This window comes from Bos taurus, chromosome 1 (assembly GCF_002263795.3).
Source record: "Bos taurus isolate L1 Dominette 01449 registration number 42190680 breed Hereford chromosome 1, ARS-UCD2.0, whole genome shotgun sequence".
NCBI lineage: Eukaryota > Metazoa > Chordata > Mammalia > Artiodactyla > Bovidae > Bos > Bos taurus.
In genome coordinates, this window is record NC_037328.1 from 55,447,202 (window position 1) to 55,519,290 (window position 72,089).

Below are 72,089 nucleotides of genomic sequence, written 5' to 3' on the forward strand. Positions count from 1 at the left end.
GGGAGACATAAGAGATGTGGGTTCATCCCTGGGTTGGAAAAATCGCCTGGAGGAAGGCATGGTAACTCACTCCAGTATTTTTGCCTGGAGAATCCCATGCACAGAGGAGCCTGGCAGGGCTACAGTCCATGGGGTCACAGAGTTGGACATGACTGAGCAACTAAGCACACAGTTTATTTTCTAGATACCATACTGAGGTTTGGCCCCGCTGACACCCCTACTTGGTTCTAGCAATTTTTGTCACATTGCAACGCCTGATATCATCTTCACACAAAACTAAATGAATCACTTCATTCAGTTGTAAGTAAAATCAAACAAAAACAGTCTGATCACTTGCTTGTTTAAAAAATTAAATTATTTTATTTATTTATTTTTGGTTGTGCTGGGTCTTTGTTGCTGTGTGAGAGGTTTCTCTAGTTGCAGAGAGCAGGGGCTACTCTCTCGCTGTGTTGCACAAGCTTCTCATTTTGGTGGCTTCCCTTGCTGCCGAGCACAGGCTCTAGGGTGCGACGGCTTCAGTAGCTGCAGTTCCCTGGCTCTAGAACACAGGCTCAATATTTGTGGCACATGGGCTTAACTGCTCTGTGACATGTGAGATCTTCCTGAATCAGGAATCAAACCCATGTCTCCTGCATTGGCAGGTGGATCCTTTACCATAGAGCCACTAGGGTAGTCTTGATCACTTGCTTTTAAGATGATCATATTGATTGTTACTGAGTTAACAGCTTAGCTTACTCAAAATAATTGATTACACTATTGAAGCCTCAACATAAGTCTAATTACTCTAACACATATAATCCATTTAAATTGGGAAGTAATTGGTATAGGTTCATATTGCTGGAACTTTTTATATGCAAATGGGATTATGCTACAGGTAAAGAATAGGTTGATCAATCACTTTCTTAAGGACTCCTTTTATCAGAAGCAGTGGTAACTATTTCTGTACTTTGTTCCTCACATTTCTGAGCAATATTAAATTGGTTTAGGTGTTCCTCTCCCTCTCCCAGCACCTTCTAGGTAAATCTTTTTAAAATTATATTTAATATAAAGTATGTCCATCTTTGCATGAAATGTCGCCTTGGTATCTCTAATTTTCTTGAAGAGATCTCTAGACTTTCCCATTCTATTGTGTTGCTCTATTTCTTTGCACTGATCACTGAGGAAGGCTTTCTTATCACTCCTTGCTATTCTTTGGAACTCTACATTAAAATGGATATATCTTCCCTTTTCTCCTTTGCCTTTCACTTCTCTTCTATTCACAGCTATTTGTAAGGCCTCTTCAGACAACCATTTTCCTTTTTTGGATTTCTTTTCCTTGGGATTGTCTTGATCCCTGCCTCCTGTGCAATGTCCTGAACCTCCATCCATAGTTCTTCAGGCACTCTATCAGATGTAATGCCTTAAATCTATTTGTCACTTCCACTGTGTAATCGTAAGGGATTTGATTTAGGTCATACCTGAAAGGTCTAGTAGTTTTGCCTACTTTCTTCAGTTTGAGTCTGAATTTGGCAATAAGGAGTTCATGATCTGAGCCACAGTTAGCTCCCTTTCTTATTTTTTTCTGACTGTATAGAACTTTGCCATTGTAGGCTGCAGCAAATATAATCAATCTGATTTCAGTATTGACCATTTGGCAATGTTCATGTGTAGAGTCTTCTTTTGTGTTGTTGGAAGAGGGTGTTTGCTGTGACCAGTGCATTCTCTTGTAAAACTCTATTAGCCTTTGCCCTGCTTCATTCTGTACTCCAAGGCCAATTTTGCATGCTACTCCAAATATTTCTTGACTCTACACTTTTGCATTCCAGCCCCCTACAATGAAAAGGACATCTTTTTTGGGTGCTAGTTCTAGAAGGTCTTGTAGGTCTTCATAGAACCGTTCAACTTCAGCTTCTTCAGCATTACTGGTCTGGGAATAGACTTGGATTACTCTGAGATCACTTCAAGAAAATTAGAGATACAAAGGGAATATTTCATGCAAAGATGGGCACAATAAAGGACAGAAATGGTATGGACCTCACAGAAGCAGAAGATATTAAGAAGAGGTGGCAAGAATACACAGAAGAACTATACAGAAAAGATCTTCATGACTCAGATAATCACGATGGTGTGATCACTCACCTAGAGCCAGACATACTGGAATGTGAAGTCAAGTAAGCCTTAGGAAGCATCACTACAAACAAAGCTAGTGGAGGTGATGGAATTCCAGTTGAGCTGTCTCAAATCCTAAAAGATGATGCTGTGAAAGTGCTGCACTCAATATGCCAGCAAATTTGAAAAACTCAGCGGTGGCCACAGGACTGGAAAAGATCAGTTTTCATCCTGATCTCAGACAGGCAATTCCAAAGAATGCTCAAACTACTGCACAATTGCACTCATCACACATGCTAGTAAAGTAATGCTCAAAATTCTCCAAGCCAGGCTTCAACAATATGTGAACTGTGAACTTCCAGATGTTTAAGCTGTATTTTAAAGAGGCAGAGGAACCAGAGATCAAATTGCCAACACCCACTGGATCATCAAAAAAGCAAGAGAGTTCCAGAAAAATGTCTACTTCTGATTTATTGACTAAGCTAAAACCTTTGACTGAGTGGACCACAACAAACTGAGGAAAATTCTGAAAGAGATGGGAATACCAGACCACCTGTCCTGCCTCTTGAGAAATCTGTATGCAGGTCAGGAAGCAACAGTTAGAACTGGACATGGAACAACAGACTGGTTTCAAATAAGGAAACAAGTACATCAACATTGTATATTGTCACATATTTAACTTATATGCAGAGTAAATCATGAGGAATGCTGGGCTGGATAAAGGACAAGTTGAAATCAAGATTGCCAGGAGAAATATCTATAACTTTAGATATGCAGATGCCACCACCCTTAAAGCAGAAAGTGAAGAACTAAAGAGCCTCTTGATGAAAGTGAAAGAAGAGAGTGAAAAAGTTGGCTTAAAGCTCAACATACAGAAACAAAGATCATGGCATCTGGTTCCATCACTTCATGGTAAATAGATGGGGAAATAGTGGAAACAGTGTCAGACTTTATTTTGGGGGGCTCCAAAGTCACTGAAGATGGTGACTGCAGCCATGAAATTAAAATACGCTTGCTCCTTGGAAGAAAAGCTATGACCAAGCTAGATAGTATAATAAAAAGCAGAGACATTACTATGTCAACAAAGGTCCATCTAATGAAAGTTATCATTTTTCCAGTAGTCATGTATGGATGTTGGACTTTAAAGAAAGCTGAGTGCCGAAGAATAGATTCTTTTGACCTGTGGTGTTGGAGAAGACTCTTGAGAGTCCCTTGGACTGCAAGGAGATACAACCAGTCCATCCAAGAGGAAATCAGTCCTGAATGTTCTTTGGAAGGACTGACTTTGAAGCTGAAACTCCAGTACTTTAGCCACCTGAGGTGAAGAACTGACTCATTGGAAAAGACCCTAATGCTGGGAAATATTGAAGGCAGGAGTAGATGGATGACACAGGATAAGATGGTTGTAAGGCATCACCACCTCAATGGATTTGAGTTTGAGTAAACTCCAGAAGTTGGCAATGGACAGGGAGGCCTAGTGTGCTGCTCCATGTGCTTGCAAAGAGTCAGACATGACTGAGTGACTGAACTGAATATATAATGTAATCCATAGAGGAACCAGAGATCAAATTACCAACATCCACTGGATCATAGAAAAAGCAAGAGAGTTCCAGAAAAACATCTATTTCTGCTTTATTGACTATGCCAAAGCCTTTGACTGTGTGGATCACAAGAAAATGGAAAATTCTGAAAGAGATGGGAATACCAGACCACCTGACCTGCCTCTTGAGAAATCTGTATGCAGGTCAGGAAGCAACAGTTAGAACTGGACATGGAACAACAGACTGGTTCCAAATAGGAAAAGGAGTATGTCAAGGCTGTATATTGTCACCCTGTTTATTTAACTTATATGCAGAGTACATCATGAGAAATGCTGGACTGGAAGAAACACAAGCTGGAATCAAGATGGCTGGGAGAAATATCAATAACCTCAGATATGCAGATGACACCACCCTTATGGCAGAAAGTGAAGAGGAACTAAGAAGCCTCTTGATGAAAGTGAAAGTGGAGAGTGAAAAAGTTGGCTTAAAGCTCAACATTCAGAATACGAAGATCATGTCATCTGGTCCCATCACTTCATGGGAAATAGATGGGGAAACAGTGGAAACAGTGTCAGACTTTATTTTTCTGGGCTCCAAAATCACTACAGATGGTGACTACAGCCATGAAATTAAAAGACGCTTACTCCTTGGAAGGAAAGTTATGACCAACCTAGATAGCATATTCAAAAGCAGAGACATTACTTTGCCAACAAAGGTTCGTCTAGTCAAGGCTATGGTTTTCCCTGTGGTCATGTATGGATGTGAGAGTTGGACTGTGAAGAAGGCTGAGTGCCGAAGAATTGATGCTTTTGAAGTGTGGTGTTGGAGAAGACTCTTGAGAGTCCCTTGGACTGCAAGGAGATCCAACCAGTCCATTCTGAAGGAGATCAGCCCTGGGATTTCTTTGGAAGGAATGATGCTAAAGCTGAAACTCCAGTACTTTGGCCACCTCATGCGAAGAGCTGACTCATTGGGAAAGACTCTGATGCTGGGAGAGATTTGGGGCAAGAGGAGAAGGGGCTGACAGAGGATGAGATGGCTGGATGGCATCACTGACTCTATGGACGTGAGTCTGAGTGAACTCCGGGAGTTGGTGATGGACAGGGAGGCCTGGTGTGCTGCGATTCATGGGGTCGCAAAGAGTCGGACATGACTGAGTGACTGATCTGATCTGATTTGATTTGATAGGTATTAATGTGGAATTTCTTCAAAAAGCTTCAAGGCCATATTTAATAAGAAAATTATTTTATGGATCATCACTTCATTCCAAATTATGCTGTTCTGAAAATGCCATGCTGAAGAAAATATTCATTTCTTTGCTGAATAAAAGTTAATATTTCACTGCTTAAAAATGTTCAGTTCAGTTCAGTTCAGTCGCTCAGTCGTGTCTGACTCTTTGCGACTCCATGAATCACAGCACACCAGGTCTCCCTGTCCATCACCAACTCCTGGAGTTCACTCAAACTCACATCCATTGAGTCAGTGATGCCATCCAGCCATCCACAACTGCGTATTGTTTTTGCTTTGGCTCCATCCCTTCATTCTTTCTGGAGTTATTTCTCCACTGATCTCCAGTAGCATATTGGGCACCTACTGACCTGGGGAGTTCCTCTTTCAGTATCCTATCAGTTTGCCTTTTCATACTGTTCATGGGGTTCTCAAGGAAAGAATACTGAAATGGTTTGCCATTCTCTTCTCCAGTGGACCACATTCTGTCATACTCTCCACCATGACCCACCCGTCTTGGGTGGCCCCATGGGCAGGGCTTAGTTTCACTGAGTTAACTGACAAGGCTGTGGTCCTAGTATGATTAGATTGACTAGTTTTCTGTGATTATGGTTTCAGTGTGTCTGCCCTCTGATGCCCTCTTGCAACACCTACAGTCTTACTTGGGTTTCTCTTACCTTGGACGAGGGGTATCTCCTCACGGCTGCCCCTCCTGACCTTGAACAGCTCCTCTAGGCCCTCCTGCACCCACGCAGCCACCGCTTCTTGGAGGTGGGGTTGCTCCTCTGGGCCGCCACCGCTGGCCTCAGGCTGGGGGTAGCTCCTCCTGGCAGCCACCCCTGACTGTGGACATGGTTGTTTGTTAACAATTTTTAAATGCATTTCCTTTTATAAATTAATTTAAACTTTCCCAAAGTCCAAGAAAGTGTTTACCCTGAAAAGGAATTCTGTGCATAAACATCTTTAATAAATGCTGCATGCTACAAAATATCAACTTGACTGGATTCACAACACATATTTCTTCTTAAAACCTTTGAAAAGTCCTGCGGCAAGAAAACCTATTCAATGCAGCATTTTCTAAAACTATTTCACTACAGCCTTCCAAAACTTCCAGTTTTTGATGCCCAAAACTCTTGTATTCATTTATTCACTTTTAAAAATCTATCACTATTATCACTAATCTTCATTAATTTTTGTTAAATTTTATCATTGGCATACTCGACGCAGGGCACTGATCTAGGCATAAAAAATGTGGAGTGGGGTAAGACACAATTGCTGACTACAGGGTACAATAAACTCTAGATAAAAGAGATAATATTACTGCAAACTGTAAGCTCAAACAAACTTGACTTTAAATTCATCTCAGCTACATAAAAATTTGCAACCTTGGATGTAACATTTAAACTATTTTTATATCAATGCCTTCATTTGTAAAAATGAAGATAATAATAATATGTACTTTGAATCATTATTTTAGGAATTAAGGATTGTGTATAAAATCCTTAATACAGTATATAGATCACAGTAAATGCCCAATAAATGGCACTGATGCTTGTGTGCTAAGTCAATTCAGTCATGTCCGACTTTTTGTGACCCCATGGACTGTAGCCTGCCAGGTTCCTCTGTCCATGGGATTCTCCAGGCACAAACACTGGAGTGGGTTGCTATGGCCTCCTCAAGGGGTTCTTCCTGACCAAGCAGTCAAAACCAATTCTCTTATGTCTCCTGCATTGGCAGGCAGATTCTTTACCACTAATGCTACCTGGGAAGCCCAAATGGCTCTGATAATGATAGTAAGAAAATAAGGAGGACAAGAGGAGATGGAGGACAATTTGATGAAGGAAAAAAGATAACATAAGATATTTTGTTAAAGGTCAAATTGATTATGTGATTATTTCAATCAATTGTAGAAAAGATCAACTGAGGTGGAAGATATAAATCAAAAAGAACCAACTTAGAAGTTGCAGAGATTTTTGCTTTGTATTCATACTCTGCTGTAGATATCTTTTCTTATTTAAATACACTGTTAATGCAAACATAAAATCCAGATAAATATAATCTTCTAGTTCCTGACAAGGTATCACATGTTCAGTTCAGTTCAGTCGATCAGTAGTGTCCAACTATTTGTGACCCCATTAATCCCAACACGCCCGGCCTCCCTGTCCATCACCAACTCCTGGAGTTCACTCAAACTCATGTCCATCAAGTTGGTGATGCCATCCGGCCATCTCATCCTCTGTCGTCCCCTTCTCTTCCTGCCCCCAATCCCTCCCAGCATCAGGGTCTTTTCCAATGAGTCAGCTCTTCCCACCAGGTGGCCAAAGTATTGGAGTTTCAGCTTTAGCATCAGTCCTTCCAGTGAACACCCAGGACTGATCTCCTTCAGAATGGACTGGTTGGATCTCCTTGCAGTCCAAGGGACTCTCAAGAGTCTTCTCCAACACCACACTTCAAAAGCATCAATTCTTTGGCACTCAGCCTTCTTCACAGTCCAACTCTCACATCCATACATGACCACTGGAAAAACCATAGCCTTGACTAGATGGACCTTTGTTGGCAAAGTAATGTCTCTGCTTTTGAATATGCTATCTAGGTTGGTCCTAACTTTCCTTCCAAGGACTAAGCATATTTTAATTTCATGGCTGCAGTCACCATCTGCAGTGATTTTGGAGCCCAAAACAGTAAAGTCTGACACTGTTTCCACTGTTTCCCCATCTATTTCCTATGAAGTGATTGAAGCAGATGCCATGATCTTAGTTTTCTGAATGTTGAGCTTTAGGCCAACTTTTTCACTCTCCTCTTTCACTTTGATCAAGAGCCTTTTTGTTCCTCTTCACTTTCTGCCATAAGGGTGGTGTCATCTGCATATCTGAGGTTATTGATATTTCTCCTGGCAAACTTGATTCCAGCTTGTGCTTCATCCAGCCCAGTGTTTCTCATGATGTACTCTGCATAGATGATAAATAAGCAGGGTGATAATATGCAGTCTTGACATACTCCTTTTCCTATTTGGAACCAGTCTGTTGTTCCATGTTCAGTTCGAACTATTGCTTCCTGACCTGCATATAGGTTTCTCAAGAGGCAGATCAGGTGGCCTGGTATTCCCATTTCTAGAAGAATTTTCTACAGTTTATTGTGATCCACACAGTCAAAGACTTTAGCATAGTCAATAAAACAGAAATAGATGTTTTTTGGAACCCTCTTACTTTTTCCATGATCCAGCAGATGTTGGCAATTTGATCTCCAGTTCTTCTACCTTTTCTAAAACCAGCTTAAACATCTGGAAGTTCACAGTTCACGTATTGCTGAAGCCTGGCTTGGAGAATTTAGAGCATTACTTTACTAGTGTGTAAGATGAGTGCAATTGTGCAGTAGTTTGAGCATTCTTTGGCATTGCCTTTCTTTGGGAGTGGAATGAAAACTGACCTTTTCCAGTCCTGTGGCCACTGCTTAGTTTTCCAAATTTGCTGGCATATTGAGTGCAGCACTTTCACAGCATCATCTTTTAGGATTTAAAATAGCTCAACTGGAATTCCATCACCTCCATTAGCTTTGTTCATAGTGATGCTTTCTAAGGCCCACTTGACTTCACATTCCAGGATGTCTGGCTCTAGGTCAGTGATCACACCATCGTGATTATCTGGGTCGTGAAGATCTTTTTTGTACAGTTCTTCTGTGTATTCTTGCCAGCTCTTCTTAATATATTCTGTTTCTGTTAGGTCCATACCGTTTCTGTCCTTTATCAAGCCCATCTTTGCATGAAATGTTTCCTTGGCATCTCTAATTTTCTTGAAGAGATTTCTAGTCTTTCCCATTCTACTGTTTTCCTCTATTTCTTTGCATTGATCACTGAGGAAGGCTTTGTTATCTCTCCTTCCTCAGTGATCAAGCATTCAGATGCTTATATCTTTCCTTTTCTCCTTTGTGTTTTGCTTCTCTTCTTTTCACAGCTATTTGTAAGGCCTCCCCAGACAGTCATTTTGCTTGTTTGCATTTCTTTTTCTTGAGGATGGTCTTGATCCCTGTCTCCTGTACAATGTCACGAACCTCCGTCCATAGTTCATCAGGCACTCTCTATCAGATCTAGTCCCTTAAATCTATTTTCACTTCCACTGTATAATCATAAGGGATTTGATTTAGGCCATACCTGAATGGTCTAGTGGTTTTCCCTGCTTTCTTCAATTTAAGTCTGAATTTGGCAATAAGGGTTCATGATCTGAGCCACAGTCAGCTCCCGGTCTTGTTTTTGCTGCCTGTATAGAGCTTCTCCATCTTTGGCTGCAAAGAATATAATCAGTCTGATTTTGGTGTTGACCATCTGGTGATGTCCATGTGTAGAGTATTCTCTTGTGTTGTTGGAAGAGGGTGTTTGCTGTTACACGTTAGACTTCATTAATTTAAGAATCTAGTCTTAGATCCAGAAGACAAATATTTTACTTTACCTGATTCTGCTGTCTATGAACAGTATGGTATGGCTTTCAAACCACTAACTGAAGAAATTTACTTGAAAACATCACAAGTAATCAACTTTAAGTAGTAAGAAATATCAGAGAATAAAATCAGTTAAGTAGAAAGCAGAAAAAGAGTAAGGATACCAATAAAACTAAAAAAACTAATTATTTGAGAAGATCAATAAAATTGCTAAATCCCCAGTCAGACTAATAAAGAAAAAACAAAAATACTTATATAACCAATGACAGGAATGAGAGAAATGACATCCTGAGATTATATATATATTAAAAACAAAGTCAAAAAATAACATAAATAAGTTTATGCTCATAAATTTGGCAACTTATAAATAGAAAAGTTCTTAGAAGTACACAAATCCAAAAATAACCTAATAGCCTTCTATCTATTAATTAGATTTCTTTGACAGCAAAAAACAGTGTCCATAATGTAAATAAATAGGCTCCCATGACCTTATTGTTGAATGTTACGAAATACTTAAGAAGAAAATACCAGAAGTTCTACAATGAATCTAGCATTATCCTGAAACCAAAACCAGACAAAATTATGTAAGAAAGAAAACTACAGATCAATATACTTCATAAGTATAATATAGATACTTAAATTGTTTTTTTTTTTAATTTCATGGAGTCATAAAGAGTTGACCATGACTAATCACACATGTACAAATCCTATAAGATATAAATCACACTACTTGAGATTTATACTGAGAATGCAGAGTTGGTTTTATATATAAAAAGCAATTAATATAACTCACTGTATTATCAAACTAACAAAAAAAATTATATTCTCAATATATACCAAAAGAAGCATTTGACAAAATCCAACATCTATTCCTAACAAAAATTCTCAGCCCAAAGGGAATAGGAAGAAGACTCCTCAACTTAATACAGGGCATCTACAAAAATCATACAGCTAATAAATACAATTATCTGTGCTGGAAATCCCAAAGAAAGGCAATGCCAAAGAATGCTCAACTACCGCACAATTGCACTCATCTCACACACTAGTAAAGTAATGCTCAAAATTCTCCCAGCCAGGCTTCAGCAATACGTGAACCGTGAACTTCCAGATGCTCAAACTGCTTTTAGAAAAGGCAGAGGAACCAGAGATCAAATTGCCAGCATCTGCTGGATCATGGAAAAAGCAAGACAGTTACAGAAAAACGTCTATTTCTGCTTTATTGACTATGTCAAAGCTTTTGACTGTGTGGATCACATTAAACTGTGGAAAATTCTGAAAGAGATGGGAATACCAGACCACCTGACCTGCCTCTTGAGAAACCTCTATGCAGGTCAGGAAGCAACAGTTAGAACTGGACATGGGGTTGTGCAATAGCAACCCCGGCTGTCAGGGCGTGAGTCCTGCTCCGTGTCTACCACCCTCAGCGACGCCTGCATTATGGTCGCCCCACCGCAGCTGCGGGCTCTGCTCTTTGCGATCAACGCACTATTGCGCAAGCGCCGCTACCACGCAGCACTGGCCATGCTTAAGGGCTTCCGGAACGGGGCAGTCTATGGAGCCAAAATCCGGGCCCCTCACGCGCTGGTCATGACCTTTCTTTTCCGGAGTGGCAGCCTCCGGGAGAAGCTGCGTGCCATCCTGCAGGCCACGTACACCCACTCCTGGAACCTAGCCAGGTTTGTGTTCCTCTACAAGGGACTCTGTGCCCTGCAGTCCCACGTCCAGGGCAAGACCTACCAGGCACACTCATTCGTGTCTGCCTTCATCGGGGGCTTGCTGGTGTTTGGAAACAACAATAACATCAACAGCCAGATCAGCATGTACCTGCTATCCCGCGTCCTATTTGCCCTGTGCCGCCTGGGCGTGGAGAAGGGCTTCATCCCTGAACCCAGGTTGGACCCGTTTCCATGGTTCTCAGGGCTGGTGTGGGGGCTGGTGCTGTGGCTCTTCGAGTACCACCGGCCAACCCTGCAGCCCTCGCTGCAGTCGTCCATGACCTACCTGTACGAGGACAGCAACGTGTGGCACGACCTCTCGGACTTCTTTATCTACAACAAGAGCCAACCCTCCAAGTAACAGGGCCCCCAGGTGCTCAGGAAGGCTCCTGCACCCCAGTCGGGTGACGGAGGTATCCAGCCGCGGTTTGAGATTGGCTCCACCTGCTAACCATCCCAGAGGCTCCTACCTCTTCAAGATCTGGGGTCTCAGACTAACTTTTGTTAGCCCAGGGCTCCATTTGGCAAAATGGAAGCACTGATTATCAGTTCTCATTAGGTACTCTTGAATAGTGAAACGAGCCACCGAATCAGGCTGAGGAGCCTTGGGCACGGTGATGGCTGCTGACTCTTGAGAGACCAGGGAAGGCCACACCCCACCCTGGGCCTCAGGGATCATCGAGCCCAGACGAGGGCACTGAAGTCTCTTTCTGGTGGGTATGTTCTCTGACCATTCTTCTGTAAAAGAGGGCTTCTGGCTGATGGGCAGTGGGTTGCAAAAATGCATTTTTAGACAATACTCAGTTCCTTGCCTTGGGTGTTCTATTGTAGAAGCTCCAGTGTTTCCACTGTCCAACAGAAACACAGTGTGAGACATATGTGACTGAGCTTTTTTTTAGCAGCCACAGTTTTTAAAAAGTGGAGGGAATTCCTGGTGGTCCAGTGGTTAGGACTCCGCTGTCACTGCCAAGGGCATGGGTTCTATCCCTGGTTGGGAAGCTAAGATCCCACATGCCCCGAGGTATGGCCAAAAAAAAAAAAAATGTGGGGAGAGAAAGAAGCAGAGATTAACCTTAATTATATCTTTGAACCCAGTATTTCTCAAATGTTATCATTTTAATGTGTATTAAATATAAAAATTAATAAGATATTTTACATTCTATTTTTCTTATACTAAGTCATCAGAATCAGGTGTGTGTTTTACACTTTCAGCATTTTTCAATTTGGACCAGTCACATTTCAAGTGCTCAGCAGCCACATGTGGCTGCACAGATTAGAACGTTCTATCCTCGCAGAAAATTCTAGTGGACAGTGCAGATACAGAGCTTGAGGACCTGGGTTTGAGTCCCCACTGGACTGCTGTGTAACCTTGGGGAAGGTTCTTCTCAGAGGCTCAGTTTCTACTAAAGTGAGGATAATCATAGTAATACCTGGTGTCTACATTGGACTTGTGTAACTATGACGGCTGCTTCAGCTACTAATGACATCCACCTGGTGAACTCCTCCTTCCTCCTTCCTGGGTGCTTTGCACATTATTATTTTTAACCCATACAATGACCTTGCAGGTACATATTTTGATCTCCATTTTACAGATGTGGAAACTGAGGATCGGAGAAGTAACTTGCCAAAGGCAATACAACTCGTGTGACAGCCAAACCAGATCTATGCTATTTCAAAGCTCTTTTTTTTTTTTTCAGTGCCTTAAATTTAGAAACCTAAACTATGCTATGCAAAATTAGCTAGTTATTGGGGTGCACACTCAAATGCCTATAGGGGCCTGGGAAGAGGCATAAATGATGATGTTCTGGGTGCTATGCAGTCGGGAGGGATGGGGACCTGGTGAACTGGAGACTTGTGTGTGTGCCAGAACTGATTTTTTTTTTTTTTAAACCACCAAGCTGAACAAATCAAACACATTGGAGTAGGCATACTTCAATTTCTTTTTATATTTTTAAAATTACTAGTAGAAATATCAAAAAAAAAAAAAAAAGAACTGGACATGGAACAACAGACTGGTTCCAAATAGGAAAAGGAGTATGTCAAGGCTGTATATTGTCACCCTGCTTATTTAACTTATATGCAGAGTACATCATGAGAAACTCTGGACTGGAAGAAACACAAGCTGGAATCAAGATGGCTGGGAGAAATATCAATAACCTCAGATATGCAGATGACACCACCCTTATGGCAGAAAGTGAAGAGGAACTCAAAAGCCTCCTGATGAAAGTGAAAGTGGAGAGTGAAAAAGTTGGCTTAAAGCTCAACATTCAGAAAACGAAGATCATGTCATCCGGTCCCATCACTTCATAGGAAATAGATGGGGAAACAGTGGAAACAGTGTCAGACTTTATTTTGGGGGGCTCCAAAATCACTGCAGATGGTGACTGCAGCCATGAAATTAAAAAACGCTTACTCCTTGGAAGAGAAGTTATGTCCAACCGAGATAGCATATTCAAAAGCAGAGACATTACTTTGCCAACAAAGGTTCATCTAGTCAAGGCTATGGTTTTTCCTGTGGTCATGTATGGATGTGAGAGTTGGACTATGAAGAAGGCTGAGTGCCGAAGAATTGATGCTTTTGAAGTGTGGTGTTGGAGAAGACTCTTGAGAGTCCCTTGGACTACAAGGAGATCCAACCAGTCCATTCTGAAGGAGATCAGCCCTGGGATTTCTTTGGAAGGACTGATGCTAAAGCTGAAACTCCAGTACTTTGGCCGCCTCATGTGAAGAGTTGACTTATTGGAAAAGACCCTGATGCTGGGAGGGATTGGGGGCAGGAGGAGAAGGGGATGACAGAGGATGAGATGGCTGGATGGCATCACTGACTCGATGGACATGAGTCTGAGTGAACTCCGGGAGTTGGTGATGGACAGGGAGGCCTGGCATGCTGTGATTCATGGGGTTGCAAAGAGTTGGACGTGACTAAGCGACTGAACTGAACTAAACTGATGCTGGAAATTCTGTAGAATCTACAAAAACACTACTATAACTAAGTTTGCAAAATAAAAGACGGTCATACAAAAATCAACAGTTTTATCTATGTATTAGCAAAAAATTTTGAAATTTCAGTTTAATATATCATTTACAATATTATCAAAAAACTATGAAATACTTAAGGATAAATCTAACAAAATGTGTTCAAACCTGTACACTGAAAATTGCAATATATTGCTAAGAGAAGTGAAAACTCTTTAAAAAAAGAAATAAAAGAAAGTCATATATACAAGGTACATGTGTCAGAAAACTCAATATTTTTAAATACCAATTTTACACAAATTGGTTTATATATTTTACAAAATTCTATCCAAGATCTTAATAGCATTTTTGAAAATATTGAAAAGCTAATTTTAAAACTCATGGAAATGCAATTGGCAGAGAATAGTTAGCTTTCCAGTTTTAAGAGTTCTTCAAGTTATAATAATCAAGATGGGTTGAACCGGCATAAATGTAGGCAAATAGATCAATGCAACAAAACAGAGTTCAGAAATAGACACAAACGTGTATAGTAAACTGACTTTTGACAAAGGGCAAGATTAATTCAGTGGAGAAAAAATTGCCTTTTCAATAAATGGTACTTGTGCAACTGTATGCTTATGTCAAAATTAAACAAAATAAAATGAAATAAAACACGAAAAGCTTAATATCTATACATTTTTAAAAGCTTAAAATGGATCTTAAAACTAAATGTAAAACCTAAAACTATAAAATTCTATAAGGTAATCTATATAGACTTGGACTAGGCCGATTTCTTAGAAATTAGAATATACTGATTAAATATTTGAATGAATGGCGTTACAATAAGCCTTTGGATTTGTGTATGTCCCTTGTTACTACTGTGCTGTGATGGGGATTAGGAGTCAATCAATGAGCTAGATTCTATCCTACCATTTCTCACCTCAAACTCTGAGCACCTCATGGGTTATAAACACTTTCTTACATAATCAATTGGAGTCAAAGCTTAGACTTTATATTAGCTCTTTTTTATGTGTTCTATATTTCAGGCAGGTGAAAAAGTCCCTTACAACTCACATTCTAGATAGTCTCCTCATTATAGGCTCTCTGGATATCCTTGCAAATAACAAAGGAAATAATTGAAAAAAAAAAGAATTAAATTTGCATCCGTGGACCAGCAGATTGCTTTATTGCTTTATTTTCTGTCATAAATATAGCTCCTGGGGGGCAGGGGATAAATTCACTAGAATTTATGCCAGTCACTACCAGGAAAGTTCACACTGTAAAACTCTTACAACAAAATGAAGAGCTCACATTAGTGTAGCCAGATATCCCTGGGTGCTGGCAAGTCTCTGAAAGTTTGGTGTATGATCAAAGACTATGAATCTCTACACAAACAGGTACCAGGCACTTTCTCTTTAGCTTTCCTGGGTCCCCTCTCTAGAGATCATAACTTTTTCCACTTTGGAGATGCGCAGCCATTTGTCCAAGCCTCAGGACTTCCAGGTGGGTCTCAAGGAAAAGAAATTAAATAGGTCACTATAACAAGAGTCTGACAGTGAGATCTTGATCCCAGATTATCTTAATTACGTCTATGGTCACCTCTATAAGTTGTTAGAGAGTGACATTTTGGAACAAGTTCTTCTAAGGATAATCCAGTGTAAAATAATTAGAATTAACATAGGCTTGTGCTACCTCACAGCCTCACTTTAAAATGCTGCTTACCTATAATTAACCACAGCTCACCAGGCTCAACCATCCTCTAATATTACAGGTGCTCCCACAAATTAAAATGACTTAAGAGATGACAACAAAAATGAGGAGTGATAAAAATCAAATTATGCTGCAAAATGCATCTCCCCATAAAAATGTCAAGAGTTGGAAGGACTCCAGTTAATAAGATACTTAGATTCTGGTCCAACTGAAATAAAAAAGGGGAGGTTCCGGTGGTGAAATGAAGGAGGCACTACAGGAGAAAGAGCCAGAATAAACCTGGGGCGCCCAAACCCCATTTCAGTGCTTCTTTTACAACTGTCCTTGATGTTCTGGAGCTGTGATGTCTAAACTTTTTTTTTTTTCTTCTTCTTTTGAGGGAGAAGCTCTTTCTCAAACAATTTTCAACTCAAAGCCTGGTATCACCAACAGGTGATCTCATGGGAGAATTGGGGAGATATTTCCCAAAACAGAATAGCAGGGCCCCAGCTTTGGTTTTCCTATCCAGAGTTGAAATTGGAAGTAACAACTAAGAAACAACTGCAAAGTTGTTGAAATCTGTCATTAGTGTTCAATAGAGATATTGTTCTACTACCTTCTTCTCTCTTTAGTCCCTACTTCTGATGCATTTACCCTTTCTGCATGCTAAGCCTCTTTTTTATTTAAAGCTCAAAGCAGTCATTGGCACATTGATTTAAAACTATTCATGCTAATAGTTAAACAATTACAGTCCAATTTGCTTTATAAGGCTTCTTTTCTCTTTAACTGTGAGATATAAGTGCCTCTCCATTGAACATTTTGAACAATTAGGGTAGTTATTTAGGTGACAAGAGTTCTAGTGTGCTTCATGAAGTGAGTTCTGTAACTATTCTAGGCATCCTGTATGGAAATTGAGATACTCTGTATTAGCTTGGTGCAAAAGTAATTGCGGTTTTGGACTGTGAATTTTACATCATTATGACTAGGCTAAAGCACATCTTCGGAAAAGGCAATGGCACCTCACTCCAGTACTCTTGCCTGGAAAATCCCATGGATAAAGGAGCCTGGTAGGCTGCAGTCCAAGGGGTTGCAAAGAGTCGGACACGACTGAACGACTTCACTTTCACTTTTCACTTTCATGCATTGGAGAAGGAAATGGCAACCCACTCCAGTGTTCTTGCCTGGAGAATCCCAGGGACTGGGGAGCCTGGTGGGATGCCATCTATGGGGTTGCACAGAGTCGGACACGACTGAAGCAACTTAGCAGTAGCAGCAGCAGCAAACACATCTTTATTAATCAAAGTAGTAACCATTACATTCAACACATTTTTGCCAAAGAGAAATGCTTGTTTATTCCTGTAGCTTAAAAATCTGTGCTTTGAGACTCAACAAGCGTTTGGAAAGCATTTTCTGCATTCTGCTGGTCGTGGGAGCATTTTCCTTCCAAAAAGTTGTCTAGATACTTGAAAAAGTGGCAGTCCATTGGCGAGAAGTCAGGTAAATACGGTAGATGAGGCAAAATCGCGTAGCGCAATTTATTCAACTTTTGAAGCTTTGGTTACATGACATGCGGTCAGGCATTGTCGTAAAGAATTGGGTCCTTTCTGTGGACCAATGCCAGCTGTAGGCATTGCAATTTTCACTGCATCTCATCTATTTGCTGAACATACTTCTCAGATGTAATGGTTTCACCAGGATTCAGAAAGCTGTCGTGGATCTGATGGGCAGCAGACCACCAAACAGTGATCATAACCTTTTTTTTTTTTTTTTTTTGGTGTAAGTTTGGCATTGAGAAATGCTTTGGATCTTCTTCCCCGTCCATCCACTGAGCTGGCCATCACCAGTGTTTGTCAAATAAAATCCACTTTTTGTTGCACATCACAATCCAATAGAGAAATGGTTTGTTTTTGCATAGAATAAAGGAAGACAACACTTCAAAACGACAATTTTTATTTTTGGTCTGCTCACAAGGCACCCATTTATTAAGTTTTTTCACCTTTCCAATTTGCTTCAAATGCTGAATGACCACAGAATGGTTGACACTGAGTTCTTCAGTAACTTCTCATGTAGTTGTAAGAGGATCAGCTTCGATGATCATGTCAACTGGTCATTGTCAACTTCTCATGACTAGCCACTGTGCTCCTCATCTTCAAGGCACTCATCTCCTTTGCAAAACTTCTTGAACCACCACTCTACTGTATGTTCATTAGCAGTTCCTGGACCAAATGCATTGTTGATATTCCAAGTTGTCTCTGCTGCTTTACAATCCATTTTGAACTTGAATAAGAAAATTGCTTGAATTTGCTTTATGTCTAATATCAATTCCATAGTCTAAAATAAGTATAAAATACACAAAAAGTAATAAATCATTAGCAAAATAAGATAAAGCAAGAAATGCACATTAAAATGATATATAACATAACCATATTTATTTAAGAAGGTATCCCCATATCAAAGGGCAAAGTCAACAATGCAAAACTGCAATTACTTTCATTCCAATGTAATAATATTTTCTTTTCAGCTCTCCATGCCTGGGTTGTAAACTTGACCCTATCAGTCACTTGCTATGTAACCTGTTTAACTTTTCTGATAGATAGATAGACAGATAGCATTAATTATCTAATCTGCCAAATGATCATAAGACTTCTGCATCACAAACTCATTGTTCGGTCGCTTAGTCGTGTCTGACTCTTTGCAACCTCATGGATTGCAGCGTACCAGACTTCCCTGTCCTTCACCATCTCCCAGAGCTCAATCAAACTTATGTCCATTGAGTCGATGATACCATCCAACCATCTCATCCTCTGTCACCTTCTTTTCCTCTTGCCTTCAGTATTCCGTGGCATCAGGGTCTTTTCTAGGGAGTCAGCTCTTCACATCAGGTGGTCAAAGTATTGGAGCTTCAGCTTGACTATCATCCTTCCAATGAATGTTCAGGGTTGATTTCCTTTGGGATTGACTGGTTTGATCTCTTTCCTGTCCAAGGGACTCTTGCTCCTGATTTCCTTCTAGAGCACAAAGTGGTTCATTCATTCAGCAAATGCATGTGTGGTTCTAGTCCTATTTTTACAAGTACACATGCACACATATATAAACACAGGTTTATCTCTCAAAACATCTACAGTTCAGTTAAAGCTCTGAACAGAACAAAGTTATACACTTTCCCGTTAATCACACCTACCTAAGGGTTTCACAGATACCTACAGGGGGACAAGGGTTACTGATTAGGACATCACAGTGTAGTTGTAGAATTAATTATATCACTAATCACAGATTTTCTTATAAAAGAAGCATCAATATGTGTATATTATGTTCATCTTATTTTAATAAACAGCAGCATATAGATTATTCTTTAAAGTGAGCATTAATTATCATTTCTATGATCTAAAATAATTTTTCAGAAATTGAAAAGAGGAAAGCAAAGTAGATAGATGTCAATGATAAACATAGTAAGACATTAATATCTGGGATGAGCAAATAAAGCTACAAGTCTCAGTTATATAAATATAACATCACTTGACAAAGAGGTGCCTGTTGGTCTCCTACCTAATGTCCTCCCCTTTCTTCTTCTCTGCTTTTGTTCTATAAGAACTGTTTTCTAGGCTCTTCTGCCCCTAACACTTCTGGGTAGACTTAGCTAAGGCAATGGCATCCCACTCCAGTACTCTTGCTTGGAAAATCCCATGGACGGGAGAGCCTGGTAGGCTGCAGTCCATGGGGTCGCTAAGAGTCGGACACGACTGAGCGACTTCACTTTCTCTTTTCACTTCCATGCATTGGAGAAGGAAATGGCAACCCACTCCAGTGTTCTTGCCTGGAGAATCCCAGGGACGGGGGAGCCTGGTGTTCTGCCATCTATGGGGTCGCACAGAGTCGGACACAACTGAAGCGACTTAGCAGCAGCAGCAACCAAAAACTAGACATAAACAAGAAGGACAGGAGGAGCAGGTAAGCTGAGATATTTCTTTCCTTTCTCCATTTCCTGTGGTTATCTTTGCCAATGACTATGTTTTCTCTGTGACAGCAGCTCCTATGGGACAGGCCAATATGGTCCGGGCACTGTGGGATCACAGACCTCCTTGTCTCTCTTGCAGCTGATAGGGGCTTCCTTCTGATGCTCATCTCTTGGTTGACTCATCATCTGCTCTGTGGATCCCCGGAGAGTCTATAACCTGTGTAACTAACTCCCAATATTAAATGTTTTCAGTTTTAAATGTTTCCAGTATATCCATGCTTCAGTTTAGACTTTGTTTGATGCACAGAGCTTGGCCTAATATATGTATATTATACATTCAAATGTGTGTTGTGTGTGTATCTGTGTAACACTGTGAGCACACTGGAGACAAAAATTAACTTGTATACTATATCCAATAGTAACCTGCATTAGCACGTGTTTAATGTGTACTGCTTGTAAATTAATTATTTATGGTATCAGGAGAAATAAGATGAAAAATAATTCAAATGTGGGAAATTCATACTAACTAAAATAATTTCACTACCTAACAATCATGAATGCCTCTTCACTGTTTTTGAAAGTAATGCTCATTACACATGTGTCAGAACAAGAGTGTTCAAAGTTTCCTTTGACTAGATACCCACACTGTACATTAGGTGCTTGCTTAGTTCTTCATGGGTTAAGGTGCATAACTGCCTTCTCAATACTTAAATATACATATTGCCTACTGAACAAGAGGTCCTTTCCCTCAAATTCTGAAACTTGGTTCACGTTTTGTTTGGCAACAATCAGTGTTTCTCATGGCATTATATCAGCACTATTTGGAGCTTATGGGGAGAGTAAGGAAATCAAATTTATAAAAAGATATCATGATATATACTGCACATCAATTGTACTTCAGTTTTTAAAAGACAAAAGCGAAACAAACAAAAAAGATATAATGGTATAGTGCTTAATAAGATGCACAGTGACTAGAGAGAAAGGCCACATCAATGGAGGCTGAGAAACCCGGGACGCTTTCTGGAAGGGAGTGATCCTTTGCTTTGGTTGTGGGGAATGGCTAGCAGGTTGATCTCACCTACATGCTACTACTTTCCCCTTCCCATTCAAGCAGGATAATTCTGTTTTTATCCGCTTGATATCCTGAGCTTTCATCTAAGATTTATTATGCTATTATCTTACTTTATGAAGATTTATTAAGAGCAGTTAGATTATTTGATCTGTTACATTGCTGTAAGATAAATATTCTAAGTATTAGAAATAAACAATTAGAAAACGAAACTTGAAAATAAGTTACAATGCAGAAAGGAAAGTTAATAGAGAAACATTTTCAGCAAAGCTTAGAATATAAAGCCAGTATTTTTAGGATGATTAATCAGTGATGTGGGAAAGTAAGTGGAAGAGATAGATTAGGAGGCTATTATAGGAATTAGTGTATAATACAAGAACACAAATGACAGTGGTCACGTGTAGTGAAGAGAATGGAATAGGCACTTGAAACCTAGTAAAGAATAATTTTTTAAAATGACATCCTTTAATAACATAAATAATACTGACAAATGTTCTAAAAGAAAAGGAGGCTACAACAAAGACTTCAAAGTTTCTAGTCAGCATGCATGGAGAAATAGAAATATCACCTATAGCAATAGTTAAGGTAGAACAGGCTGGAAGGATGATTAATTTGGTAAGTATGTAGAGTATGAGATAATAGTAAGTACCCCAAATGAAATGGCCAGTAAGATGGAAAATTTCAAGTCTGAAAAACCTTCAGACTGGATTGAGTATTGGCCAAAAGATACATTAAAGTTAATTATTGGTGCATCACATTCTTGTCCAGCTAATTAGTTTATCAAGCACCTTGTATGCGCTGTGTTTAGTTGTTCAGTTGTGTCTGACTCTTAGATGGAAGAAAATAAAATTCATATTAAAAGGTTCACTAAGAATTGTTTCTAATGCACCAGTGATGGAAAAGCCCAATATTTTGATTTTTTCATATACTTGACAGTAATGAATGCTGGTTTTGTTCAGATAAGATGAAGAAATTCAGATTTTCAAAGCAGTAGCCAGGCACGATTTGTTGGCTTCATCCATAATCTTCAACATGAGAGTCTCTTTCTGAAGAAATTTACACTTCTTCCTCCTAATGCCTTAATAAGAGTGGAGTGCATTTCATTGCTTCCCCTTTGGCAGATTTAATTTTATTTTGTAATTAACAATAACTAGTTTGGGAATTACACTGTGGTGTCTCTTGGCTTTGAATTTTCATTGAGTTTTTTTATGAAAAAATTACAAACTTCTCAGAGGGACTGTTGTTGCCATGGATAATTGTCTCTAAATAAACTTAGGGTAGTTTAGTAGATATGAACAGATGGAAATAAATTGATGGAAGTTGACTATTGAGAGTCTTGGCTCCTATTTATTTGTCACCAATAGAATATCTTTTTGTCTTGTCATGCTTGGAATTTTATGCACTTGAACTTTAACAATGTCAGCTGGATTCCTCCTCAGAGCCTGTGTGAAACTGAACTCCAGGACAGAGCTCTCTGCCAACCTGGCCAGAGTTACTGTAGAGACCAGTGGCCTAATCACAGTTCCCTAAGCCCTATAGAAAGGAAGGTCACACATATTGGTTCAGCTGTCTAACCACGTCCATGTTTACCTAGCCTCCGTTGGAATTGTAGGCAGGCCTCTGTTAAGCATCGCCATTTCTCTTTGCTTATTTTACACATAAGAAAAATAAAGCCAGGGAGAGGAAATGATTCAGCTGAGTGTTTAGTCATTCTCTGAACTAATTCCTCAGTTAGTTATTAGGTGCCAGCCATAGATTAGCCACTATTCTGGATTCTGGGAATGCTATAGTGACAAGGCACAGTCTCTGCCCTGGAAGAGCTCACAACCCAGTATGGGAAAGGGACAAGTCACCAGAAAATTAAAATATGGTGTGGTAAGCATATCTCAGGGCTTCTCTGGTGGCTCAGATGCTAAAGAATCTGTCTGCAATACAGGAGACCAGGATTCAATCCCTGGGTCAAGAAAGTCCCCTGAAAAAGGGAATGGCTACCCACTCCAATATTCTTGCCTGGAGAATTCCATGGACAGAGGAGCCTGGTGGGCTACAAAGAGGTTGCAAAGAGTTAGGGTTTGCAACCATGGGGTTGCAAAGAGTTGGATACTACTGAGTGACTAACAATTTCACTTTCAAGCATATCTCAGAGTGGTATGGGAGCTCATAAGAGCGGCACTTAATGTAATTTTGATTAGTGGAAAAATATCTTCTTAAAGAAAGGACAACTTAGTTGTGACTCAAACGATGAATTCTAAATGGCTAATTGGGAAAATAACTTGCAGCCAAACTTACTGCCAATATAACCACACCCTTACATATTTTGCTTTAAACCAATAAATGTTTATGGGAAACTTGTATGCTTCTAACATTCTAATAGAAATTCAGGAGGATCCCAGAGACATAAAAATACCTAGATGCCTGCTCTCAAAAGAGAACAGAATCAAAACACTTGAATCAATTAGGGTACAATACAGAAAACTATTTGATTAAAAATTAAGATATGTAATGCAAATTATATTGTCATATGAGAGATCCTCAGAGTAGTTCAATAACATTCTGTTAAAAGGCAGAACTAAGCTGAGGCTTGAAAGATGGGTGGACAGTACAGCTGAGACTTTGTGGCTTTTCCTTCTGATTTCATTAATCTAAAATTCTTATTAGATTCTATTCTCAGTATAATTCTGAATACATTTTTTAGGCTGGTTCTTTTGGAAACGACTTCCTTTTCTCAAACCAATTGTTATGGGTTGTATTGTGTCATCCAAAAAGATAGGCTCAATTCATAACCCTTGGTGTTTGTGAATGTGACCTTATATATAAATAGGGTCTATGCAGAGGTAATAGGGTTAAAATGAGGTCCCATAGATTAGAGTGAATACTAATCCAATATAACTAGCCTCCATATAAGACGAGTAAAAGGGACACAGAGACGCACAGAGAAGGAAGATGATGTGAAGATACACAGGAAGAATGTCACATAACAAATGATAACACATTTAAGATTATTTAAAAATCAAAATGGAGTAGCTTGGTTCAAGCATCTGAAATCGAGTCTGCTAGCCATTGTGGATGCAATTTCAGACAGGTTTCTGCATCACTGAGAACTTGAATTTTCTCTAAACTGTATCAAACTCAAGGACACTACCAGCCATTTTCAAAACAGCAGCTGCTAGCTGAAACTTTGTAGTTTCAAAGTCCTCCCACTCACCCATCACAACTCTGTAATCATTTGAAACACCAGTGGATCCTTGTTTAAAAGGTACCTTTACTTCTTGCCAGGTCCAATCTTAATTCTTAAAAAACAATTTCTATAACCTTGCTTTTCTGTTGCCTTTATAAACTTGTCCCCATTTTGTAGGCCAACAGAACACAATTGAAGTGTTTCTTGAATCTGTGTCTCCCAGGCTGCAATCCCAACAAACTCCAAATAAATACCTCTTTATTTCCATCAGGTCTCTGTTTCTGAAGTTTTGGTTAACTCAACAGTAGTAGAGATTAGAATGATGTGTCTATAAGCCAACAAATACCAAGGATTCCTGGCAACTCAAAAACTAAGAAGAAAGCATGGAACTGACTCAACCATAAAGTCTGTGGAAAGAACTTGGCCCTGTAATACCTTGATTTTCGATTTTTAGCTTCTGGAATTGTGAGCAAATTTCTGTTGTCTTACGCCACCAGGTTTGATTGATATACTTGGTTATGGCAGCCCCAGCCTGCTTCTACAAGTAAATATGTGGTCCCTGAAAGGGATTTGGTATTTATGAATGCTCTATATGAATATTTTGGAGATCGCTTAAAATACCAAATGATGTAAAAGACGAAGGATTCAGCAGCACAATACATTTGAAGGTTACTCAGAATGGTTATTGCAGATGGCAAGCTGCTCACCACAGGGATCAGGCCCTCCACAGCACCAGACTGAGACTCGAGGACCTGAAGAGTATGAGCTGTCACAGATGGTGCTGGGTTCTATGGACCTCTGACTCTTCTCTCCCAGGAGCAGCATTTTAGAATGAAAGATCGTAACACTTCGGATGTTAACATTTTGCTCAATGGTTACCAAAATCGAAACATTATTTTGTGCATTTTTGATTGGTTGATCAGTTTAGGCAATGGCAACCCCCTCCAGTACTCTTGCCTGGCAAATCCCATGGATGGAGGAGCCTGGTAGGCTGCAGTCCATGGGGTCACTAAGAGTTGGACACGACTGAGCGACTTCACTTTCACTTTTCACTTTCATGCATTGGAGAAGGAAATGGCAACCCACTCCAGTGTTCTTGCCTGGAGAATCCCCGGGACAGGGGAGTCTGGTAGGCTGCTGTCTATGGGGTCGTGCGGAGTCAGACATGACTGAAGCGACTTAGCAGTAGCAGTGTATTTTGAAAAAGAAAAACGAAATGCTGGGGTGGACAGGTAGTATCTAATGAATAATATTTATAAGTATTGTAACTAAAATATGTTTTATTATTTTAAATATGTAAATGTTTACTGAAATTTCTTAGAATGCCTGTAAAACTTCAAATAAGTGAGCAAACTAAGATGAAAGAGGCTACAATACAGTCAATATCAGTAAATATGTGGGGCACTGTTCATATATGTTAGTCCATGAAACTTAAAATTTAAAATAATTTTAAAATGTTAGAAAATTGTTTATATATATTTATATATGTATATATATACAAACATATGTATGTGTGAATATATAAACACCTACATATGTGTGTGTGAGTTTCAAATGTTCAGAAGTGCACATTTATATTGATGGTGGCATTGCAAACATCCTGCCAGCTCTACTTTGAAAATATATACGGAACCTGACCACTTTCTAGAAACATCCCAGCTACCACCATGGTTCAAATCACCTCCTAACTGATCTCCCAGCTTTTACTATTACCCCATAAGAGTCAACACAGTTGCAAGAGTAATTCTGTTAACAAGTCAGTGCATATAGTTTCTCTGCTTGAAGATCTCCCATAGTTCTCTATCTCATCTAGAGGGAAAAACAGAGACATTACAGAACTCCTCAAGACTATCTAAGATCTAGACTGCATTACTTATCTGACCTCCTCTTCCCCTGTTCCAGTCACTGGACTTCTTGCTCTTCTTAGGACCAGAATCATGCAGACATGTTCTGTCCCCAGGCCAGCTATTCCGTGACTCTTTCCTCATTTCTTTGAGTCTGCTCAGTATCACCTTCTCCACAGGTCTTCTAGACCACCCTAGTAAATGACATCTTCCTCCATCTACATTCCCTAGCCCCTTCTCTGCTTTATTTTTCTCCAATGTGTTTATCATCTTCAGAGCTACTATATAATTTTCTCATTTAATTTGTTTCCCATCTTCTTTCCCAGTGGATACAAGGTCCATGAAGGCAGGAATTTTCATCTGTTGACTCCTATGTTTTATTGCTTAGAATGGCATATGGGACATGGTAGGTATTCAATAAATATTTATTCAATGATAAGATAAGCTATTTATCTTAGCATTATTTAAAATAACAAATTACTGGAAAAAACATATATGTTTAAGGAATGGCTAACTGAATAAGGATGCTTTTCAGCATAATATTATAAACCTATTAAATTATTAATTATATTTAGTGCATCCACTCTATGAAAGTTTAAAATGAAATAACTTTAAAAGTAGAACTCACTCAGGGCAACTATATCAATTTACCTATGAATGTGAACAGAAAAAGTTTTTAATTCTTTGTTAATATGATGGGCTTATGCTACAATTTTGGTTTTTAAATAATAATTTTAATGCCTTTTTTACCGTAAAAAGTTTTAAAGTGATATTGAGCTATAAGATAAACATGTGTGCTCAAGTGTGTCCAACTCTTTGTGACCCCATGGACTGTAACCCACCAGGCTTCTCTGTCCATGGCATTATTTCAGCAAGAATACTGGAGTGGGTTGCCATTCCGTTCTCCAGGGTATCTTCTTGACCAGGGATCAAATCCACTTCTCTTGTGTCTCCTGCCTGGGAAGGACCCATATTGAGCTATATTGGAATACTAAAAACAGAACCAGAGTTATATTTAGAGCTACTTGGATTCATTGTTACTTGGTGGAATCAAAAAAAAAAAAAAATTACATTTTCTGCTGACTAAAACTAACAGCTTCATTCTTTAAGATTTGTTCTAGATACACTGATGAAATAAAACTTCTTGTCCTGCAAGAAGTTAAACTATTACAAAATTTAATTTTATTCTGAAACATAAAGTTTCCCTGTTGATACCAAAGTAGAGATAGAGAGGTATCACTATGTTCACAATATATTCCTCAACTTTAGATTGGCTTAGAGAAAGTCTCGTGCATTGCAGGCAGATTCTCTATCAATCAGCTGAGCCACTAGGAAAGTCCAAGAATGCTGAAATGAATAGTCTATCCCTTCTCCAGCGGATCTTCCCAACCCAAGAACTGAACTGAGAGTCTCCTGCACTGCAGGTGGACTTTTTACCAGCTGAGCTACCAAGGAAGCCCTTAGAGAAATTTAGGATTTTCAAATAACTCAAAGTAGAACCATATGTAGTAAAACTTGAACATCAACAGGGGAGACCAGGGCTTTAAAAGAAGCACGGTTCATGAGAAAAAAGATTCCTCTGATGGAGAAATGCTGATACAACTTTAGGAAAATTTATGTCTAACAAGACTTAGGTGAAGTTATTGTAGTTTCTGCCATATCCTCAACCTTTTCTAAAAGCCTGTGGCACCCAACAGTGTTATATTAATGGTGCTCTGCAGAACTTGGTGCATGCTTAGAGCAATACAGGATGGAAGGCAGAAAACAGCCACAGGACTTTGGAGGCAAACTGGAGCTGGTGCTGGGCACACCACTGCACACCTGAGGTGGGTGACACTTGGAAGTGGAAGAAGTAGGGGGACATTGGCCCTTCGTGGTTGAGACTATGCACGTACGGAACATTTAGGTCATACATAGTTCCTTTCTTATCCTCAAGATTACATCTAATGTTTTATGAAAATCACTGGAACAGTATACACTGCAGTTAAATTTTACACAAACACAAAATAAGTAAAAAAATAAATAATATAAATAAATGAGTGAAAGAATTAATGAGAAGAAAAGAAAGAGAAAGGAGTGAAAAGAAAGGAAAGGAAGAAATATCATCCTTGAGTATGAAAATCAGAAAAAGGAAAACAAAATAAATGACTGGAAAATGTTGAAATAAAATAGTTAGAGAAAACAATCAGAAAAAGGGAAGAAATTGAACTAAGATAGGCATCTGAAAAAGGAGACAGAAGGGGACAAGAGAAAAAAACCCAATTGTTGGAAAATACCTAGTTCCCCAAGTAGCAAGTCTAAGCTTCCTCAGAATTCTGTAGGAGTCACTCATGTGGAGGGAAGCATGACGTTGTCTTGGAGGAGACTGAAGAGATGTCAGGGGGGGAAAATATATATATAAAACATTGGTTATAAGGTACCTAGTGATATTTGCTTTTTCATCACTTTGCATATTTAGAATGAATCATGCTGAAAGTATATTTCACTAATATTATATTGATTCTTACCTTGCAACAAAACACTACATATTACAAAAAGCACATTATATCCCGAGGCATTACTATTATTGCATTAAAAGCTGATTAATATTTACAATGACTCATTTTAAATATGTTATATTGCTGATGGAAGTTAAAAGTCCTTAAAAAAAAAAATTCAGGATTGGTTGCCCAGAATTGTGAATGCACTGAACACTACTTAACTGCACACTTGAAAATGTCTAAGATGGTAAATTCTATGTTGAGTATATTTTACCACAATTTTTTAAACTCTAAAAAGTAAACGTCTTGCCTTATATCATACAGCAACAAGGGTTGGGGAGCAGTATGGTTACATTACACTAAATCTGATAAAAATTTAAATTGCAAAATCTAAACACTTATCATAAAGCAATGTTATTTTTTACAATTTGTAAATACCTTGAAATCAGGCAATGGGGGAAAATTACGATTGTATTAAGATAGTCACCTAAAAGATCACATTCTGTAGACTAAAACAAAGTCTGCATCTAGAAGCTGCTGATTTCTACTGGTTTGGTACATAAATGTCCACAAGATTTCAAATCTTAAAAATTCTTGATTTTTGCTCTTTATCTCTCAGCCCCAATACTAGAAATTATATACATGCATATTTTATATTCCACTATCTAACCATATTCAGATCCTTCTATTTCCTCTTTGCTAAAAGTCCATAACCTCAGATATGCAGATGACATTTATGGCAGAAAGTGAAGAAGAACTAAAGAGCCTCTTGATGAAAGTGAAAGAGGAGACTGAAAAAGTTGGCTTAAAACTCAACATTCAGAAAACTAAGATCATGGCATCCGGTCCCATCACTTTATGGCAATAGATAGGGAAACAAAGGAAACAGTGACAGACTTTATTTTGGGGGGGGGCTCCAAAATCACTGCAGATGGTACCTGCAGCCATCAAATTAAAAGATGCTTGCTCCTTCCTTGGAGGAAAAGATGTGACTAAGCTAGACAGCATATTGAAAAGCAGAGACATTACTTTACCAACAAAGGTACATCTAGTCAAAACTATCGTTCTTCCAGTAGTCATGTATGGATGTGAGAGTTGGACTGAGAAGAAAGCTGAGTGCTGAAGAATTGATGCTTTTGAACTGTGGTGTTGGAGAAGACTCTTGAGAGTCCCTTGGACTGCAAGGAAATCCAACCAGTCCATTCTGAAGATCAGCCCTGGGTGTTCTTTGGAAGGAATGATGCTAAAGCTGAAACTTCAGTACTTTGGCCACCTCATGCAAAGAGTTGACTCATTGGAAAAGACTCTGATGCTGGGAGGGATTGGGCACAGGAGGAGAAGGGGATGACAGAGGATGAGATGGCTGGATGGCATCACTGATGTGATGGACGTGAGTCTGAGTGAACTCTGGGAGTTGGTGATGGACAGGGATGCCTGGCATGCTCAGTCCATGGGGTCCCAAATAGTCAGACATGACTGAGCAACTGAACTGAACTGAACCTGTACACATTCCTTACTTCTCTTATCAAGGGCTCAGGCAAGTGCCCATAGCTCTTCCATTATTTTTTCTGCCTTCACCAACAATAGTTGGGTTTCAGTTAAACTTCTCTGCTGTTTAAGAAAATGTCACCATTCAAACACTTACTTTGGCAAATGCCTCAGAAGCTTGCCTAGAGAGAAAAAATTACAGGTTGAACTTCAGAGCAATTCAGTATATCATATGTGGTGGGAAAAAAAAATTCTTCTTTTTGGAAACTCAGTGGGAAAATTGAGATCTCCACTCATTGATACATAAGAGTGTGAAAAAGTTCAGCACCGGTGAGGCAGACATGAGAGTGATGTTTAATAGATTTAGACAGAACACAGCCAAATGTTAATCATGTCCCTCTCCCTTTCAAAGATTCTTGCCCAAAATAGGTCAAAGAATACTAATAGGTGGTAATAGCATACCCAGACTCAGTGACACCTAACAGCTCCACTACAACAGAGACTTTAAAGGGAGGGAGAGACACGAAAGACAGAGATTTAAGTAGCCCTCCTGGGGAGTAGAAATTTGAAGAGAAAGAGATTCTTCGGGGAAAATTTCAGAGATGTGTGCAATATAACGAGTGGTATATCTGAATTTGACCCACTTCACTACAATGGCTACAATTTGAATGTCCAAGAAATGACTAAAGCGGAGGCTGCTAACTGCCTTGAAGCACAGAGTGAAAACTGCTGTAAGGGAAAAAAGCATGGGGTCACCAGATCTTCTGGTTTGCACAGGGAAGCCCAAATAACTGGATTTTAACATGAAATAGTCTAACTTCCAAAGGTTGGCAACTAACTCAAAATTTTCAACACTCTGTAAAGGCCAAACTCCAAATACCCTCCGGCTATATTCAGACTGCAGATTGACCTGTGGTGACCCCAGCTTTACATACCAAAGACAGAGCAGCCTGAGGGGGAGCTGGGAGAAAGAAATAAGACAGGGCTTTAGGTACTCTTCTGGGGAGTTGAGATTTGGAGAGAAAGATTCTTAAGGGAAATTTCAGAGATGTGTTCAATATGATGAGTGGTGTACCTGAATTTGTAAATCAAAACACCTTCAGATCTTTTAAAATTGTATTTGTATCTTTTTCTTTTGGATGCGGTAACATGCAGTGATTGATTTTATTTTCTTGGGCTCCAAAATCACTGCAGAAAGTGACGGCAGCAATGAAATTAAAAGATGCTTGCTCCTTGGAAGAAAAGCTATGACAAACCTAGACAATATATTACAAAACAGACATCACTTTGCCAACAAAGGTCGATATAGCCAAAGCTATGTTTTTCTCAGTAGTCATGTACTGATGTGAGAGTTGGACCATAAAGACGGCTGAGTGCCAAAGAATTGATGCTTTTGAATTGTGATGCTGGAGAAGACTTTTGAGAGTCTCTTGGACAGCAAGGAGATCAAACCAGTCAATCCTAAAGGATATCAACCCTGAATATTCATTGCAAGGACTAATGCTGAAGCTGAAACTCCAATACTCTGGCCACTTGATGAGAAAAGTCCACTTATTGGAAAAGACCCTGATTCTGGGAAAGATTGAGGGCAAAAGAAGAAGAGGGTGACAGAAGATGAGATGGTTAGATAGCATCATTGACTGAGTGGACATGAAGGTGAGCAAACTCTGGAAGATAATGAAGAACACGGAAGCATGGTGTGCTGCAGTCCATGGCATCTCAAGAGTCAGACATGAGTTAGTGAGTGAACAACAACAATAACAACATGCTAATACTGGCTTTAAAATAAGAGAGAAACAGTCTAGCTATATATACTTACACTTACATTTATAAATGATAAATACTGTCCAGCCAAGTTTTTATTAAAAGCTCATATTGGATTTGAGCTTTTTTTGTTTTGAACATAAACATGTCAGAGTTTATGTTAAAACCATAGCTCTCAGAGATTTAGTAATCCTTGAAAGCCATTCAAATACAGAGTAACAGTGTAATGCATTGCCAGGTTATCACTATTTTCAGCCAACAAATCAACTCAGTACAGAGGGAAAGTGCTAAAAGATGAACTGAAATGATTCCAAGACACCTGCCTGTTTTCTGGTCTCCATCAGACACACATGCCACATACCCACATACATGTGCTTAACTATCTAATAGATACTCTGTATTTGCAACATACAACTAAAAAAAAATTTTGTAAAATATTTTTTCACTGAGTCTTCCCTGATACAAGGGCAGAAATCTCCATCATCCATTCAACCAACTAGAATAAACTTCAAAATCATTCCTTAAATAGAGTATTAACATGGAAGACCACTTTTAACAGTTAGCTATTTTACTCATTTAAATGCAGCTTTAAAATTTAGTTTTGCAGTCTCCATAACACTATGAACATTACTTGTAAAATCTGCAATTCACATTATGTTAAATGAAAGAATATAGTTTTATTTAAAGAAGGCAGGCTTTGAAGTTAGCAAGACCAAGGTTAGATGGTGACTACCACTTACTGTGTGATATTGGCTACGTTTTTTAACGTATCTGAGAACGTGATTCCAGCTTTCTAAAATGGAGCTATTATTCCCTACCAGATAGGATTGTTAAAAATGTTAAAATTAGATTTATAAGGCATCTAAAACTATGGAAACCATGAAATTTACTTTACCATTTCCTCTTAAAAATGAAGCTGTTGCTTAATTAATCAACTACAGTGATTTTTAGAATTATCCTTGGTTAGTTGTGAGGGGCCAAATTTCCCCTTGAAGCAATTGCCAATTCAGAGAGGGGTAGCTAAAAAGTCTTAGGATCTGATCAGAAATAACGGGACCAAAGGGACAAAAATAATATGAAAGATTAGACTCCCAGGTCTACCAGGGTCAAGATCTCTTACAAATCCAAGTTTCAGGTTGGAACCATGAAGGAGTACAAGTAGGAATAAGATTGAACCAAAAGTAGATCAGTGCTTGGTGGTGGTATTGTTTAGTTGCTAAGTCATATTTGACTGTCTGCCACCTCATGGGTGATAGCCTCCCAGGCTTCTCTGTGCATGGGATTTCCCAAGCAAGAATACTGGAGTGGGTTGCCGTTTCCTTCTCCAGGTGACCTTCCTGACCCAGGCATTGAACCTGTGTCTCCTGTTTGGCAGGGAGATTCTTTACTACTGAGCCACCTGGTAAGCCCCTTGGTATAACTAAAGCCCAATACTGAATAACTCAAACTCTGAAAATAGATCAAGGACATTTTTGTTTTCTAATATCCCTGAATATTTATCTATTATTTATTTATATTATCTATTATTTATCTATTTTTTCCTGGCAAGGAAAAAAAGAGAAAATATCTACTCCAAGATAGATATTATCATTCTAGCTTATAAATGATTTCTATAGTTTTTCACATACATCATCTAGCACTCAATCAAAAATAATGTCTGTGAAGAATCAAAATAATATGAAAGAAATACAAAAGCAGACAAGAGCAATAGATCTACAAAAGCTTGAGAGACAAAGTTAAGTTGCATCGGAAAAGTTTGACCTTTTCCAGTCTTGCTTTTCAGCAGAGTTGCTCCTTTGGCGTGTGACCTCTTCACTCACACAGGACCCAGTGCTTAGAGAGGTCCTAAGCTTGGTTGAGCACTCTTCTCTTGGCAATTTGAACGTCTTAATGATTTTGAACAAGGGGCCTGGCAGTTCCATTTTGCACTGTGTCCCACAAATAATGTCCTTGCTCTTGCCCTTAAGATTTGTTAAATGGCACCAGAGCATCATACTCCACCCCAGTGCCCTGCGAATAATCAGATTTTCCAGTCAAACTGAAGGGGATCAGCTAGTACTTCCATCTTGTGTGAGTACCAGTTGTTGCTCCCTCTAGGATTCCCATGGTTCTTTCCCTGCCTCAGGTATTTGGCTTGTTTGTTTGTGCTGATTTGCTAGCATTCGTTGGATCATAGAGAAAGCAAGGGAATTCCAGAAAAAACATCTACTTCTCTTTCAATAACTATACAAAAGCTTTTGGCTGTGTGGATTACAGCAAACTGTGGAAAATTCTTAAAAGAGATGGAAATACCAGGCCACCTTAACTGCCTCCTAAGAAGCCTCTATGCAGGTCAATAAGCAATAATTACAACTGGACATGAAACAACAGACTGGTTCAAAATTGGGAAAAGAGTACATCAAGGCCATATATTGTCACCTTGCTTATTAACTTCTATGCAAAGTACATCATGCAAAATGTTGGGCTGGATAAATTACAAACTAGAATCAAGATTGCTGGGGGAAATGCCAACAACCTCAGATATGCAGATGATACCACTCTAATTGCAGAAAGTGAAGAACTAAAGAGTCTCTTGATAAGGGTGAAAGAGAAGAGTGAAAAAGCTGGCTTGAAGTTCAACATTCAAAAAAACTAAGATTATGACATTTGATCCCATCACTTCATGGCAAATAGAAGGGAAAAACGTTGAAACAGTGACAAACTTTTTTTTCCCTGGGCTCCAAAATAACTGTGGACAGTGACTGCAACCACAAAATTAAAAGGCATTTGCTCTTTGGAAGAAAAACTAAGACAAAAAAAAAAAAAAGAAAAACTAAGACAAACGCGTGTGCTTAGTCGCTCAGTTGTGTCCAACTCTTAGTGACCCCATGAACCGTAGCCTGCCAGGATCCTCTGTCCATGGGATTCTCCAGCAAGAATACTGGAGTGGGCAGCCATTCCCTTCTTCAGGGGATCTTCCTGACCCAGGGATCCAATCCAGGTCTCCTGCATTGCAAGAATTCTTGACTGTCTAAGCCACCAGGGAAGCCCTGACAAACTTAGTGAATTAAAAAGCAAAGACATCACTTTGCCAAAGGTCTATATAGCTAAAGCTATGGCTTTTCTGGTAGTCATGTACTATTGTGAAAGTTGGACCATAAAGCAGACTGAGCACCAAAGAACTGATACTTTTGAATTGTGGTGCTGGAGAAGATTCTTCAAAGTCCCTTGGACTGCAAGATCAAACCAGTCAGTCCTAAAGGAAATCAACTCTGAATATTCATTGGAAGGACAGATGCTAAAGTTGAAACTCTAAAATTTAGGCCACCTGATGTGAAGAGCCAACTCAGTGTAAAAGACCCTGATCCTGGGAAGACTGAAGGCTAAAGGAGAAGGGGCAGCAGAGAATGAGATGGTTAGATAGCATCACCAACTCAATGAACATGAATCTGAGCAAACTCTGGGAAGCAGTGAAAAACAGGGGAGCATGGTGTGCTGTAGGACTTAGTAAATCCCTGAGAGCTATGGCTTTAACATAAACTCTGACATGAAATTTAATATGAACTTTTAATAAAAACTTGGCTAGACAATTTTATCATTTATAAATATAAGCATTTATAGCCAGACTGTCTCTCCCTTATTTTAAAGCCAGTATTAGCATGTTGTTATTGTTGTTGTTCAGTCACTAAGTCATGTCTGACTCTTGTGATCCCCTGGAAGCAGTAAGCCATATAATACAGAAAATATAAAAACAGTAACAGAGAGTAAAAGGAAGCATATATAATAAAACAGTAGTATGCATCATTTTCACAAAACTCAAAATTGCAATGAGAACATGTGGAAAACATTTTTGTCAAGAGGTATGTAATGTCTTTGCTGGGAATACGCTAAAACTACTGAGATGCAAGCTGTAAGAAGCAGTGTGGGTTTTGACATTGATATCCATGGTTATGAAGTATGTCATGTGTCAAAAAAATCTTTCTGCTAAAACAAGCCACATTTCATTAAGTGGTTTCCTTGTTTACAGGGGATTTTTAAACTGAATTTACTGGTAATAATTTCCATTAAAATATTTAGTAAATGACTAATACCTTATTTCTAGATTACTGATAGGTGGCTTGACACTCCCTTTGAAGTTCACAGGTACTGCTAAGAGTGCAATTCTGTAGCCAATTCAGCTACAGATTCATGCCCAGATTCATCCACATCTCCAGCTTATATGGCAGAGCTAGGGCTAATAGAAAACATCAGCTCTGACTTTGCTTTGTTATCAAATCATATGTGATAGTGTCACAACCAGTGAGTTTTGTTTTCAGATATGTGTTTGCACTGACTTGACAGTGAACCTAAAATTTGAAATAAATATGAAGAACATGAGAAATTCTAAATTCTCACCCTTCAGGAGTTTTGATACTATCAATTTTCCTGTGTTTTGTTTTAAACCATACAAAAATAAATCTCTTCTTTCATTATCATTGCCCTCAGGGTTTAGTAAAACAGGACAAACTTTATACTAGCAAATTAATGACAAGACTAAGCCAAGTTATTTTGAAATTGATAAAATATTTGGATTTGTATTATTTGGTATCTGTTCAAAAAGATAATTGTAATTCACACTGTCTTCCTACTACAGATCCAAAGTAGTCTGAGCTGATAGAAAAGGGAGAGTATTTGAAGACAGAAGCTCAGAACTGGACTCTCCCCCTAACACTTACGAGATGTGCTACCTTAATTAAGTCACCAAATGTGTTTAATTTTGTTATCACTATCATCTATGAAATGAAAACATTGGTGTGTCTCACTGGGCACTTATGGACATAAATGGAGAGGAGGCAAAGTATTCTATGCCCTTTGTTGTCGCTCAGTCACTCAGTCGTGTCCATCTCTTTGTGACTCCATGGACTGCAGCACATCAGGCTTCCCTGTTCTTTTCCATCTCCTGGAGCTTGCTCAAATTCATGTTCTCTGAATCAGTGAGATCATCCAACCCACTTGTCCTCTGTCGTCCCCTTCTTCTCCTGCCTTCAGTCTTTCCCAGCATCAGGGTCTTTTCCAATAAGTCAGCTCTTCACATCAGGTGGCCAACATCAGTCCTTCCAATGAATATTCAGGATTGATTTCCTTTAGGATGGACTGGTTTGATCTCTTTGAAGTCCAAGGGACTCTAAGAGTCTTCTCCAGCACCACAGTTTGAAAGCATCAATTCTTTGGCACTCAGCCTTCTTTATGGTTCAACTCTCACATCCATATATGACTACTGGAAAAACCATAGCTTTGACTATATGGCCTTTGTCAGCAAAGTAATGTCTCTGTTTTTAAAATGCTGTCTAAGTTTGTCATAGCTTTTCTTCCAAGAAGCAATTGTCTTTTAATCTCATGGCTGCAGTCACCATCTCCAGTGATTTTGGAGCCCAAGAAAATAGTCTGTCATTGTTTCCATTGTTTCCCCATCTATTTGCTATGAAGTGATGGGACAGGATGCTATGATCTTCGTTTTTTGAATGTTGAGTTTTAAGCCAGCTTTTTCCTCCAAGGGATCTTCCCAACCCAGGGATTGAGTCAACTTCCTCCTTCACATTCCCATGTTGTGCTATCCTGGCTAATGCTGTGAGAACCTCAGCCACCGAGCTCAGTCCATCATGGTATTCTGAGGGCTGCAAATGGAGAAGTCTTTCTGATGAGAACACAAATGTCACTACAGCACAGTTTGAATTTTCATTAAATAATGGAGTTGTATCAATACCAGTGATCATTTTAATTTTTCATCACAGACTTTAGTTATAGCTGACTTAACATGGGCAAAATCTTTTTAACTAGCTTCTATCACACACTTAACTCAGATTTGGTTGATGAGATTGTCAGAAATATCAATTAACAGCATTTTTTAAAAAACAGACTGTAAGACTTTGTCAACTTCTGAATCCCCACTGGGGTTCAGATCTACCAAAGGCTCCATTCCAGGTTTTCATCCTCTGATTCCTCCTTTATTCAGAATAAACTTCCCTCACACAGGGTTCTGCCAGGAGACTTCCCCTCATTTCATATTTAGAAAATACTTCTAGATAATGAAGGCCACTCATTTTATTTAATCAACTAGTGTCAATGAAAAATATACATAGATAATCTTTACAAGTTATAAAGTGCTGTATAAATCTAAGCAGGTATTGAAATGGGGGGGCGGAATGTACAGATTCAGATTGTAAAAGATTCTGTTGAGCATTCATTCTGTGCTAATGTCAAGCTACTCCAGTATTCTTGCCTGGAAAACCCTATGGACAGAGAAGCCTGGTGGACTACAGTCTGTGGGGTCACAAAGAGTTGGACACTACCGAGCCACTAACTCCATTGCTTTATAGGAAATGGGAGTTTAAAAAAGTTAAAATAACATAAAATAGAGTCTCTAACTTCATAGAACTCATGATCTCATTAAGGAGGCAATATGGATATCAGTAAAATGTCAAAAAACAATATAGGCACTTTACAACTAAAGGTAGAATTACTTAGAATAGACTGAAGAAATGTTAACTTGAACTCGGTTTTGAATAAGAAGTATTTCCACAGTTGGAAAGAGAGAAGAAATGCCAGGAGCAAAAGTGAGGAAGCAAAAACAAGTGCCACATGCTTGCACAGGCTACGTCAGGAAGCTGTGAAAGAGATATGAAAAACCATACTTTCTTGTCACTGATCAGACAAGCTCTAGGTAATAGAAAACGATTGAAAGCTGTACTATCCTTCAGTAGCAACCTAAGCTCCATGTATACTCTTTCCCAGAAGTGCACTTTCAGACCCCTTCATAAGCAAGATAACTTCCTTCCTAGTTTGATTCTGACACAAACTAAAATTACTGATAGATATATATTCTTTTTTACCACTAAGTTAGAAACAGGGAACCAATGACTGATCTCACTGTTCCCACACCCGTTATCACACATGCTGTCCGCAAACATGGAGGATGAAACTGATGAGGCCTGGCCATGGTTTACTCCTCTTATAGCCGAAGAGCCTGCCCTACACGTGGTGTAGATCATGTCCCCCCATATTAGGTGAAGGAGAGGCATTTCCTGGTGTCTAACCAAATGAGCCAGCAATAATCCCAATTGTCCTGCAGAGTAAATGATAGAGAGAGGAGAGTTCTTCTAAGAATTCAAGTGCTCTCAGAGTTTATTAGTGTAGTAATTTAAGAACAAGATTCTGATGATCACAAACTGCATTTGCCTCAAAATATCTACCAATGCCCAATATCTTGGGGCAATCAAGAAATTTTTTAGAATTATATATATATTTTTTTGTTTTCACTCAATCTAAAGGATATGTTATATGATTACAGAAAAAGGAGTAAAATTTACTTTTTCTGTCTCTCTCAACAAAATATACTGAATGGAAAATACTGCCTACGGCCCAGTAATAGAAAATATATTAGAATCAGAAAATGTAGCTTAAAATTAAATATATGCAGTTATTAACAGTGTGAAAGAATTTGAAATTTTCAAAACAAATGAGAGTCTTTATAATCATTAACATCATCATCATTATTATCTTCAATGAGCTATTTGTAATTTAATAAGCATCTCAGCAGTAGAGTTTTGATTTGAAGCATTTCTTAAAACACATTTTTTAAAATTCACATAAGGATTATAAAACCATTCAGTTAATAACTTGAGTTTGTATATTCATTGGCAGAAAAAAAGAGAAAAAAGAAAAAGAAGAATATTTTTTTTAAAAAGTAAGCATTTACCTGACTGATTAACTAATATATGGATCCAGATAAGCCCTAGATTTTCTAAGGCTCAACTTTAGGCTACTAGCTACATTTTCCTCTGTCTATCTGATAGCCCCAAACTGTAGGGCAATTCATGCTGTTGGAGGAAAAAAATAAACATTAACATTTAATAAAATATTTTTGATAATTATTTAGAAAAACTTCAGCATTGTAAGAAAAGTTATATTCTAAGTACTGCCTAGATTCTAAACTGCATAGTTTGAAATACCTAGATTCTCCAAGGACAACAACCTCTAAAGTCTGCCAAAGCCACAGCCATTCACACTTTCCTGAAAGCAATCACCTGCCCAGTGCAAAAGCCTAAGAAGTGGAGATAACTCCATAATTGATTGAGGGCCAAGACCCTGATTCACACGTAGCAGTTGGTTTTAATGGACTTTAAAAATCATCATTTTCTTTAAGACACCTCAGAAACATGAAACGAGATAATAGTGACAGGTAGAAGCCAATTTTTGAAATTTCAAGGCACAGGTGAAAGAAAAATAAAGACCAAAAAAAGTCATGTGAAAGAAGCTTAGAAATTACTCCTTATGCAACATTTCCAAGTGAAAATGTAAGAAGTAACTTTGTGTAGCATAATATGGTACTAATTGGAATTTACAAACAAAAATAAAGCTTATTCCAAATATATCAATCTATATATACCTCTGAATAATTTGTTGTTATATATGATAGTTGTACATGTGTACCTTATTGTTATTTCACATTATATCTATCTTTAGGATATGTAGATGTAGTATGCAGAATTTTGAAATAGGCTTCAAGATTTCCACACCCTAGAGTACATACCTTGTATAATACTGTCTCAGTAAGTATAAGCACCATCTGTGTTTATAATGAAAGTCACTCTGGTGATTAAGTTGTATGGAAAAGATGAAGAGATTTTGCAGCCACAATTAAAGTCTCAAATCAATTTGAGTTAACCCAAATGATCATTATTTTAGGTGGGCCTGACCTAACTAAGTGAGCCATTTAAAAGAGCATCCAAGCCTTCTCCTAAAAGAAAATTCACAGTGAGAGAAAGTCTCCTGCTGGCTTTGAAGAAACAAACTGCTATACTTCGGATAGAGCCACATGGCAGGAGGCCTATATTCCCTGAAAATGCCACCTGGCTAACAGCCAGCAAGAAAGCAGCGATCTCAGTCTTACAACCACAAGAAACAGAACTCTACCAACAACCGCAGGTATATCTCAACCTATTATACTTCACAGCTTTTTACAAATTTATGATTTGTGGTAACTCTCAATGCAGCAAGTCTATTGACACTATTTTCCCAATAGCATTTACTCACTTCCTGTCTCTGTGATACATTTTGGTAATTCTTACAATATTTCTAAATTTTTATTATTATTATCAAGTTTGCTATAGCAATCTATGATCAGTGATCTTTGATGTCACTGCTGAAGTTGTCTTGGGGCACCATGAACCATGGCCATATAAGACAGTGACCTTAATAAATGTGTGTGTTGCTACTGCTCCAGTGGCCAGCTTACCCCCTTCCCTCTCCCTGTCCTCAGATTTTCCAAATCCCTGAGATAAAACAATACTGAAATTAGGTCAATTCATAGACCTACAATTAGCTCTAAGCATTCAAGTAAAAAGAAGACTCACAGGTCTCTCACTTTAAGTCAAAAGCTAGAAATGATTAAGCTTAGTGAAGAAGTCATGTTGAAAGCTGAAACAGGCTGAAAGTCAGGCCTCTTGCACCAAACATTTAGCCAAGTTGTAAATGCAAAGGAAAAGTTCTTAAAGGAAATTAAAGGTGCTACTCCAGTGAACACATGACTGATAAGAGAGAGAAACAGCCTTATTACTGATACAGTGAAAGTATTGATATAGAGAAAGTTAGTGGTCTGGATAGATGATCAAAACAGCAACATTTCCTTTAGCCAAAGCCTTGTCCAGAGAAAGGTCATAATTCTCTTCAATTCTATGAAGGCTGATGAAGGTAAGAAAGTTGCAGAAGAAAAGTTTGAAGCAAGATGTTAGCTCATGGGGTTTAAGGAAAGAATCCTCCATAATATCAAATTTCAAGCTGAAGCAGCAACTGCTAATTAGAAGCTGCATCAAGTCATCTATTGAATAGACAGTCTAGCTAAGGTAATTCATGAAGGTGTCTACCCTAAACAACAGATTTTCAATGTAGATGAAACAGCCTTCTGTTGGAAGAAGATGCCATCTAGAACTTTTAGAGCTAGGAAGAAGTCAGTGCTTGGCTTCAAGGCTGCAAAGTACAGGCAGACTCTTGTTACGGGCTAATGCAGCTGGTGATTTTAAGTTGAACCCAATGCTCATTTACCATTCCAGAAATCCCGAGGACCTTAAGAATTATGCTAATTTGACTCTGCTTCTTTAAATGGAACAACAAAGCCTGGATGATAACACATCTGTTTACAACATGGCTTACTGAATATTTAAAGCCTGTTACTGAGATCTACTGCTCAGAAAAAAAATTCATTTTAAAGTATTACTGCTCATTGGCAATACACCTGGCCTCCCAAAACTGCAATGAAGATGTATAGTAGGATTCATGTTGCTTTCATTCCCACTAACACATCCATTCTGCAACCTATGATTCAAGGATTAATCCCACTAACACATCCATTCTGCAACCTATGATTCAAGGATTAATTACAAAATTGCAGGATCATTAAAAATATATATTTAGTGAGGCTACCATTGTCAGAGATTGTGACTCCTCTGATGGATCTGGGGAATGTAAGCTGAAAACTTTCTGGAAAAAGGTCATCATTCTAGATATCATTAAGAACATTCATTATTCTTTGAAAGAGATCAAAATGTCAACATTAATAGGAGTCTGGAAATAGCTGATTCCAACTCTCATGGATGATTTTGATCAAGATTTCCATGGAAAAAGTAACTGCAGATGTGGTGGAAATATAGAACTAGAATTAGAAGTAGAGTCTAAAGATGTGACTAGGTTGTTGCAATCTCATGATAAAATGTTAAGGGATGAAGAATTGCTTCTTATGAATGAACAAAGAAAGTGTTTTCTTGAGATGGAATCTACTCCTGGTAAAGATGCCATGAAGATTGTTAAAATGACACCAAAAGACTTAGAATATTACATAATCTTAGTTGATAAAGCAGTGACAGGATTTGAGAGAACTGGCTCCAATTTTGAAAGAAATTCTACTGTGAGTAAAATCCTTCAAAGAGCATAGCATGTTACAAAGAAATCTTTCATAAAAGGAAAAGTCAGTTGATGTAGCAAACTTCAATGTCTCCTTTCAGGAAATTGCCACAGCCATCCAACCTTCAGCAACCACCACTCTGATCAGTCAGCAGCCATCAACAGCAAGCCAAGACCTTCCACCAGCAAAAGATTATGACTCCCTGAAGGCTCAAATGAAGATTAACGTTGTTTAGCTATAAATTATTTTTAAATTAAGGAATGAATATTGGGATATTTTTAAACAAAATGATATTGCACTCTTAATAGACTACTGTATAGTATAATGCTAACTTTTTTTATGTACTAGGAAATCAAAAAATGTGTGACTCACTTTATTTTAACATCCACTTCATTGTGGTGGTCTGAAACTGAACCTGTATTATCTCCTTTAAGTATGCTTGAGGTGGTTTTGTAAGAAGATTCTGAGCTCCAGATGAGCAGGCAATCATGGCTGACACCCTGAGTTCAGACTTGTGAGACCCTGAGCAGAAAAACCTACTATGCCACGTTTAGACTTCTGACTGAGAGAAGCTGTGAGATCATCATGAATGGGTTTATTTTAAGCTGCTGAGTTTGTGGCAATTATTCAGTGTAGAAATCTAGTACAGTAGAACTGTATTGGTAACCATTATTTTTGCCCCTTCCCGGTCTACATACCTACTCATTACTTGCCCTTGTTCTAAAAGTAAATTTCATTTCCTTTAGCAAACTATTCCTCACAAACTCCAACCACAGTATTATTTGCCTCTGACTTCAGAAAAGGGCCCATGACTGGCAAAATCAAATGCAGAATCCAGTGGTGGTGACCTGTCATGCTGAACGGTCCAAGCATAAGTAAACAGTATAAGCTAGGCTGAGTGTGCCTCTATAGGATGGTTCAGAGAGTAAGTAGCAACAGAGAAAGTTCTTTTTAATCACTAAACTGGAATTTTGCCCATAACTCTATTCTCTGACTCTTGGAAAAAGTCTGATTGCAATAAGAGAATATGAGACCAAGAATCGAAGGAAAGCAAAGTGGAAAGATAGCAAGAAAGAGAGCCCTGGCAGCAACAAGTTCTAATCCTCGGTGTCTTTCTTGTCCCTACTCCATTTTTTTTTCTCCCATTACTTATGCTCCCATAAAAGTTTTTTTGGATGTTAGTAATCAAAAGAGTGCTGAGCTGGGTTTTGGTAACCAATCGAGTTGCTCTTTACTTCTCATTTGCTCACTCCAAAATTTCTAACACGACATTTACCACTTTTTCTCTTGCTACAAAAAATTAATCTGCAGTTCAAATCTTTGCTCTTTATTTGTGTGTGTGTGTGTGTGTGTGTGTGAAAAGTAAATATACACTCTTCTGTATTATTAAGTAGAAGGAGAGTAGAAACAACTCTTCAGAAAAAATTCTTAAGAAAAAAATGAAAGGCAGAATAGAGACATATATATGTGTTCATTAAGAGTTTCTGTCTTTTTCATTCTCCATAAAGTTAATCTTGTCAGGAAAACCACTGGTATTTTAAGTAAGAATTTTAAATTTCTCAAATTGATGATGTCATCATACCCCAGAACAAAAACACCAGTCCCTCCAGGCTCCCTTCTGGGAATAGAGGCCAATACAGGCACAGGATGACCAAGGTATGTATGTATGGGTGCGTGCTCAGTTGTGTCCAACTCTTTGTGAACCCACAGACCATAGCCCACCAGGCTCCTCTGTCCATAGGATTTCCCAGGCAAGGATACTGGAGTGGGTTGCCATTTCCTTCTCTAGGGGATCTTCCCAAACCAGGGATCCAACCCATTCTATTATGTCTCCTGCATTAGCAGATGGGTTCTTTAACACTAGCACCACCTGGGAAGCCTCAGTTTAGACAACTGCCAATGAATAAAGCTACAGGATCATTTCAGTGATGTGTACCACTGGATCATCAAAAAAGCAAGAGAGTTCCAGCAAAACATCTACTTTTGCTTTATTGACTATGCAAAAGCCTTTGTGTGGATAACAACAAACTGTGGAAAATTCTTTTAAAGAGATGGGAATACTAGACCACCTGACCTGCCTCCTGAGAAATCTGTATGCAAGTCAAGAAGCAACACTTAGAACTGGACATGGAAGAACAGATTGATTCCAGATCAGGAAAGGAATATGTCAAGGCTGTATATTGTCACCCTGTTTATTTAACTTATATGCAGAGTACATCATGTGAAATGCTGGGCTGGATGAAGCACAAGCTGGAATCAAGATTGCCAGGAGAAATATAAATAACCTCAGATACACAGACGACACCACCCTTACAGCAGAAAGCAAAGAAGAACTAAAGACCCTCTTGATGAAAGTAAAAGAGAAGAGTGAAAAAAGCTTACAGCTCAACATTCAGAAAACTAAGATCATGGCATCCAGTCCCATCAGTTCATGGCAAATAGATGGGGAAACAGTGGAAACAGTGACACACTTTATTTTAGGGATTCCAAAATCACTGCAAATGGTGACTGCAGCCATGAAATTAAAAGACACTTATTCCTTGGAAGGAAAGTTATGACCAACCTAGACAGCATATTAAAAAATAGAGATATTACTTTACCAAAAAAGGTCCATCTAGTCAAAGCTACGTTTTTTCCAGTAGTCATGTATGGATATAAGAGTTGGACTATAAAGAAAGCTGAGGTCCAAAGAATTGATGCTTTTGAACTGTGGTGTTGGAAAAGACTCTTGAGAGTCCCTTGGACTGCAAGGAGATCCATCCAGTCAGTCCTAAAGGAAATCAGTCCTGGATGTTCATTGGAAGGACTGATGTTGAAGCTGAAACTCCAGTATTTTGGCCACCTGATGTGAAGAACTGACTCATTTGAAAAGACTCTGATGCTGGGAAAGATTGAGGCAGGAGGAAAAGGGGATGACAGAGGATGAGATCTTTGGGTGGCATCACCAACATGATAAGACATGAGTTTGAGTAAACTCTGGGAGTTGGTGATGGACAGGGAAGCCTGGCTTGCTGCAGTCCATGGGGTCGCAAAGAGTTGGACACGACTGAGCACCTGAACTGACTGACTGACCAAGTCCTTAGTACCACCTACAATGACACTTAGAGTTTGAAATTCCATGTTTATCTAGCTCATCTGCAGGGCATATTTATCAGTAATCTCAGCCGTACGTCCTCATTAGTCATAGCACTGTGCGTTCCAGTTCTTGATGGTCTTAATAGGGTGCTGTAAAGTCCCAAGACCTTTTGAAACAGAAGTATTCTTTATGAAAGGACTAAGGTAAATAGAACTAAGATATCCTACCCTTTCTTTTAGACCAGCTTCTACCTTTGATTTTCATCTCAGTGATATAGTTACTATACTTCAATATCTGCCTACTCCACATTATGCTAAAATATGAAAAGGAAACTCATGTTTTTCTCATACAGAATTGGAAAGAGAAGGTGCTTGCTCAGCAAACATGGCTTAAAAAGAATAACCTAGTTCACCTTCTAAACCAGTTAACAAGCCTAAGACATTTCTATTTAAGAATTCGAACACCATCACTGTCTGACTGTGGCATCTGCAGAGCCCAGGCAGAAGGGACAGTTCTTGCCACAGTCACTAAACAGAGAGTTGGCCTTAGATTTGTGTATATAAAGATACTGTGAGAGAAGAAACCGGAAATGAACTGAGGTGACAATTCAAGTCTGATCATTATTTTAAGCTCAGTTCAGTTCAATCGCTCAGTCGCGTCCGACTCTTGAAGCTCAGCGAAGCAGAATTGAATCACAAGACTGGTATTTGTCATTTTAGGTTTGTCTTTGCAAGATTTTGTTAGATTTCCAACATTATCTGCAATAACATGATTCTCACCAACTGAGCACTGATCTGAACGACAGAGCAAAGATGCAGATCTAAACCACGGATTTCCCTCTCATTATTCTTGTTAAAAATGAATTAGCAACCTTGATTGAAATTGCTAGCAAGATACACAAACCAGTATTATTATACACTATATTTAGGTGAAATAAGATTCAAAAATATGAACCTGGTATTGTTGTATCACATGGTCAACAATTCAGGAGAATGCAACCTTACTTGTACACTTATTTTTACTTTGCTTATAAGCAACCAAAAATAAAAATAAAAAGATAAAAAAATGAGACAAAATTTTAAATAGTTCAGAAAATTCTGTTGACCATTATATCCACCTTACTTAATAAGGAAATGTGCATCTTCTGTTGTTGCCTTTAACCTTTTTATTTCCCTTATGCCTCTGTGTGTGCTCACTTTATTGCACTGGATGTGATTCAAATATTTAAAGATTACTATATATGCACAGGGACACACACACACATACATGTTTGCACATGCAGATCTATATTTTTTTCTTATCATAGTTTTTAAACCAATCACTTGTTTCTGCTAAAAAAAAGGTATTACATTCTTGTGTACATGTGTGCTAAGTCACTTCAAATGTGTCCTACTCTTTGCATCCCTCTGGACTGTAGTCTGTCAGGCTCCTCTGTCCATGGGATTCTTCAGGCAAGATACTGGAATGGGTTGCCATGCCCTCCTCTGGGGGATCTTCCAACCCAGGGATCCAACTCATGTCTCTTATGTCTCCTGCATTGGCAGGGGGTTCTTTACCATTAGTACCACATGGGAAGCCCCCATTATTGTATACACTAAATATTTATAAATGCATAATACTGTACACTGTTGCGTGTACTCTATCTACATTTTAGAGTTTTTTTTTTTTCCAAGATTAATTTGGAGTCTATGAAGTTTTAACACTATACACGGTCAGCACTACCTAACCTCTACCAAGGCTGCCTCTCTGCCTATCAGCTTATGTGAGGAATGAGCTTTCTGAGACACTAGAAAACCAAAGGTAGAAATACAGCTCACCACTGACCCTCTGTATTCACAGATGAAGTGTCTCAGGAATCTAGGGGACCCTGGATTGAGGCTGAAATAACCACAAAAATATCAGTTTTAGGTAAAATAATGTGTAGAGAAAGTGAAAACTGTGATGAGAAGACTTCAGAGAATGCTCACATAGTCATCAAAATCAAATAAGAGAAGGGAAAAAGAAGGTTTTTTAAAGATTGACAGATTAGAAAGAAGAAGACATGAACAGTAGTATGGTCTGCCTTAGAGGAACTTAAAAAAGAGAAGAAAAGTTAGGCAAGGAGGAGGGTGGTGAAAAGTGAAGGAATGTAAAGGAGGGGGTACAAGTCAGAGCATCAGCTTGGGGCCAGGGTGCCCCAAAATGAGAAGCTGTTCATGGAAATGTCTGTGAATGGAAGCTGAGCACAACTGCTCAGGGGATCAAGAGGCTGTTTTTACACACAGGACTTCAAGGATCACTGGGAAGTGGAGGAGACCTGGGCCCAGAACTATTCTTCTTCTTTAGATGGAGGCCAAAAGAAATACTAGAAGGTGATGATAGGGAGTCTAAGAAAAATAAAATAATATGCTTAACGTTGGTGGATGTGGGGGTGGTTACTTTCAAATATAGAATAAACTAAAACCACAAGCCACCTGCAGAGACTAATTCTGTGGGCAGAGCAAATGATTTGCCGAGTTCATGGATTAGGCTAAATTAGGCTAAATGTAGAAATGTGTAAATATACAATTCATGCAGAAAATAAAATGAAATAAAATAAAATGAAAACCTGCTAATCTCATTTATTCAATTTGTAGTTCAAGATTCCCAGGTTGGTGAAAGGGTGAGGGTTAAAAGATGGCATAACAAGCGATGGGATCAAGCTAAAATCAGGTCAAGAAAGAGCATTCTGTAGGTAGTTCAACAAACGGAAGACAGATCTTAGATGCCCACCCTACCCCATGTTTTAGGTAAGGTCAGAGCTCATCTCTTAAGGGGCTGTCTCAGACATCTTGCTCTCCATTCTCTCTGAACTCAACTTTCAGCTATTCTCAGCTGACTCCAATTGATAAGTGGCAACAATATTGCCATAGAGAAGGAATACAAAGTCTTACAGAATTCATGTATTTTTTCTTAAAAATATCTTTAATGAAATAACTGACAAATGCTGGAGAAGTTACTAAATTTATTTTCTCTGTTTAAAAGTCCGGAGTATCAATAACCTAATAGATAGAAATATCAAGTTTTAGAATCAAACAAACACAGATTTTGATCCCAGCTTTACCACATGGCAGATAAAAGAAGATGCTTGCACCTTCTGTAAAGTCAATGAGCTGAGTTTCCTCAGCTGCTGATCAGTGATAAAAATAGCTAGCTTGAAGGTTTGTTGAGAGTACAAAATGAGATAATATATGTAAATACTTAGTACCTATAGGTACTCAATAGAGGTAACTATAAGGAGAACCAACCAGTCAATCCTAAAGGAAATCAATACTGAATATTCATTGGAAGGACTGATGGTGAAGCTGAAGCTCCAATACTTTGGTCATCTGAAGCGAAGAGCTGATTCATTGGAAAAGACCGTGATGCTGGGAAAGATTGAAGGCAGGAGGAGAAGGGGACAACAAAGGATGAGATGGCTGGATAGCATCATTGATTTAATGGACATGAATTTGAGCAAATTCCGGGAGATAATGAAGGACAGGGAACCCTGGCATGTTGCAGTCTATGGGGGTCGCAAAGAGTCAAACACAACTGAGTGACTGGACAACAACAATAATAATTAGTACTTACACTTTTCTTGAAATGTATGTTTTTAAGCTTTGTTTCTAGATCCCATCTGAGGCTAGTACAGTTCAGGGCAGAGACATGAACCTCCATATCTACAGTTTCAGTGACCATGAAACTTGTTAGTTACTTGAATACCTACTGTGAAAAGCATTTTTACTTACTAGGTCCTTACATTTTAAAAAATATCAAGTAACTAGGACCAAAAAAAAACACTGATATCTAACAACTTTACTGTAATCACATACTTGAACTGTATGTAAGCATAAGCAAATATGTAATGATGTTTTATTATCCTAAAGGGAAAAATAAAAAGTGATAAATTGAATTTTTCATGACTTATTTTCAAATGACAAAAGAGTCAAGTCACAATATTTAAATAACTAAGAAAATCTAATCATTCAATTGTTAAATATCACATTGGATACTGTTAGACAAACTCCAAGGACATATTTTCAACTCATAAATATTAATAAGCCAAGTTTGACTTTAAATTTTAATGTGATTGAATCAGCCAGATGTTCTTCCATTTATTTCTGTTATTTTGATTTCTGCACAGGTATTCATTCTTCCATAAAAATGCTTTCAAAGATTGTGAAAATATCACTAGAAATTGAAAGATAAAATAAATGGAATGTAGTGTGTTTCCTGAATCTCTTATTGGCTCACACCTACTATGGTTGTACTAATAATCCTATCCAGATGTCAACATTTAATTTTGAGAAAGTATGTGAAACAGTAGGTAAAATAAAGGACCAACTGAAAGATTAAATGATATTCGGTCTCCAGTTCTGAACTGTCCTTGTCGCTCTTCAGCAAGCATAGAAAATCAGCAGCTCTTGGCTAAATATTGTACCTTTCACTCACATCCATACACAATGAAGGGAAAGAATGTCATTATAATATTTTTTAAAATGCAACATGATTCTAAAACTTTGCATTTAAAAAATGTGGTAATTACCTATGAACCATGTCTACCGTGTCTGTTTCTGCCTCTTTTTTATGTGCAGGGTCTTGACACTTCTAAGTTCTTGGCTGGGAGCCATTTAACAGAAGACAAATTAACAAGAGAAAAACAAACAGAAGTACAGTAACATGTATATCTCATATATACATAAGCCATACCCAGGGAAATGAGTAACTCACAGAGATGGCTTAGAATTCAAGCTTAAATATCATCTTCAGCTAAATCAAAGAAAGGAGGGTATGGGTCAATGCCAGTTATGGGAAGGTGACCAGGAAAAGAAAAATATGACAGACAAGAGTAAAGTTGTTTATGTTGATTTCAATTAGTGCCTTTTCTACTGACAAGTTTTTCTTATGATTTAGAATCATCCTCTTTCTGGTATAGAGAGGGAAATATTCTTACAAATGGATATCTTTACAAATAGATAGACTTATGAAAAGATAACTATTATTTATTTACAGAAATTCTCCTGTGTTTGCTATTTCTTAAAATAGTTAGCTCAAAATAATCTTCATACCAAAGAGGTATGTTTTGAGTGGTGAGCTATAGGCCCCTACACTCAGAGTTTGGGGTAGCATATTCTGGTCTCCAGCTTTCCCAGGTGGCTCAGTGGTAAAGAATCCTTCTGCCAACGCAGGAGACACTAGAGACTCAGGTTCGATTCCGAAGTCAGAAAGATCCCCTGGAGAAGGAAATGGCAACCCACTCCAATGTTCTTGTATGGAGAATCCCATGGTCTGAGGAGCCTGGCGGGCTACAATGCTAGAGGTTGCAAAGAGTCAGACACGACTGAGTGACCGAACACATTCTTGTCTCCTCCAGTATCATGAGGTGAGAATCAGCAACATGGCAGACAGGAAAAAGCAGTGAGCATAAGGAAAAATATTGATGAAGGAGTGAGGTAAGGACCAGAAACAAATAGTTACAGCAGAAACCAGTGTACATGACTGGAAACTCAATATATATTTCTAGAATGGATATTTCATTTAATCCCACAAGTTACCAAGTAAATATGTAATTTTATTATTTTTATTCTTCATTAATAAATAGGAAAGCTGATGGTGCAATGGATTGGGTAAATTGTCCTACAGCAAAAAAAAAAAAAAAAAATTGCAAATGGAATGAAAACAAACATGGATTAGGAAGCAAAGCACTCACTCTTACCATAATACCATCCTTAGCTTCCCACTGGTCTCTACTGGTCTCTGACTGTATATGCAAGGCTATCTCTATATCTCTCTTTACTTTTACAATGTTTCCTCTTATCTCCTTTGTTTCTTTCTCCCTTAAAACAATGATACTATCAAGCAGAACGTTAGAATGCTTTCTGTGATTACTGGGTAAAATTTTACATTCTCTAGTTCTTATTTTAAAAAGGGATTGGGAACATGAAGGAAACTGTTGAATTTCTTTCATTAAAAAAGAGAGAGAGAGAATTAAAATTGTACAATTTTTTTTTCTTTAGTTCCCTGGGAATCAGGTTAATGATAAACAAAAAGACACTAATTTTCTATTTCTCCCTATAACCTAAAACAATATCTTATATTGAACTGCTACTAAGCAAGTAAGCCAAAATCAAAGCACCTCATATATCTGAATATTTATACTTGAATAACTTACAGTAGAAAAGAAAATACAACAAATGTGGGAACAGAAATGATAAAGCCATTTTTAGCTACTTACAGTTTTTGAAGGGACATTTATTTTTAAGCCCATTCTGCTGCATTTATCATGGTGACCCTGAAGTCAAGAGAAACAGGAAGAAAAAGGGCAGTGGGTAAGATCAGTAAAAGGGAGATGTCAGATAAAACATGTTAGGGCAGGTGAGGATTGGAAGAAGAGGGAACAGAATCTGGGAAGATAATACTTCATATAAGGAGGATTAAGATATATGTATATATTATTTCCAGAATATAAGGGGAGAAAAGAGAGCTCTAAAGCATCAAAAACCCCCTGGCACCCCAGGAGATCCGCTTCTGTGACTACCCCTGGTGATTAAGGTCTGAGCATCAGAGCTTGATGGCTTGATGTCAGGGTGTACTCTTCTGCTTCCTGTACTTCCCACAGACAGGAGATACATGAAAGTATGAAATCATCAAACGAGAAGTTCAGCTCACCTTTAAATCCCAGTTTGTAAAGATTCCCATGACTTCTTTCAAGACTGAATTTGGACTTTGCAGAAGTTGTTGATGAGACACACTCCACTTCTTTACCTCTACTACACAAAATATTCCATTCTTGCCCTTTAATAACAACAGTAATAGTAATAATTACCAAAATTTATAGAGCACTTTCTGTGTGCTGCTTGGCACTGAGCTAGTCATCACGGGAAAGAAAGAGTAAAAGAATGAGAGAGAGCAGAAGGAGGAGAGAAATGGATGTAGATTTGTGGATTAGTGGACAAGATACACATATAGTCAGATTTTTCATTTAACATGCAAGGGGATGGCACTGAGGCATGATGGTGCCCAAAGGACACTTCCAGGTGGTGCAGTGTTAAAGAATCTGCCTGCTAATGCAAGAGACATAAGAGACGCGATTGAATCTCTAGGTTGGGAAGATCCCCTGGAGAAGGAAATGGTATCCCACTCCAATATTCTTGCCTGGAAAATTCCGTGGACAAAAGAGCCGGGCAGGCTATAATCCATGGCATCACAAAGAGTCAAATATAACTGAACATGCACACACTAGACTCGAGAGTGCCCACAGTGACACAGATAAATCATTAAGGCACTTAATCCAACCTGAAGATGTAGGGAAAGTAACATTCTAGGAGCTTTGCACAGGAAAAGTCTTGAAAGGTAAGTCAGAGTTACCAAGAAAAGTGAAAAGGACACTTTAGGCCAAGCAAAATGACATAACTAGAAAAATGTGTTTTATGCAGGGAAGCGAAGTGAAAGTCACTCAGTTGTGTCTGACTGTTTGTGACCTCATGGACAATACAGTCCATAGAATTCTCTCCAAGCCAGAATACTGGAGTGGGTAGCCTTTCCCTTCTCCAGAGGATCTTCCTAACCCAGGGATCGAACCCAGGTCTCCCTCATTGCAGGCATACCAGCTGAGCCATAAGGGAAGCTCTTTAAGCAGGGAGCCATAATTAATTTGGAAGTTACTGAAATACAGTTTGTAATATGAAGAGCTGTGAAAAGAGTTTTGAGAAACAGATATGGACAAGTTCATAGAAGGCCTTTCCTTTGTACAAGAGTATTACCCATAGATGATATGAAGTAGTATGATCAGCAGTCATTTCTCAATTACCTTTCAGTTACTGTAAAATAGACTTGTTTATATTTTCCCAGCCTTTTATTACTATAGCCACCCTTTACAAAAATTAAAGTGAACATACATAAGACAAAATTCTTCACAGACTACACATGGACATCACCAGATGGTCAACACCGAAATCAGATTGATTATATTCTTTGCAGTCAAAGATGGAGAAGCTCTATACAGGCAGCAAAAATAAGACAGGGAGCTGACTATGGCTCAGATCATGAGCTCCTTATTGCCAAAATCAGACTTAAATTGAAGAAAGTGGGGAAAACCACTAGACCATTCAGGTATGGCCTAAATCAAATCCCTTATGATTATACGGTGAAAGAGAGAAATAGATTTAAAGTACTAGATCTGATAGACAGAGTGCCTGATGAACTATGGACGGAGGTTTGTGACATTGTACAGGAGACAGGGATCAAGACCATCCACATGGAAAACAAATGCAAAAAAGCAAAATGGCTGACTGAGGAGGCCTTACAAATAGCTGTGAAAAGAAGAGAAGCGAAATGCAAAGGATAAAAGGAAAATTACAAGCATCTGAATGCAGAGGTCCAAAGAATAGCAAGGAGAGATAAGAAAGCCTTCCTCAGCAATCAATGCAAAGAACTTTTCCTGTCCAACAGAATGGGAAAGACTACAGATCTCTTCAGAAAATTAGAGATACCAAAGGAACATTTCATGCAAAGATGGGCTCAATAAAGGACAGAAGTGGTATGGACCTGACAGAAGCAGGAGATATTAAGAAGAGGTGGCAAGAATACACAGAAGAACTGTACAAAAAAGAGCTTCACGACCCAGATAATCACGATGGTGTGATCACTCACCTAGAGCCAGACATCCTGGAATGTGAAGTCAAGTGGGCCTTAGGAAGCATCACTACGAACAAAGCTAGTGGAGGTGATGGAATTCCAGTTGAGCTATTTCAAATCCTGAAAGATGATGCTGTGAAAGTGCTGCACTCAATATGCCAGCAAATTTGGAAGACTCAGCAGTGGCCACAGGACTGGAAAAGGTCAGTTTTCATTCCAATCCCAAGAAAGGGAATGCCAAAGAATGCTCAAACTACCACACGATTGCACTCATCTCACATGCTAGTAAAGTAATGCTCAAAATTCTCCAAGTCAGGTTTCAGCAATACATGAACCATGAACTTCCAAATGTTCAAGCTGGTTTTAGAAAAGGCAGAGGAACCAGAGATCAAATTGCCAACATCTGCTGGATCATGGAAAAAGCAAGAGAGTTCCAGAAAAACATCTACTTCTTCTTTATTGACTATGCCAAAGCCTTTGACTGTGTGGATCACAATAAACTGTGGACAATTCTGAAAGAGATGGGAATACCAGACCATCTGACCTGCCTCTTGAGAAACCTCTATGCAGGTCAGGAAGCAACAGTTAGAACTGGACATGGAACAACAGACTGGTTCCAAATAGGAAAAGGAGTACACCAAGGCTGTATATGGTCACCCTGCTTATTTAACTTATACGCAGAGTACATCATGAGAAACGCTGGGCTGGAAGAAGCACAAGCTGGAATCAAGTTTGCCGGGAGAAATATCAATAACCTCAGATATGCAGATGACACCACCCTTATGGCAGAAAGTGAAGAGGAACTAAAGAGCCTCTTGATAAAAGTGAAAGAGGAGAGTGAAAAAGTTGGCTTAAAGCTCAACAGTCAGAAAACTAAGATCATGGCATCTGGTCCCATCACTTCATGGGAAATAGATGGGGAAACAGTGGAAACAGTGTCAGACTTTATTTTGGGGGGCTGCAAAACCACTGCAGATTGTGATTGCAGCCATGAAATTAACAGATGCTTACTCCTTGGAAGGAAAGTTATGACCAACCGAGATAGCATATTCAAAAGCAGAGATATTACTTTGCCAACCAAAGGTCCATCTAGTCAAGGCTATGGTTTTTCCAGTTGTCATTTATGGATGTGAAAGTTGGACTGTGAAGAAGGCTGAGCGCCAAAGAATTAATGCTTTTGAACTGTGGTGTTGGAGAAGACTCTTGAGAGTCCCTTGGACTGCAAGGAGATCCAACCAGTCCATTCTGAAGGAGATCAGCCCTGGGATTTCTTTGGAAGGAATGATGCTCTAGCTGAAACTCCAGTACTTTGGCCACCTCATGCAAAGAGCTGACTCACTGGAAAAGACTCTGATGCTGGGAGGGATTGGGGGAAGGAAGAGGAGGGAACTACAGAGGATGAGATGGCTGGATGGCATCACCGACTCGAGGGACACGAGTCTGAGTGAACTCCGGGAGTTGGTGATGGACAGGGAGGCCTGGCGTGCTGCGATTCATGGAGTTGCAAAGGGTCAGACACAACTGAGCGACTGAACTGAACTGACGGAATCATATTTAGTATTCTTTGAAAGATTGCCGCTGTTAAGATGTCTACATTAAATGTTTTTAAAGAGGAGACTTACTGGAAATGTGAAAATATAAATGAATATTCTTGATAGTTGAGAAGATTATTCATATGCCTCTGACCTAGAAAAATGAACTTCAACTTAGTAAACAAAATGGTAAATATTTTATTTTTGTCACTCACAAATGGATAGTAGCAACACCTGTGTTTTAGTTTCTTTTTAATAGACAAATCACAGACAAAGCTTTTGAAAAGTGTGGAGATCCATGCAGAAAACTGCAGCCCCAGTGCCATCAGTTCCCAATCCCCTTCCAGGCCTAATGACTATTTTCAGACATCGTAAAATGTAGGTAAATCAACAAAATCCAAATCAAGCTGCTCCACAGCAAGTGTCTGACCTCGAGTTATCTACGATTTCCTTTCACTAAAATAGGATGTGTACTTTCAAATTCTCTACTCCATTTAGCGCACACAATCTCCAGCTGCATCATGTGTTCACTTTCTTGGCTCTCCTCCTGAGAAACTTGCCCTGTTCTTGGCATGCTGGGATAACTAAATAAATTTATCTTCAAAAGGCCAAAGTTTTCTAAGTTCATGGATTTATTCCAATCCACATCCATCAACTTTTGTGTGTTTAGAGCTGTGCTAGGCACAGCGGGAGGCACCAATAAAAGAACAAGTCCCAGCACTTGCTCACACTGAGTTTATGACCAAGTCTGGGGAGACAAGACGAACACACATGCAGCAACTGGGAAACAATTTGAGACAGTATGTAATTATGTGTTGAATGTAACACTGACTTTACGTGCACAATTCTTTACTAATTACCAATTGCTTGAAGGAATTAAAACTTTGGGGATTCCAATCACAATTTCTCTATAAGCATTAATTCTTATAACCAGCAATTCAATTCATTTCAAAGAGTTACAAACATACCCTAGTTTTAGCAAATTATCAGCACTGTTCTCAGAAATCTACCCCCCCTCCATTAAGCAATTAATTTAAGTCCTGATTGTTCTGACCTCCAGGGCCTTTTGAAGGGTGATTGCACCTCAGATATAATTTAATTTTTTAGATGAATTTTTTGGCTGGTGCAGGATTCAGAACCCTGAGGGGAAGGAACCTGCTTTCTCCCTAGGAGCTGGGGAATAGGCCACCTCTGGTCGGAGCACTTCCACTCTCCCTTCTGACAGGGGTAGATGAACTCCAGTGCTGGACTCCTTTCTTTACCCTGTCTTCTTTCTGCCCTTTTACTCCCTTTTCTTTCCCTCTTCCTGCCTCCCCTGGTTCTCTTCCTTTCCCTCTTCTCCTATGTTTATTTCAATCTGACCAACAGCATCTGCAGAAAAAATTTCCTTAGCTGGCAACCCTCAGGATGGAGGAGGGTGCTAATGCTGCCTCCCCTCCAACAGAGGCCAGTGGGGATCGTGGCTCCAGAGAACAAGCTGAGTCCACCTTCTGGATCTTCAGCCAGTTTCTCATCAGCCAGCACATGTGCTAGAAGGATTGCAAACTATTTTCAAAGGTGCTTCCAGATAGAGACCTCACTGTTTCTTCACACCTGACTCTCCTGAGCATCCTCATGACCTTGCTTCACCCGGACAGCATGCAGGGCTCTGGCAACCACAGGTGGGCATAACCACATCCAAAACCTGCTTTTTGTTTGCCTTTAGCCAAGACACAATTGACCACTGATATGTATGAGATGGGGCTTCTATGGTGGCTCAGCGGTAAACAATCTGTCTGCAGAACAGGAGCTACAGGAGACATGGGTTTGATCCCTAAGTCAGGAAGATCCCCTGAAGGAGGACATGGCAACCCACTCCAGTATTCTTGACTGGAGAATCCCATGGAGAGAGGAGCCTGGTGGGCTACAGTCCATGACGACACAAAGAGTCGGACACAACTGAAGCTACTTAGCATGTGTGCAAGTATGACATGACATGCTTTTATCTAAGCATGATAGAGTGGAGAGGCAAGTTCAAGCTACCTCATTATCCTGAGCCTCAATTTGCCCTCAATGAGACAGTGATATCCACCCAGCGGTTTGCTGTGGGGACTGTATAATGGTGAAGAGCCAGGATTCTTGGCTTCAAATCTCCATTCTGCTTCTTCCTAGCTGGGTAGTCTAAACAAGCTGTCACGTTTGTGTTTCAAGTATTATATCTCATCTGTAAAACAGGAAGAATAAGAGAATCTACCTCAGAGACTTTATACCCTAGGAGTAAATAAGTTGTATTCACTGTAATACAAATACAAAATACTCTATAAAGATCAGCTTTTATAAGGTGAAGTAACTTGCATATCATGAATACTCTATAATACAAACTCTTCCCATTCATTTGCACCAGGTTACTGAGAGTAAAATGCCTCACAGTTGCCAACTAGGAAATGTCCCTTCCTCTGGCTGGAATTAGATAATTTTCAGCCCTGTTCCACCATTCAAAAGCACTATGAAATACTCACTGAAGGCTTCCTGAATAGAACACCAAAAGCATTAAAGACTAGTCCAAAAGAAGCAAAAATAGGTGCTACCATCAAAAGCATTTTTGAAGTGGAGCATATTCTATGGGCTGTAATATAAACTGTATAATTAGGGGATTTGATTTGACAAAAATAAAGATTTCAAAAATATTGTAATAACCTACAAGGTGGATGTGGAGCCAAGAGGAGTTTGGAAAGTTCTGTCATTATTTACTTCCTAAAAGTCAATGGAAAATAAAATTTGGAGAAATAGATGAATAAAGACAGCTTTTCTCTTAACATACAACCCTACCATAGTTAATAGTATTTCTCTCCTTCTACCAAAAGGGAAGTTTCAAGAGTTATTTTGACTGTGAGCACATTTCTAAACTGACCAAACTGATGGCAGGAACCTAAAAGTACCGTTTCCAGTAAGTCTCCCCACTCTGATTAGTAAAGTTGGGAGAAACAATTTATTTTCAAAATTAAACTCATCTGAAGCCAAATGACTTCCTTGATATTGGTGGTGATGATGATGATGGTGGTGGTGATGGTGATGGCTGAAATTTAATTGAATGCTTGCTATGTATCAGGCACCGTCCAAAACATGTTACAAATATTATGTCACCTAATCCACTTATATGATCTTATTCAGTCCTTTCACAACCTAAAAGGCAGAAACTATACCTATTTCCATTTTACTAGTGAGCAAGTCGGTTCAGAGAGTTAAAGATCAAGCAGTCAAAAAAGAAGACTTTTTTCTAGTAACAAGGCAGACAGGGCAACTCCAAAAGCACTTTGCAGTGAAATTTGAAAGCAAATGAATTAGGTCAGGCTTTGTCAATGGCAAGAGTATCATAATATAAAAATCTGAGCACTCGTTAATTTTTATGGCAGCAATATTGACTTTAAATACTAACTACCTCCTTATTTGCAAAGTCATATCATTCTGCTGTTAGGAGCCAAAGACTAAGAAAATTCACAAGCTACCACCAACATCCAGTTTTATTTGTTCAATACCAAATCCTCCCAATCAAGTTTATAAACCAGGAAACCTTTCACAATAGATAAGATAAGAATACAATTTAATCATTCTTTTCCTTTCACAAAAGAACAACCGACAAGGCTGCTGTTCAGTTTATACAACAAGTACTATGGCCTTCAAATTTCTCACTGCCTTCTGGTTATCAAGAAAGTTAATTATTATCAAACCCTCAGCTCTCAAAAGGAAGCCCAAAGTCACCTTGCTCCAGAGCCCTTGCCAGGTAAATAATGTAGGTGAAAACTGAAGTTTCATTATGAGCCAAATTCTTGATGCTCTAGAATAACACAGGTAAATTTTAGGAAACCAAATAAAATTGTTTCAGAAAAGTTGCTACATGGGACTGGTAGTACAGGGGATGGAGGTGTGAGAGAGTGAATTACTTAAGAACAAAGAAGATAGATTGCTCTGAATAGATGATCAACTATTTCTAAGGCCGAATAATAGAGCTTGAGTAATGTGTTTAAAGCATTGCTTAATGAAAGAGCTAATCTAATAAGGTCAATTGCTCTTTTAATATGCCTAGAATCTCAAGTATTTAAAGGAGAAATCCCCATAAGAGGTCTGAATGCTTTGGAATTCATGTCTGCAGAATCCCTTCTGTACTCAGAACCACTCTGGAACATAGAAGAAGGCTACAGTCCATATATCTACCTATGCAGAGAGATGCAGAGGGAAAGAAATTAGAGGTGAAAAGATGTGACAAAGAACGAATTTCAAAGAAAAGCCAGTAGTCAGAATATTATCTGGTTTAAAGAAGTATTTGAAGAGTTCAAATTCTTGTTTGCACGGGATTCTGAAAAACTGGATTTTTTTCCCTGAAGCCAAATGATGAGTGAATTGTATTTTCACTCAAATCAAAGTAAAAATAATCATCAGTTCAGTTCAGTTCAGTCCAGTCGCTCAGTCCTGTCTGACTCTTTGCGACCCCATGAATCGCAGCACGCCAGGTCTTCCTGTCCATCACCAACTCCCGGAGTTCACCCAGACTCACGTCCATCGAGTCAGTGATGCCATCCAGCCATCTCATTCTCTGTCGTCCCCTTCTCCGCCTGCGCCCAATCCCTCCCAGCATCAGAGTCTTTTCCAATGAGTCAACTCTTTGCATGAGGTGGCCAAAGTACTGCAGTTTCAGCTTTAGCATCATTCCTTCCAAAGAACACCCAGGACTGATCTCCTTTAGAATGGACAGGTTGGATCTCCTTGCAGTCCAAGGGACTCTCAAGAGTCTTCTCCAACACCACAGTTCAAAAGTATCAATTCTTCGGTGCTCAGCCTTCTTCACAGTCCAACTCTCACATCCATACATGACCACAGGAAAAACTATAGCCTTAACTAGATGAACCTTTGTTGGCAAAGTAATGTCTCTGCTTTTGAATATGCTATCTCGGTTGGTCATAACTTTCCTTGCAAGGAGTAAGCATCTTTTGATTTCATGGCTGCAGTCACCATCTGCAGTGATTTTGGGGCCCCCCAAAATAAAGTCTGACACTGTTTCCACTGTTTCCCCATCTATTTCCTATGAAGTGATGGGACCAGACGCCATGATCTTAGTTTTCTGACTGTTGAGCTTTAAGCCAACTTTTTCACTCTCCTCTTTCACTTTCATCAAGAGGCTTTTGAGTTCCTCTTCACTTTCTGCCATAAGGGTGGTGTCATCTGTATACCTGAGGTTATTGATATTTCTCCTGGCAATCTTGATTCCAGCTTGTGCTTCTTCCAGTCCAGCGTTTCTCATGATGTACTCTGCATAGAATTTAAATAAGCAGGGTGACAATATACAGCCTTGATGAACTCCTTTTCCTATTTGGAACGAGTCTGTTGTTCCATGTCCAGTTCTAACTGTTGCTTCCTGACCTGCATAGAGGTTTCTCAAGAGGCAGGTCAGGTGGTCTGGTATTCCCATCTCTTTCAGAATTGTCCACAGTTTATTGTGATCCACAGTCAAAGGCATTGTCATAGTCAATAAAGCAAAAATAGATGTTTTTCTGGAACTCTCTTGCTTTTTCCATGATCCAGCAGATTTTGGCAATTTGATCTCTGGTTCATCTGCCTTTTCTAAAACCAGCTTGAACAACTGGTAGTTCATGGTTCATGTACTGCTGAAGCCTGGCTTGGAGAATTTTGAGCATTACTTTACTAGCATGTGAGATGAGTACAATTGTGCGGTAGTTTTAGCATTCTTTGGCATTGCCTTTCTTTGGGATTGGAATGAAAACTAACCTTTTCCAGTCCTGTGGCCACTGCTGAGTCTTCCAAATTTGCTGGCATATTGAGTGCAGCACTTTCACAGCATCATCTTTCAGGATTTGAAATAGCTCAACTGGAATTCCATCACCTCCACTAGCTTTGTTTGTAGTGATGCTTTCTAAGGCCCACTGGACCTCACATTCCAGTATGTCTGGCTCTAGGTGAGTGATCATACCATCGTGATTATCTTGTTCATGAAGATCTTTTTTATACAGTTCTGTGTATTCTTGCCACCTCTTCTTAATATCTCCTGCTTCTGTCAGGTCCATACCATTTCTGTCCTTTATGGACTCCATCTTTGCATGAAATGTTTCCTTGCTATCTCTAATTTTCTTGAAGAGATCTCTAGTCTTCCACATTCTGTTGTTTTCCTCTATTTCTTTGCATTGATCACTGAGGAAGGCTTTCTTATCTCTCCTTGCTGTTCTTTGGAACTGTGCATTCAGATGCTTATATCTTTCCTTTTCTCCTTTGCTTTTCCCTTCTCTTCTTTTCACGGCTATTTGTAAGGCCTAACCAGACAGCCATTTTGATTTTTTGCATTTCTTTTCCATGGGGATGGTCTTGATCCCTGTCTCCTGTACAATGTCACCAACCTCAGTCCATAGTTCATCAGGCACTCTATCTATCAGATCTAGTCCCTTAAATCTATTTCTCACTTCCACTGTATAATCATAAGGGATTTGATTTAGGTCATACCTGAGTGGTCTAGTAGTTTTTCCTAGTCTGAATTTGGCAATAAGGATCTCATGATAGGAGCCACAGTCAGCTCCTGGTCTTGTTTTTGCTGACTGTATAGAGCTTCTCCATCTTTGGCTGCAAAGAATATAATCAATCTGATTTAGGTGTTGACCATCTGGTGATGTCCATGTGTAGAGTCTTCTCTTTTGTTGTCGGAAGAGGGTGTTTGCTATGATCAGTGCGTTCTCTTCGCAAAACTCTATTAGCCTTTGCCCTGCTTCATTCCGTATTCCAAGGCCAAATTTGCCTGTTACTCCAGGTGTTTCTTGACCTCCTACTTTTGCATTCCAGTCCCCTATAATGAAAAGGACATCTTTTTTTGGTGTTAGTTCTAAAAGGTCTTGTAGGTCTTTATAGAACCATTCGACTTCAGCTTCTTCAGTGATATTGGTTGGGGCACAGACTTGGATTACTGTGATATTGAATGGTTTGCCTTGGAAACAAATAGAGATCATTCTGTCATTTTTGAGATTGCATCCAAGTACTGCATTTCAGACTCTTTTGTTGACCAGATGGCTACTCCATTTCTTCCAAGGGATTCTTTTCCTCAGTAGTAGATATAATGGTCATCTGAGTTAAATTCACCCATTCTAGTCCATTTTAGCTCACTGATTCCTAGAATGTCGATGTTCACTCTTGCCATCTCCTGTTTGACCACTTCCAATTTGCCTTGATTCATGGACCTGACATTCCAGATTCCTATGCAATATTGCTCATTACAGTATCAGACCTTGTGTCCTGTATCACCAGTCACATCCATAACTGGGTATTGTTTTTGCTTTGGCTCCATCCCTTCATTCTTTCTGAAGTTATTTCTCCACTGATCTCCAGTAGCATATTGGGCACCTACTGACCTGGGGAGTTCCTCTTTCAGTGTCCTATCATTTTGCCTTTTCATACTGTTCATGGGGTTCTCAAGGCAAGAATACTGAAGTGGTTTGCCATTCCCTCTCCAGTGGACCACATTCTGTCTGACCTCTCCACCATGATATCCTCACAAATTATTCTCTTGGCTTTGAACATATGGAATTATGTGGATTTAATAGATTGTAAGAGAATTCTAATTTATAAACCCAGTTTGTTCACATGAATTAGGAAAAACAGTAATAACTTATGCAGGAATATTTTTGATTGTAAGAGAATTCTAATATATAAACCCAGTTTGTTCACATGAATTAGGAAAAACAGTAATAACTTATGCAGGAATATTTTTGAACATAGTTGAGCCAAAGAAGAAACAATTTTGTAGTGAGGTTGATAGCATATGTGAACATTTGACTAGGAAGTACTGACTCCATAAATCAATACTCAAAAAAACCCAAAAAACACTTTAATTAATGAATTAAGCATCATATCATATTATATCATGCTACTGTCCATAGAGTCACAAAGAGTCAGACATGACTGAAGCAACTTAGTACACATACACACATAGGAATAGTACACAAAATAACATCACATATAGTTTACAATTCCAAAAGCATGATTCCTAAATGATTATTATCTGGCAAAAAGAGCTGGCATCAACTGGGTTTGTACAAGGTCAATTGCCTGAATAACATGGGAAGAGTATATATATATCACATACCACACTTCCAGAGAAAAAAGCAATGCTTCTGTCAAATGGGCAACTTTACAATTACCTCCTTTCGCAACAGTGATTACATTTGGGCTTTACATGATGGGTGCAATGAAGCTGGAATTTACTGCCTGAATAATAGATCAAAGCAAATCAGAAAGTAATTAGTTGATAGAGCAAAGGGCTGGTTATCTGAATGACTTGGTTTATGAGACAGAAAGGAACACGAAACCTTTGACTTAAAGCTTTCGAAATAAAACAAGAGGAAAAACTATATGCAAGAGCAGTTTATCAGTAGGGAGGAAATCAACTACATCTATTCTTTTCTCTCGCAAATTAGGTCCCTTTCTTCATTTGTACTTCCTAATCTGAGAAACCATTTCCCTTCACTGAATATGTTTCTCAGGAGGCTGCATATTCATTTTCTGGATATTAGATACCCTATTTACCACAGCCGGTAGCCTGGAGACATTTGCTCTGCAGGGCTTTTCCACTTCCCTTTCAACACAGAGTTTTATAGTAAAAATGACTGATAAAGGGAGTGAGTGACAGACCCCTGTTGGGCAGCCAGTGATCACTACACATTTTGATTTTATATTATTATTATTTAGCATATTAAGTGCCCACTCTCTCATCATCATGGGTGACTACTCAGGGGGTAACAGAGCACTCAGCTTTGGGAGGACAGGGTTTAATATTAGGTTGAAAATGGTTAACAACAGGCTGAAGGCCTAACAAAAACACATTTAGAAAGTCAACCAGAGGGATTTTTATTTTAATGAAAAAGAATAATGAAAAGCCCTCTGTAGGCAGAGCAAATTTGACAAGGTTATTTAAACATATATGTAGGCTTTAATGTTTCAAAAGAGTCTTTTTTATTTTAAATAATGGGATTTAATCTAATTTGTGGGTTTGGGCCTGAGTCGCAGAGTGGTTGTAAGATAGTTTTAGAAAGCAAGACTCTTTTGCCTAAAGTAAGAGTTTAGAATAGATTTTAGGATGTTTGAGCTGAATGAGGACTTAGAGATGATCTAATTTGATCTCTTCACTCATTGGACAAGACACAGCAGTCCAAAAGTGTGAAATAAGTTCCCCAAGGCCAAGTCATCAGTAATACAACTGTAGTGAGAGTGACCATATGATGAGCCCTTACACAGCTCATGTTCGTTAGTAACCTTATTCTCACTGTCTGTAATCCTCATAATAGTCTGTGAGCAGGTATTGTTATAAGCTGGAATCAAGATCCCCGGGAGAAATGTCAACAACCTTAAATATGCAGATGATACCACTCTAATGGCAGAAAGTGAAAATGAACTAAATAGTCTCTTAATGAAGGTGATAGAGGAGAGTGAAAAAGCTGGCTTAAAACTCAACTTTCAAAAAACTAAGATCCAGTCCCATCACCTCATGGAAAATAGATGGGGGAAAAAGTAGACATAATGACAGCTTTTATTTTCTTGGTTTCCAAAGTGACTGTGGACATTGACTGCAACCACGAAATTAAAAGACACTTGCTCCTTGGAAGAAAAGCTATGAAAAACCTAAACAGCATATTAAAAAGCAGAGATAATCACATTTCCAACAAAGTTCTGCATAGTCAAAGGTATGGTTTTTCCAGTAGTCATGTACAGATGTGAGAGATAGACCATAAAGAATGCTGAGCACTGAAGAACTGATGCTTTTGAACTATGGTGTTGAGGGTCTCTTGAACTGCAAGGAGATCAAACCAGTCAGTCCTAAAGGAAATCAACCCTGAATATTCATTGGAAGGAATGATGCTGGAGCTGAAGTGCCTGCACTTTGGCCACCTGATGCAAAGGGCTAACTCATTGGAAAAGATCTTGATACTGGGAAAGATTTAGGACAGAAGGAGAAGGAGTAAGCAGAGAATGAGATGGTTGGATGGTATCATGGACTCAATCGACATGAATTTGAGCAAACTCCAGGAAACAGTGAAAGACAGGGAAGCCTGGCATGCTACAGTCCATGGGGTGGCAAAAAGTTGGACATGAATAAGTATTACTTGACTGAACAGGTATTATTACTGCCAGTCTGTAGACAAAAAAACAGAAACTCAGAGGAATTACCTAATTTACCAAAGGTCTCACAGTTAGAAAAAGGTGCTTGCGTGTGTGCTCAGTCTTGTTCGACTCTTTGCAACCATATGGCCTGTAGCCTGCCAGGCTCCTCTGTCCATGGGATTTTTCAAGCAATACCATTTGGATGCCATTTCCTACTCCAAGGGATCTTCCTGACCCAAGGATTGAACCCTTGTCTCCTAAGTCCCCTGCATTGGCATGTGGATTCTTTACCACTGAGCCACCTGAGAAAAGGTGACACATACATTTAACCTGTACAGTCCTAAGAATCCATTAACCACTCACTGTAACGGAAGGCAGAGCTCTCTGATGTTTTCCACAAGAACTTCAGCCTCCAAGACACTGCGGTTTTGCAGATCCAGCCAGGCTCTGTCTACTAAAACCATCACTTGTCCTATTTCTTAGTTACTGATGCTGTAATTCAGACATCCCTGACTTGATATCTTGAACCTGCCCTTGTTTCCACTTCATCCTTAACTCCTCCAGATGTTAGATTCTATTCCCTTTGAATCCTGCCTGGGATGACCCTCATTCCTTCCCTCCTCCAGGCGGGGCTCTTGAGACCTCAGCTCAAGCCAATGCTCCTGATCTAGAATCAACTGAGAGGCAGGTCAGATGGAAATAAAAATCTACCGAATTCCAAATACAGGTATAACAGAAAGTGAGACAGAGGCCTAAGCCATGTTAGGCGGGGTCAGGGCTCCAGCTGGGACATACCTGATAAGTAATTGGAGAATTAAGGAAAGGGGCCAAGGCTAGTTTTTCAGACAGTTATCAAAGAAAAGAAAGAAAAGGGAGACACATATGCAAAGAAGGAAGAGGGGAAAAGGGAGGCTCTGGGACAAATCTGGAAGCCCAATGATTCAACTATAGCTGTGCCACCAAATCATAGGCTTGGTCTTTAGTCTGAATAAAGTTCATCTCTTTTGTTACCAGCTACCTTCTCATTTCTTGAAGAAACTGAACAAGTCACACCAGAGTTACCATGATCTCTGGGCCCCTTTCCTGATCAACTTGGTTGCATCCATCATGGGCCAGGTCAGTTTGGTCATCGTACTGAGCTACTGAAAGGTCTTTAGCTCCTGTGGTGTTATGCTTAAAGCTCTCCAGAGTCCCTACTTAGGTTCTTCTCTTTTATTGCAATATTAGGTTTAGTATCATCTATCTCATTACTTGAAAAATCACCAGGACATCAGGTAGCATGTCAGGTATAGACCGCCTGGTCCAGTGTGGATTCAAACTGATCTGGCTACTTCATCTGGAGAGCCACAGTGATTGCCTCACCTGTCTGCAGGTGAGACCTGTTGCAGATGGGCAGCACTGATAGGACCAACCTGTCTACCTTACCCCATACGAATGCCACCTTGGTGGGAGAATTGTGGTTTTTTAATTTTCCTCCATTATATTCTGAACCCACCTTTGACAACCACTATTAGCTTAGAAAAGCCTCTTAACCTCTTTCAACCTCAGTTTTGTTATCTCTTAAGCTTTATATACCCCAAAAGTTTTGTATGAAGAATGGATGAATATTTCTTTACAGCTTGTGGCTCCAACTCTGAAGTTCCCTTTGCTAGTGTATTAGTCGGGTTCTATAGAGAAACAGACCAATAGGTTGTGTGTATATTTGAGTGTGGATGGATGATGGATAGATGGATAGATCGGGAGATAGACTCATCATAAGGAACTGGCTCCTTATGGCAAGCAAGCCCCATGATCTGCAGAGTGAGTCAGCAAGCTGAGACACAGGAGCACTGATGGTAGAGTTCTGGTCTGAAGGCAGACAGAACTCGAGACCTAGGAAGAGACGATGTTTCAATTAAAGTCTGAAGGTAAGAAAAAGGCTGATGTTCCAGTTTGAATGCAGTCAGCCAGAAAGAATTTTCACTTACTCAGGACGGTCAGCCTTTTTACTCTATTTAAATTTTCAACTGATAGGATAAAGCTCACCTGCAGTAGGGAAGGCAATCTGCTTTACTCAGCCTATCTAGTTAAGTGTTGATCGGACATAAAGACATACAGAAACACCCAGAATGATGTTTGACTCAGTATGTGGGTACCCTGTGGCCCAGTCAAGCTGACATGTAAAATTACTCTTCACATCTGGCCAACATAAATATGCCAAACCTGAGCCAACTTCAGCCAGAAGATACATGGGGAAAGTTCATGTATGTATTTCCAATTTTTATGAGAAATTTTTATCTCAGGTAGTTCACATTTTGTTATTCAAACTTACAATCAATGTGCCTGAAAATCACCATTAATATGGCATAAATCATTAAAAATATGGGAACTTACAAAGGAAATTTAAGAAACCATAGCATAATAAAATTAATTTTCATTCTTAGGTAAGTTGATTGAGAATTTAATTAAGGGCAAACCAGTATGCCTATAGTATAAAGTTAACAGAGTCAAAGAAACAACTCTCAAAAAAAAAAAAAAAAAAGAAGTGTGTTTCTAATTTATTAAATCCCCTCTATGTTAAGTAAGATCTACTTATAGCATACTATATAAGCAACCCAGTAAATATAATTTGCTCAGCTTTTTCAAAAATGTTTCTGATAAGTTTCCTTCTAACAGATTGCTAAGGGAAGAAGTCACTAGAGGATAGAGGGCAGAATACTGCCAAGCGTTGCTGTGAAAAGCTGTAGAAGCAATCTTAGTGAACAGCTGTGCTTGAGAGTGAAGTTAATAATTAGACACCCAGGAGTCTAGCATTGGTTCTGGCACTGTTCAATACAGTGTATTTAATGAGGAGGAGGAGATACTGAGAGGCATATAGGGTCTGACTGCGAAATCTGCAATGACTGCTCTAGGTAAGTAGAGGATATCAGTCAAGAATGATGAAAGTGACCACATGAATTCCATGCTTGGTATTTTGGCAAAAATGAAAGCACCTGAAATTCAACTTTTATCAATTGTCATTCCAGCAGAAATTAAATCAAATCTCTCTGAAATCTCTTCTTGGAAGTACTGGTTAAAAGAAGATCTAATGTCTACCTGAATAGACAAGACAGGAATGCAGTTATAACAAATAAAGCAGTTACACAAATGCTGTTGTACAAATAAGAAATTTAACAAGTTATCTATGAGTTTCCATAAAATTGTAGTAACAAAGACAACTGATTTTTGGTTTCATTTGAAGGAGTCATTTTGAAGATGGATTCAGGAAGAAAGAAAATGATTCTATGATATTGAGAAGAAAAGTCATTGGTGTAAAACCATACAGGATTAAAGCTAGTTTGGGTGATTGTTGGATATTCTCATTAGCCTGCATTGCTCTAGGATTAAAGCCTGTGGCACAAATGAATTCACACGGAATTCAAATTTCCATGCCTATTATCCTTTACTCATACAGCCTCAAAATCTTCAGGGTTTCCTGGAGAGCTGAATGGAAGACTAGCATCAATCCTTTCCTATTTTCTTATCAATATGTCCTGTGCTATCTCGTGCCCAAGAGCCGGGAGAAAGGCACACTGCACCATGAGAACCAGTGCTTGGGTGCTCTCATGAGAAGCCTGCATGCCTAATGTTCCCTTAGCACTTCTGAAACTGCTTAAGCCTGATCATGAACATCTGCAACCACATGAGTTTTATGGAAGCTTCTATTTTTCGAAATTGGTCACAGCATTACTTTTGGTTCCATGTGCTTTTCCAGAATTTTGCCACTCTCTCATCAAGAAATAGATGCCCTGTATCCTCCCCTTAAACCTGGGAAGCTGCTGGCTGTCGAGAGCAATAGAGTAAAGCAGCAATGATGCTATATGACTTCCAAGACTAGATCACGGAAGGGATACGGTCTCCTGACTCCTCTTTAGAACCCTGGCACTCATAACCAGCCACCATATTGTGAGGGAACACAAGTCACACAGAGCGGACACTTGTTTCCACCAGGAGCCCTAGCTGAGGTTCCAGCTTACAACCAGCATGAATTGCTAGATGTGTAAAAAGAGAAATCTTCAGATCCTTCCAGGCTATACCTTTAGAAAGCCCGTAGCTGACACCTAGTTGAGCAGCAATGAGTTATCCCTGCCAAATCCTGCACAAAATGCAGAAAAGTGAGCAAAAGAAATGCTGTTAATGCTTTAAGCCTCTATTTTGGGGTGGTTTGTTATACAGCACTACATAGCAAAAACAATTCTCCTTCATCAGAGCCTCACATATTTCAACACAAAACTGAGGAGAATACCAACATCCCCAATTCTGTGTGGACTTTTGAACATAAATTTCAAGCATATGTCTGCCCAAATACTAAAGATGCCGTCATGATAGCAAGCCTCTCAGTTTCTGCCTTAGACTCTAAATAAGAAGCAGCTGAAGCTCCTTGGCCAGGCATCATGCTGTCATCTTCATCTCACTGTTTCTCCCCAGGGAACATTAACCCTAAATTTCCTCTTGGCAGATTCCTCTCTTGCATGCATCTTGGCTCATGTAAATAAATGCCTAGAGGTATGAAGAACATTTCAGATGGAAGAACCAGACTGACTGAAAACGAAAACCCCACTTCAAGCCCAAACCTACTCCCACTATTTTTTAATTAATTAATAATTAATTTTAATTGGAGGATAATTAGTTTGCAATATGGTTTTTGCCGTATAAACCATCTTTGAGAAAGAAACCTTCTAAACGTCTGTGATTTCATTTTCTGTCATGGTAATGTCATTTTACATGGAATAAAGTGATCAGGAAGTACAAATAAGAATAAACAGGACTTTGGAGCGAGAAACTTTCTTGTCAGAAGTGCACTTTATGAACATCATGGGGCTACAGTAGAAGAAACTTCAGGAATTCTGATAGCTTTTAGAAAGCTCTCATGCTACCAGTTCAACACCTAGTGAGGTAAGATAGGAGGGTTACAGAAAAAACCTCTTTATGCTTTATACAACTAAGAAGAAGCATCAGCTAAAGGGCTCTACAATAGTCAGTTAGAGAAGCCTTGGAAGAGTATTCAAATAAGAGATCAGGAAGTGAACAAATCTCTTACTAAGAAATGAATGGGATCTAATATTTACTAAAAATCTCTGTGTAACCCTCACACCCCTACCCCATAAGACTGTGTGCACATTTTATGGCAGAGGATTTTCCAACACAAAGACTGTATTTCAAGAGAGCTAACTGAGATATTCAGAATTTGAAGTAGGTACAGTGATTTTATATTTGCCATTTTGCTGAACTAATCTCACTCAGCAATAAAAATTAGAGAAATGTAAATTTATATTCAAAATAAACATTTGAAAAGCATACATAATATAGTGGCCTAAATATCTCATACATCCATTTTAATAGTTTCATTTGGGGCTATGTTTGCTTTATAATTTCTAAAAAATTATGGGTTTTTAATTTTAATATCTAATTATAGCTAATAATAACTGTAGCTTTAAGCTATTCAGAACTCAATGGAGACAGTTGCTGTACTAATTGCTGACAGTATTTCACTTCATACTCACAACAACCCTTTGTTGTTGCTATCACAACAAGGTAGATACTGTTACTATTATTTTTTATCTTTAGAGGGCTTCCCTGGTGGTTCAGATGGTAAAGAATCTGCCTGCAATGCAGGAGACCCATGTGCAGTCCCTAGGTCAGGAAGATCCCCTGGAGAAGGGAATGGCAACCCACTCCAGTATTCTTGCCTGGAAAATGGACAGAGGAGCCTGGTGGGCTACGGTCATGGAGCTGCAAAGAGTCAGACATGACTGAGTTACTAACAATAAGAATTAATAATAGAAACTCACAAATAAAAGAATATTATCAAACCAACTTCATAGATGTTCCAGAGGATGTGACCGAGGTTGACTGTAGAAAGTGACAATAATCTTTCACATGAACCTTTGCAATGCAACTTTGCAGCTCTTCCTATAGAGAGGAAGCATCCATTTACTCTGTCTCTATATCTATACTGGACTTATGGCTTGTTTGATCAATCAAACATGGCACAAGTAAAGTTTTGTCAATTCCAAGCCTATGAAATAAAAGACTGGCAGCTTCCACTTTAACTCTTGAGACCAAATGCAGCCACCATTAAAAACAGCTCAGACTGGGCTAATTTAAGAATAATAAGAGACTCTGTGGAAAGGTCCCAGCCTTCATCCATTTCAGATACATAGATGAGGACACATTAGACCCTCTAGTTCCAACTCAGAAGACCTCTCAGATGAATGAAAAGCATGAGTGATGTCAAGTAAGAGTAGCATAAGCATTCCACAGCCAGACCACAGAATTGTGACACATAGTAAAACATTATTTTAAGTCAATAAGTTTTGGGATGGTTTATTATCCACAATGAATAGTCAACACAGTGA

The 72,089-nt window shown here is 38.9% G+C and overlaps 2 pseudogenes; both read left to right on the forward strand.

The window, feature by feature from the left end:
* The first annotated feature begins 10,652 nt into the window (after positions 1-10,652).
* Positions 10,653-12,150, forward strand: LOC782775 (peroxisomal membrane protein 4 pseudogene; annotated as a pseudogene).
* A 26,198-nt stretch (positions 12,151-38,348) lies between these two features.
* LOC132346093 (tigger transposable element-derived protein 1-like) lies at positions 38,349-42,574 on the forward strand (annotated as a pseudogene).
* Positions 42,575-72,089: the final 29,515 nt, after the last annotated feature.